The 72,089-nt window shown below is 41.9% G+C and overlaps 1 protein-coding gene across 1 annotated transcript; it reads right to left on the reverse strand.

Annotated features, from left to right (window-relative positions):
* Window positions 1–5,868: 5,868 nt before the first annotated feature.
* Window positions 5,869–48,313, reverse strand: MCHR2 (melanin concentrating hormone receptor 2). The gene is made up of 5 exons (XM_032779090.2): window positions 48,132–48,313; window positions 36,980–37,189; window positions 12,594–12,788; window positions 8,479–8,598; window positions 5,869–6,208 (listed from the first exon to the last, which is right to left on the reverse strand). The coding sequence occupies exons 1-5, from the start codon at window positions 48,311–48,313 to the stop codon at window positions 5,884–5,886; spliced, it is 1,032 nt and encodes a 343-aa protein (XP_032634981.1). The 3' UTR covers window positions 5,869–5,883.
* Between the last annotated feature and the right edge of the window lie 23,776 nt (window positions 48,314–72,089).

Genomic DNA, 72,089 nt, shown 5'->3' on the forward strand with positions numbered 1-72,089 from the left:
CCAACAGCTGATGTAAGTAACGCGGTGTTTACACAGACACTGCGTCACTCTACCTACACCAACATAAGCCCTATGTCTCTCGTGGAGGTGGAGTTATTACGATTGTATTGTAGGGCACTTGTATCTGCGGGAGCAATGCTATAGTGTATGCACTGACACAGTTAGGTAGATATAAGCCGCCTTACGTTGACCTAAGTCTGGAGTGTAGACCAAGCTTAAGTTAGTAGGCTGAAGAGCCTCATTAAAGTCATCTGTAGTTATGACGGGGACATATGTATCTCCCCACTCCTGGAGAATAGGGGTTAAAAGCAGCCAAACTAGGCTGATTGGGGAAGCAGCCACAGCTGTGGCCAGCTCAATCAGGGCCCAGCTGGCCTTATAAGAGGGCTGGGGGCCAGGTACTGGAGGAGTCTTTCTCCAGCATTGGAGTGAGAAGGGCTAGCTGCCTGAGAGCAAGGTACCTGAACTGAAGCAGTGCTGAGGAATAGGGCAAGGGAGCTGGGGAGCACCAGCCTGGTAAACTCCCAGGCTGCAGGCCTTGGTGAAGGCCTACAAAGGGGCTACAGAGGTGTAACCTAGGAATAGGCAAAGGCAGCAGGTCTGAACCCCTTGCCGATGAAGAGTGGCCATTACAGACTTCAGTTTCCCCCAGTGAAACGGGGCTAGATGGCGACTGGCAGTAGTTACTGAGGCAAGGTGGGTTTAGAGGTTTGGGGGTTCCCCTGGGAGGGGAGACTCAGTGTATGGGGGTATTATGGTGCGCAGAACCCTGACAAAAGAAGCACAGGGGTCCAGGAGGGACATGGGGGCCTGAGGCAGGCAAGACACCTGCTGGCAGAGGGCACTTCAAAGACTGGAAAGAGCTAATTCCCAAGATGACCAGCAGGAGGTGCTGCAGTTAGTATTGCTACAGTTAGCCAGGATCATTTCAGACTGATATACAGTGGTTCTGAGTATGAGAAATCTACCCCAAGTATTAAAGATAACAGCAATAACATTTACTGTTAGTTTTCTTTGGAACAGCACATAACCTCTAAATTTTGAGATGTGACAGCAGACAGAGCTCTACCAACCCAGTCCTGTTCCAACTTGTGCAACTCTTGTACAGTTAAATGAGTTTACTATATAAATGCTATAGTGACAATGGCCTTTTTCAACCAGACTTAAACTTTCTTACACAAATTTTATTATTTTAACCCCAAAGGGAGAGTATAGGGACAGAGGGTCCCAGACACCTAACATAGTTAGGTTGATAACCTGGCAGAGAACATAACAGCCAGACCTCCAAGGAGCTGGGAAGTGGTGGAAAGTGAGATGGGGCACTGCTGGGGATGTTCCCCTCCTCATCTGTTGGGACCACATGGTGCCAGTAGGACCAACACAGTTATTGCATTATGAAGGTCAGGAGGAAGGAAAGGGAGACAAAGAGGTTTGGCGAGAGACAATGGTGGAGGGAGAATGAACACAAAAGGGAACCAGGTATAATTTAGGTTGTTCTTTTCTTTCTGATACATTCTAAGTATAAAGTAAACATTCATGTGCTTGAACCAGTGCTACCCATTACTAGACGCTCAACAGAACACTAACTAAATGTGTGTGTGTGTGTGTGTATATGTAATAATTATTTTCTAGGGGTTAGTCGGGGGTAGGCAGAATGTCATTACTCTCCAGGTACTTTCAGCATCCAAATCCTTAAATGGGTACAAATAATATTATAAATATTATGCATGAGAAACATCCCCAACAAACGGGGCATGGAATGTTTGCAGTTTATATTCCATGAAGTAGTGTGTATCCTTCAGGTAGTTCTGTGAGTCTCTGAGATTGTGTAGGATGCATGGTTGCAGCAAGCTTCTGGATCAGGGATCTTCTTTGACTTATGATTACATGTATGTCTTTTAATATCAGAGTTCCTACACAGGGGAAATTTTCTGATGGAGATTCCTTTCCTTTCAAATCATTTTCAAATAATGACTCCAAAAACTATTACCCTAATCTTAAGTGCATCCAGGTAAAGCAATATCCCCAGATGCATAGTTTGCATCCTGAACATATCTGAAGGTTGAATTACGTGTGGCCTTGCAGAAAGATAAGTAGGTAAGGAAGAGCAATTGTGGGTAGCTATCCTTATTGCTGTCTCTAGGTCCAAGCCACAGGAATCCATTAATGATGGAATGGCACAGTCTAAGTCAGAAGGGATCTTCTTCTGTTCTCAGGGTTCTCAGCAATACACAGTTGGCTCTGACTCTCAGCTGGTCACTGTAATCTGTATGTGATTTTGACTTAGGGAGGAACATGGAGGAAAAGGGTGGTCACCCAGTAATGGATGCAGGAGGAGGTTGGTGGATTGCCCCAGAGAAGTTGGGAGCTCACTGTGTCATGTTCCATGGCCCCCAAGTGAATACAAAAATTGTATCTTAAACCCTAGTAATAATTTATTTCCTCAGCTAGTGTACATTTGTGCCATATTAGGACAATAACTAAAACCAAAAAATATAGTCTGAATGCCACTACACCACATGTAGCTTGATTAAATTTTGAATATTCAGAACAAAGCTATTTCAGCTGTACATTGTACAGATTCTGGTTGTGCACAGAGCTCCTCTGGAAACATTCAGATTTGCTACTTTGTATGCTTCTTCATGAAACTTCACCCAATTCTGATGGGAAGTCACTGGGAGTGTGCTATTTAGATTGCTGTTTGTGTTGAATGCATTGTTTTACTCTGAAAAGCCTCCCAAGCCTATGATGGTGTTCTTTCTTTTAGTAATTCTGATATGTGCCATTTGACAGTGCAGGAAAACAAAGACGCTACTGCTCTACACAGCCTGGCCCAATACAACACTTAGTTTATTAGTCCATCAAGGTGACAACCCAGTGTTGAAGGGAACTACTTCTAATGGTGAGAACACTTCAGGCTCTGTAATCATTCATCCTTACACTTCCTGCTGAGACCACCCTCAAGGATGCCAGTTACATTTTGTTTTGTGAATACTTGTCCCCAAGAAACTGAACAGAGACCACCAAGCCATTTCACACAGACAGACCTTTCCCTCCCTCCCACCAACACCTGTAAGATGATGGTGACTTTCAGACTCCAATGAGCTGGGCTGAATTTGGATGGATGACTCGAGATCCTGATGCAGCAAAGCCATTAATCACATTATCACATGCTATCCCTGGGACTACCTGCATACTTAACAATTCAGTGTGTATGTAAGTGCTGTTGCTGAATGGGAGTTATAGAGGAGAACTGCTCCACATCTCCTATTACCAATTCCTGAACTCTCTAGTTCCCTGCTTAAAAGCACCCAATAACCTTTCACCTACTGCTTGACAATAACTTAGTCTGGACAATGACATGATTGTTGGGACCATAATGAATATAACCTCATGTAAGTCATGTGCTATAAAGATCCAAAGTGTTGCTATTTACTTCAGTGGGAATAGGATCAGGTCCATAGTACCTTTGAGTGCATACTGCATAACAAGTCTAAAGAGCTTGATTTTTATTTTTGTCAGCTGAGCATCTTGGAACCTTTCAGGCAGAACATTCTAATTTAACTATCAAAGTTTTTCTCTAAAGCTATTACCATAACTTTGAATAAAACAAAGTATTTGCAGTGTAGAGTTATACAGTAGCTGCAGGATATTATTAATAGATTCTAACAGAAGGAGCTGTGTTTTAATTACAGTATTTTGTACATATTTAGAAAGCAAATTATTTGGAGACAGACCTATAGTCAATACCTGCAGTGCTGCTAATGAAATTATAAATAAATGTCTTCTTCAAGGAGGTATTCTGAAATTTTAAAGTCTCCTTGGAGAAATTACACCAAAATTATTTATCACTAGTGGGAAATATCCATATAACCCATTGGTGAGAGCACTTTACAGGTCCCATTCTGTGCCAGTTCCCAGAGGATATGAGATGTTACAGCCCCCAGCTAAGGGAGTTTGCCTCTTTAGCTCAAGCTGTAGCAGCTCATGCTTTTTAACTCTGGAGGTCCCTGATTCAATTCACAGTGTGCTGGCCAAGAAGGTGGCTGTCTCACATACATCTCGCCCCCATCGCATGTTTCAGTGTGACTAGTGTAACAAAAGTAATTACATTGCCTGTTACAATTTACTACTGTAGACATGGACAGATTCTTTCTTCAGATCCATATATTCCCTCTTCAAAGTTATTTCAGCTGGAAGTAATACCAAATTTCCTACCGGACCTAAGGTTTCATTTTTCAGAGTAATTTAAAATTAAATAGGGTTGTAATGATTTTTTTCACCATATAATTAGACTAGTTTCCCTGCTTGTATCAGTAGACTGGAATACTTTAGATAAATCCAGAAGCTCTGGGTGGTTAAAGAAAATAAATAAAAATTTAAAAATTGTTTATATTCCTTTATTAATTTTTATTATAGACATTTCCACTAAATAGTAAATAAAGGAATAAACATTTACTCTGCACTTTTGAGCGACTGAAAATTAGAACAATGGGGTCTGGGAAAAAGCATTTTTCCTATTTTAATAATTTCCCAGCGCAGAGGTTCTCAAACTTCATTGCATTCTGACCCCCTTCTGACAACAAAAATTACTGCACAACCCCAGGAGGGGAAACGAAGCCTGAGCCTCAGTGCCGTAGGCGGCAGGCGGAGAGGCAAAACTGAAGGCCAAGGTCTTCAGACCTGGGCAGGAGGCCTGTAATCCGCCAGGTCTAAGCCAGTCCTGGCAACCCCATTAAAATTGGGGTGTGACCCAGTTTGGGATCCTGACCCATAGTTTGAGAACAGCTGCCCTAGCACAATGTTCTATTGATTAAGCATGGCTTTGTTTTCAGTATTACCAAAATAAAAATTAAGTATTTTCCATTTAACCAAGTTGTATAATCGTGGTTCCAATGCACTGCTTATTCAGACAAAACTCTCATTGATTTCAATACTTCAGTGGAAGTTTTGCTAATTTGATCAGGCAATCAAACAGCTAAGATGCTGGCAACATTCGGAAATGTCAGGCCCAGTTCTTCCCCTATTGAAGTCAATGGATTTTTTGTCATTGACTCTAGCAGGAGCAGGTTTGAGCTCTTTAAGGAGTGAGTACTCTTTTCAAGGCCATCTTGGAAGTGATGGTTTTGAAAACAAGAAATACACAGTGATTCCTGAAACACACAGCTCTTTGTCAAATATATGTTTATTATTTTCAGATGTACATTTAATATAAATATTAGTTCATTCATTTCATAGTTTGTAAGCACATGTACAAAGCTGAATTTGAAAGCATTGCCCTCCTTCCTCTCCAAGTTCCTTTTGCTTTGTCTCTCCCTTGTCTGTTAATAGCTGCAGGAGCGGGGACCCAAGTGGAGACCATGGTATGACTGTTGAAAATCAATAGCTGCTAGTGCTGCTTTCAGACCGATTGGCAGTTAGTACTTTTTGGCTTGTTATAAGTAACTAACCCATCACATGCATAACATCGCACACAATGTCATGGACATGATGGATTAGTCGCTAATGGCAATGTCAGATCTTGAATACTTGTCTGAACATGCCAGCCACAGATCGTCCTTCTATCCTGTAACTGCCAGTGAACTGCACATTTTTAGAAGCTCATTTTGGTCTTTATGCTTGTAGTATTCACCATTAAGAAGGCAACTGGACAATAACAAAGAATATTTTTGCACAGCATCCTTCCATCACATACCCTAATATCCAAATAGTGGGCCTGATTCTTCTCTCCCTCTAGCTTTACACTGATGTAAGTCCATTAACTATGATGAAGTCACTCCTGAGTTACAGCACTATAAATGAGAAGGGAATGGTGCCTAGTCAGTTGAACCATAAAAATAGACATATATGAAATACATCTCTCTCATTGAATAGACTCTCCTTTTAAAAGCTTGACCTCAGTGTGTTTTCAATGTTGTTAACTTCACGTTCTGTTATCTTGAACTTGACATTTGTGCACCGAGTCAGACGCTTCCGAAAGTTCCCGCTAAGTAGTATGTAAAGGAAAGGGTTAATGCCGCTGCTGGCATAGCTGAGGCAGATGGAGAAGTAATAGCTCACATAGAATGTCAGTGATGGCTGAGAAATCTGAAGATTCACGAGCTGTATCACGTGGTATGGAGCAGCACTTACAACAAATACACCGACCAGCACCAGCACCATCTTGGTCAGTCTCATGACCCTTTGTCTTGGGATACTGGTATTGTAACTGCAACGCAAATGTGAAGATTGGTAACTGTTAAATGAAGATAATATAAAGGAAAGCACAGATCAGTGAAGACAGTGTATTTTGGGCAAAATTTAGTCCTGACAGAAGCAGACACAACTCCCAGGGACTTCATTTTTATTTGTCATGTTGTGTCTGCTTCTGTCAGGGCTCAATATGGTCTTATGGGTTCATTAGTATAGGTGGCACTGAGAACAGGGACGCCTGGGGGAGGGCAAGTGGGGCAATTTATGCCAGGCCCTGGGCCCTGCAGGGGCCCCGCTAGCTGCTCCAGGTTTTTGGCAGCAGGCCCTTCATTTCCTCTGGGTCTTCAGTGGCGGCCCTTCAGTGCAGCCAAAGCCTTGGAGCAAGCGAAGGACCTGCCACTGAAGTGCTGCCGAAGCCTTGGTGTGCCGCCCAGTGAGTACAAGCGCTGCAAGCGGTGAGGGGGAAAAAAAGCTGTGATCGGCGGCACTTAAGCTGCTCTACTGCCGTTGCTTCATTCTTCGGCTGCAATTTGGCGGCAGGTCCTTCCCTCCGACAGGGACCCACCGCTGAATTGCTGCCAAAGATCCGGCCCTGCCCCAGGCCCCCTGAATCCTCTGGGTGGCTCTGAGAAAGTTTTTTTTTTTTTTTTAAATAGGCCTGGTTGATGACAATTTGCTATCATTCAGAATATTGTAAGCAAATATCTGCCCCTTCCAGCATTGGAACTGTGCAGATTGGGACCCCACTGTTCACTGCATTGTTTTAACTGGGGAAACATACAGGGCAGAAGATCATGGCTGGCCCTTATGTGGTCCTAAAGAGGGTTGACAGGAATGATGCAAGGAAACTTCCCTTTACTATGCAGGTGTTGGCTATTTTTGAAAAACCTATGCACACTGTTCCCCCTCTGCAGCTGCTGGAGTGCAAGACATGACAAATGAAGTGGAGAGGGATAGGGAGGAAGAATCCTCTGCAATAGATGGTGGTGCCTGCCATGTACACAAGGGATCTTGAGGAGAGATATGACTAGGGGTGGTTGAGGATTTTCTGTTGAAATTGTTTTTTTGTATTGTACAATTGTGTTTTTGACTAAACACATTTTTCATTAAAAGGATCTGCTTTCTATGGAAAATTTGAAAAACAGAATGTCCCAGAATTGTAATATTTTGTCCAAAAACCAAAATATATGGATTTGGCAATGCTGTAGCAAAGCCTCATGGGTATTGTAGTTTGGTTGTCTCCTATCCCCCTTCTCTTCTATGGGCTGGCTCCTTGGCCAGACTACATCTTCCTTCCTGCATCATGACCAAGGAATCTCATGATACACCTGCTCTTCTCTCTAAGAGAGAAGATCATGGCGCATTTTGGGAGATATAGTTTGACCAGGTTGCCTGGCCCATAAATAAGAATGGGAACTTGAGAAACCTGAGCTACTACTCCTGTAAGGCACCCACACCATTCCCAAACAGAAATGTCTTGGTCAAAATGTTTCCGTTTTTGACCTTTTTTTAAAAAATATTTGAATTTCTGCCAAATATTTAAATTTTCCATGGAAAATTTGTTTTTTTTAATTTAATTTAAATTTTCTGAACTTCCTATTTCCCTCCCCCTCAAATTTTCAGCTATCTCTAATCAAGAATTTGGTCCTCTCTATCAAGAGTTCTAACCCAGTCAACACCTGAAATCATTACATTTTAAAAAAAACTGCTTCAACCAAAAGACAAAACCACACCAATTTCCCATCAAAGTTTGGAGAAGCAACTCTTTTTTGAGATAAAAAACTGTATGCACAATTGCAGCCAGGAACCTGTTTCTTTTGGGTTATGTTATAAGCTCCTGAAATAGGGGTTTGCAATGGAAATACTGATATAGCTCAGTACAGGAGCAGCAGGGTGACAAAACTCAGTACAGATGTAATTGAGTGAAATATAATGGCCTGTGTTATAAAGGACGCTGGACAAAATGATCTAAAGCCTTTAGGGGTTTAAACTCTATGTATGTATGAGCCTTAATTCATTACGTTTTGAAAGAGTTTCTATTAATAATTCTGTCACATACCTTCATGCAACAGCATTCGTATCTGAGAAAGTGTTTGTCCATGAAACCAAACATAATTATGGGCCTGAGACTACAAGGTGCTGTGTATCTGGTTTGAGGTGCTGTGTACCCTCAACTCCCACTGACATCATGGGAGTGAAGGGTATACAGCGCCTTTCAGGACCTGGCCCACTGCAAGCAAGTTCTTCCCACCCCTAGTAGCATATCTGGAATATAACATACATTACCATCCTGCTTGCTTGTTTTGCTGATACATCTCCCATGTGTAACATAAAATCAATATATAGCAAATGAATATCAGTGGTAATGGGAAAAAGAAAGTTGTGATAGTCAGATAAAGCGTGTACCTGGAAAACAAAATGCAGAGAGAACATACAGCTTGTTTGCATAATGCATATAAATAATCTCAGAAATGGAAAAAAATATAGACAACATTTTTCAGAAAGTGGCCTCTGATTTTGGGTTTCCTGGGACCTCACTTTTGGAACCACAATTGAAGTCAAGGGCAGTTGTGAGTGTTCAGCACTTCTGAGGATAAACTCCCCAACACTCAAGCTAGGCCTCAAAAACTGAGGAACACAAAATCAGAGGCCTCTTTTGAACATTTTGGCTGAGATTAAATTATAGGACAAGTTATGAAGTGTACAGTTAGAGGGTCATGTACTTTGGGCATCATTCTGAAAGAACATGAAACATATAAATATGAACTCAGTAGAGTATCAACTTTTTCAAAAGTGCTCAGGGTTGACCTAACTCGCCCGTCATTGAAGCCAATAGTAAAATTTCCATTGATTTCTAGTATCATTAGTTCCTAGCACTGTTATTAATGCCAAGCACATCTGAAAATCCAAACCTTCTTTTATTCCCCCCAACCCCCCCCCCAAAAAAAAGACAATTGTAGAAATAAGGCAGGAATCTAGGCACAGCCAGACACTGGAGTGCCATGTGTGTTTCTGAGAATGTAGGTTATTTTTTTCATGGGCCATAGCCTCAAATGAGCATAGCCTGTCTGGACAGACAGTGCACTGAGGGATCTCTATGTGGAAAAGAAGGTGCCTAATTCCAGCCAGAGAGTAAGCACTCCAGGCCATATCCTCAGCTGCTGCACATCAGTGGAGCTCCATTGCATTTAATTGTGCTGAGGCCATCAATATTAATAATAATATCTAGGACTACTTTAGTGGAGATAGCACTCTGAACTGCCAAGCAGGAGACAGTTCAGCTCATTCTTCTGTTCCCTCATGTCAGGGACAGGAATGCTGCAGACAAATTGGGCCTGGACCTCAGCTGGTGTGAATCAGAACTGAAGTGAGTGGAGCTACTCATAAGAACATAAGAACGGCCATCCTGGGTCAGACCAAAGGTCCATCTAGCCCAGAATCCTGTCTACTGACAAAGGGCAATGCCGGGTGCCCCAGGCATTGAGTGAACCCAACAGGCAATGATCAAGTGATCTCTTTCCTGCCATCCAGCTCCACTCTCTGACAAAAACAGGCTAAGGACACTTTTCCTTACCCATCCTGCCTAATATCCATTAACGGACTTAACCTCCAAGAATTTATCCAGTTCTCTTTTAAACCCTGCTTTAGTCCTAGCCTTCACAACTCCCTCAGGCAAGGAGTTCCACAAGTTGACTGTGCGCTGTGTGAAGAACTTCCTTTTATTTGTTTTAAACCTGCTGCCCATTAATTTCATTTGGTGGTCTCTAGTTCTTGTATTATGGGAACAAGTAAATAACTTTTCCTTATTTACTTTTTCTACATCACTCATGATTTTGTATACGTCTATCATATCCCCTCATTAGTCTCCTCTTTTCCAAGCTGAAAAGTCCTAGTCTCTTTAATCTCTCCTCATATGGGACCCATTCCAAAGCCTTAATCATTTTCGTTGCCCTTCTCTGAACCTTTTCTAATGCCAGTATATCTTTTTTGAGATGAGGGAGGAGATCATCAGTGAGTGTCAGCGGCATTGAGCTCGCAATGATTTCGGGCAAGTCAAATCACCGAGATTATATAAGGCAGACTAAAGTGAAGATTACCTTCATGACTTAATTAAATGTCATAACCTTTTTCGTGATGTCCACAAATAATCTATTGCTTTTTGAACGGCACACTGCGGTGAATGTCTTCAGAGAACTATCACATGACTCCAAGACTTTTCTGAATCATTGTAGCTATAGCCCCCATCAAATTTGTATGTTACTGGGTTATTCTCAATGTTCATACTTTACATTTCCAATTAAATTTAATTTGCCATTTTGTTGCCCATGCCAATTAATTTCATGAGATCTTTTTGAAGTCTTCACAGTACTGCTTTGGTCTACTATCTGAGTGTTTAGTATCATCTGCAGAACTTATGCCCCCTTCATTCTTTTATCCCTTTCTCGATCATTATGATAAGTTTGAATAGGATTGTTTAAGACGCCCCTTGTGGACACTACTTGTTACCCTCTCCATGATGAAATTACATTTATTCCTACCCTTTGTTCCCTGTCTTTTAACCATTCTCAATCCATGAAAAGGACTTCCCTCTTATTCCATGAGAAAAAAAAAACAAAAAAAAAAAAAAAAAAAAAAAAAAAACAAAAAAAAAAAAAAAAAAAAAAAAAAAAAAAAAAAAAAAAAAAAAAAAAAAAAACAACTTTAATACGTAAAGCCTTCTGGTCAGGACCTTGCAAAGGTTATGGAAACTAAGTACACTATGTCACGAGGATCCCCTTGTCACAGGTTTTGTTGACCTTCAAAGAACTCTAATAGATAGTAAGAATGAATTCCTTTTAGAGAATACCATGTTGCCACAATTTATGTTCTCATATGTGTCGACAATTATTTACTTTTTAACTATTGTTTTCTGTAAAATTTGGGGCGGAGGGTGTGTTGTTAGACTTACTGGTCTGTAATGCCAGGATCACCTCTAAAGACCTTTTAAATATTGGCGTTACATTATATCTTCCATCATTGGGTACAGAAGCCGATTTAAAGGAGAGGTTACAAACCATAGTTAATAGTCTGCAACTTCACATTTGAGTTTTTCAGAACTCTTGGGTGAATGCCATCTGGTCCGTGACTTGTTACTGTTAAGTATCAATTATTCAAAATTCTCCTTAGTGACACTCAATCTGTGACAATTCCTCCGATTTGTCACCTGCAAAAGCCGGTTCAGGTTTGGAATCTCCTAACATCCTCAGCCATAAGACTGAAGCAGAACATCTTAGTTTTTCTGCAATTACTTTATTGTCTTTAAGCGCTCCTTTTGTATCTCGATCATCCAGGGCCCACTGGTTGTTTGCAGGCTTCTGTTTTAATGTACTTAAAAAACATTTGTTATTACGTTGGAGTTTTGGCTATCCGTTCTTCAGACTCCACTTGGCTTTTCTATTACATTTTACACTTAATTAGGCAGTGTTTATGTTCCTTTCTATTACCTCATAGGATTGACTTCCACTTTTTAAAAGATGCCTTTTTATTCTCACTGCTTCTTTCAATGGTGTAACCAAGGTGACTCTTTTAGTTTTTAGTGTGTTTTTTAATTTGGGGTGACATTTAAGCTGGGCCTCTATTATGGTGTCTTGAAAAGCATCCATGTTAGCTGCAGGGATTTCATTCAGTCACTGTACTGTTTCATTCTGTTTAACAACCCCTCATATTTGCATAGTTCCCTTTCTGAAATATTGCCACAGTTCTTTTTTCCCACCACAGGAATGTTAAATGTTAATTATATACGGTCACTATTTCCAAGCGGTCCGTTACAGTTACCTGTAGGACCAATTCCTGCCTCCACGCAGGACTAAATTGAGAATTGCCTCCCTTGTGTTCCCATACCAGTTGTCCAAGAAGCAGTCATTTAAAGTATCGAGAAATTTTGGATCTGCATTTCGTCCGAGGAGACATGTTCCCAGTCCAATATGGGATAATTGAAATCCCCACTATATCGCTCTTAATTTGAATGCCTCTCTAATTTCCCTTAGCATTTCATCGTCACTATCACTGTCCTGGTCAGGTGGTCAATAATAGATCCCTAATGTTATATTCTTATTAGATAGAAATTACTATCCATACAGATTCTATAGAACATGTGAATTCACTTAAGATTTTTGCTTCATTTGATTCTACATTTTCTTTCACATATAGTGCCACTCCCCAGCACGACCAGTTCTGTCCTTCTGATATATTTTGTACTCCTGAATGATTGGGTCCCATTGATTGTCCTCAGTCCACCAGGTTTCTGTGATGCCTATTATATCAATATCCTCCTTTATCACAAGGCACTCTAGTTCACCCATCTTATTATTTAGACTCTTTCACCAACTGAGGGCCTGGCACATGCAGTTTTAGAATCTTACCAAAGTACATCATCAGGTGACGTTAGATCGAAAGCACAACTCTCTAAGCCGTCTTTGAATTTGATTACTTTTGAGTAGACCCACACAGGAAACACAAGGATCAGTGAAGCTGCCCACAGGCATAAATTAACGCGAATAGTCTTTGATCTTGTTCTCAGGTTAGTGAGGCGAAATGGTTGGACAAGAGCCAAGTACCTGCAAAAACAGGTAACAGAACAATATTATGGAAAAATAAAATGAATTAGGAAGTTTATATAGTAGTCCCTAAAGTAATAAATAAAATATACATTGACAAAAGTGAAATCTGCTTTTTAAAAGTCATATAATACTACAAACAGGAGGAAAAAGCACTTTGAATCTGCAGTTTATTCAAGCAGTGCTCTGAACAGTCCACAACTGCAGTTATGAGTCATTAAACTTTGGTTACCACTATGTCATTATCTGATTAAAATATGACTATGTAGATCATTGTTGCTACCACTGTTATACAATTGCAAAAAATCTTACACAAAGTGTGTCAAGTAAGGTGTCAATAGAAAAGTTGTGATTTGCTGAATATGATTATGCTATCTGTATGCATGCATGTTTGCTCCTGTAGTTAACATCCACAAGCTATTTAGCCTGTACATCTTGAAGGGTGATGAAGGGCATCTTGATGAAGCCCATCAAAGAACACTTAATTCACAATGGAAGATGCCTATTTACACTTAATGGACTTTCCTGTGAACTTTCTAGCTGGAGGATGGGTAATGACTTCTGCTATGACTAAGCCATATCATGCATGGACATGTGACTTGCCCATGTGACTCCAAACACCATCTTGTTACCTGTAATTTTCCACAGTGAGAACAATGGGATTCCTTCCATATGGCAGAAGCTATAAAAGGCCCTGGGAACAGCTCTGTTTTGCCTCTTTCCTGCTCAAACCTCTGAACTATGGATTTATACTAATGGGAGCATTCTAACCAAGGGACTGAGGACCTTCCAATCATTTGGAAACAACCAGAGACTTAACAAGCCAGCAGTTTATTCCATCACTGCTACAAGCCTGATCCGAAACTTTGCAATTATTCCATGTATTTGATTCCTTTAACCAATTTTAATTCTCACCTTTCTTTCTTTTATAAATAAACCTTTAGATTTTAGATACTAAAGGATTGGGAACAGTGTGATTATTGGATAAGATCTGACTTATATATTGCCCTGGGTTTGTGGTTGGTCCTTTGAGATCAGAAGAATCCTTTTGTTTGATGAAATTATTTTTAAATAACCACTCATCAGTAAGTCTAGTGTTTTTTTGTGGTCATATAAGGACTGGAATGTCTAAAGGAGACAGTTTTTCTGACTTCTTATTAGCCAGTGTGGTGAAACAGAAGTTTTCTTTTGTTGCTGGTTTGGTATATCTTATGGGAGGATAACTACCAGTTTTGGGGTGTGTCTGCCCTATTTCTCAGCAGTTTGTCCTGAACTTGGTATTCTCGGTTGTGACCCACAAAGGCACAGTTACAACTATATCCTTTAACTGCTGTGATGGGGGTTTTTAATAAATGATGGTACTGGAAGACATCAATTTCAGGACTCATTCCTAAAAGGAGTACACAAAAAGAAGACTTTAGACTGAATTATTTCCTGGAAGGGGATGGGAATATAACAGTGTACCTAATACTTTCATTTTTCAACACAATTAAAGGCCAATCTGACATATTTGAGTAATAGGATCCCTCAAATCTGCTGTAGTTGCATCTGTAGAATTTAAAAGATTTACTATCACTACTGCCAAAGAAATAGATTCTGAACTGTTCAGCGAGTTCACTAACTCACAAGTAAACCTCCAACTATCCACAGTTTACAAATGCTACAATATAAATTCAATTGAAATTTCATGACCTACATATTTTGTAAAGGGAACTTTCATCTGTCAGCTCAAAGTGGATTAAAGTTGTCTCTCCTTTGAGCTAAAAACCAGAAGATTAAATGAAGGAATTTATATGGCAGAGATGTAACATTTAAATGTTTACTCGGGAATGTATAAGATAGACATTTAAGTACATTGCATTTGACATCCTTTTTCATTCCAGTTAAGGTCAGAGCTTGAGGGTGATAACACACAGCTAAGTTAACCTGTAAATAATTTCCTGGGGAGCATAGTCCCAGGTATTTTGGAATCTATGAAAGGAAATTCCATTTTGTTGTTGAAAACATTTAAAGTTAAGTTCTACTTTTCTGTCTGCATCTTTCCGTACTGTAGTGGCAGAGCCCAAGAAATATGGGGCAGGCCATGAATAGGTTCAAAATACACAGAATACAAATCAGAGTATGGTCTCCAAAGATGGCGTAAAATCTTCCACATACACTGCCTTGGAATCTGGTGCTGCTTTCTGCATGTCTTATTCGTGCTTCATTAGAGAAGCCTAAGAGTTACTGTAATATGTACTGGCTTGTCACAGTCACAAGGGTATGTAAACATAGCTAAGGGTCAGTGTTGCACAATTACATCCCAGCCAATCTACCCTCCTTTCTCTGTTGTGCATGTTGCAGGGAGGGTGTATGGTGTACAAACCTCTATGATGGCTCTGTCATTAGAATCACCCAACAGAATCATCCTTGCACTGACATGATTCTCACTGTGCTGGTCAGAACATTTTAGCAGCCACAAAATGCCAGCAGTGCAGTGCAAATCAGCCACACTGTGCCTGAGGATACAGCCCATGGTGTTGTCAATTAGAAGAGCTGGGTTTGGTATAATTCCTTAGAGTTCCCATTTCTAGTTGAGATCAGCTGTGTTACAAAGGTGGTATATTTGCTCTAAGTCAGGAAAAGGGAACCTCTGGTTTCCTTACCCTTTACCAGCTGACTTGTCAAATAGAACTAATGATGGCATCGAAGGAGGCTGTATTTGCCATGAGTGGGTGCAGAGTAGTGCTTTAGGGCAACTGGCTAGACGGGAGGATGATGAAGGCAATGAGGTAGTCTCAGAGCTCCCTGCATGCCTTGCAAAAACAGCAAGTAATTAAAATATTTGATTTCAAACCTAGGAAATGTGCTGGACAGTGCTCCCAAACAGTACCAGAGCTCTGCATTTAACATGCAAGGGTAGATTCTCGCCTGCACTGGAGCACTCATCTGAGGGAGGAGGAATGCATCAGGGAGCTCCCTCATCCTGAGCCCAATCCCAGCCCTGATGAGACTTAGAGCAGCAGCCAGCCTGCTCTAAGATCCATCACTAGTTTAAGGTCCTTTAATGAAACTTCTGGCAGTGGAGAATGGTGGTAGAGCTCCACCACTCCCTCCCCCCCAACACATCCTCTATGCCAGGAAGAGGGGAGGTAGTGCAGATGTGCCAGCAGAGTTCTCTTTACCAGGGGAATGCTCTGTTGGGCACTATGGCAGTTTTGCCACTGAAGTGGTGCACAGGGTGTATAACCCAGAAAGAAAATCTGGTCCTATTTCTTAAGCCAATACCAAACAGTAGAGCTAGTTGAAAAACATTGAATTTTAAAGTTTATCAAAAGAAAAAAGGCAGGCACTTAAAAAAATTGTGAAAAAGATCTCTACCAGCCTAGCACTACCAAACAGTTTAATAATATGACTCTTCTTTGTCCAGATACTCCATTCCCATTTTCTACTTGAACAGATTCAGAACTGGGAAAGACTTTTTAGATAGGCACAGTGAACTGTGGGCCTGATTCAATTCACATTGAATTGGAGTTGGATTGGCTGCTATTTCTTTAAGAAGACTGAAATAGTGGATTCATAATCACAGCAGCCTTCTGAAAATTGGGAATTCAGTATTTGCTAGCTGCTACAAAAACCTCTGTATCAAGAAGCAAAACAATTCTTATAAATCATTTTCTAAGTTAGTGAATCACAGTTTTTTTTTCACTCTGCAAGATTCCATCCTAATGATTTGAAGTCATATTATTTAAGACACTTACTAGAGTAAGATACTTAAAAGAGCAAAAATAAAAGTAACAATTGGTGAAAGGCTGACAGAGTTTTTATTAGTAGTAACTGATTTTTAGTGTTCATGGAATGGACAGGATTGACAGTTCTTCAGACTGAGGTACACCAGGCAAGTACGGTATCAGCTATAAGGCTGAAAGCTTTCACATACTGCCAAACAGATATGCCTCCCCCTTTTTCTAAAGCAGTGGTCTCCAACCTTTTTAAGCACAAGATCACCTTGTGAATTTAAGTGCAACCCAGGATCTGCCCTGCCCCTTCCCTGAGGCCCCATCCCATTCAGTCCATCCCCGCATCCCTCCGTTGCTCACTCTCCCCCATCCTCACTCACTTTAACTCGGCTGGGGCAGAGGTTTGGAGTGTGGGAAGGGGTGCACGCTCTGGGCTGGGGCCAAGTGGTTTGGAGAATTGTGAGGCGGGTTCTCCGGATGAAGCCTGGGTATAAGCTGGTTGTGGGGCAGGAAGCGGTGAGGATGTGAGCTTCTGAGAGGAAGTTTGGGTGCAGGAGCAGGGCTCCGGTCTCATGGAATGGGAGGGGCGGCGAGGATAGGGGCTGTCAAGCAGAGCCAGGTATGAAGGCTGCTGGCTTGGGAGGGCTCCGAACTGAGTGTGGGGGCGGGAGGGAGGGGAGCAGATTGCGTCCGAGGAAGTGCTTACCTTGGGCAGTGCAGCAGGGCTAAGGCAGGCTCCCTGCATGCTCTGGCCCCATGCCACTCCCTGCGCTATTGACACGTTCCTGTGCTGCGGCCCCAGCGGGTGGGGAGGAGGCAAGTGGCTTCATGCACTGCCCATTCCTTCAGGCACTGCCCTCACAGCTCCCATTGGCTGCAGTTCCTGATTCTTGGCCAATGGGAGCTGCAGGGGCAGTGCTTGCAGGCAGAAGCAGCGTGTGGAGACCCCCCTGATGCCCCCCATGCAGGAATGTGCCAGCTGCTTTCAGGAGTGGCGCAGGGCCAGGGCAGGAGCCTGTCTTAACCTTACTGCACTGCCAGAGTTTTAGTGGCTGGAGATTGCATTCAGCTGGCAGAGACTCTGTGATTGACCTGTTGATCTCGATCTACTGGTTGCTGACCACTGCTTACAACTACTGTAGTAATTTTAAACTGGGAAACTACAGCAGAAACACAACTACTTTATGCAATAAACATTCTTTATCATAAAATAGTATCTCTGACATGCCGTTTCACAAGGAAAATGTCATGTAGATATTGTATATTCAGTTAACTACCATTACTACAAATAAAGGAGCAGATTATCCTCTCAATGGAGTTATTCCTGATTTTCATGAATACATATAACAGCAGAATTTTGCCAGTAAACAAATATATCAAGCCACATATATGTATGATTTTAACAGCAGTCTCTGCAAACTGAGCACAAAATTCTGCTTTCACTTGCAGTGGGACAAATCTAAAGTAATTTTACTAAAATCAAGTGAGTTACTGCATATCTTCACCAGTATAACTGCGAGCACAGGCTGAATTAAACAACTATCAGATGAAGTATCGATCATGTTGAAACTTTGAGGTTAAGTAGACAGTGGAATAACCTGATATGTGAATTCATGGAATCTAATACTGTAGATGCTATAAAAACCTAAGATTACTAGCACTGCCTCCCACTATCACTCAATAATACAGGTGGATGGACTAAATGAGCTGAAATGCGCCTGTCCAAACTTAACTATAAATGATTTGAAACTGTGGTTAACCATGTAGTAACAGCTTTCCTATATTAGACACTCATACACTATAGTAATAGGTGAAGGAACATACACAGAGAGGTAATTCATCTTTACATTTTATGTGAACTAGATATAAAGGTATCTTAAGCCTTCATAGAGTCATAGTTTCATAAAGTTTAAGACCACAAGATACCATGAGATCATGTAGCTTGATCACCTGCATATCAGATACCATTTCATTTCATCCAGATACCCTTATATTGAGCCAATGACTTCAGCATTTCAAATCCTCAGGAATTTAATCTCTTGTGTTCCACTGGGAAAGAATAGAAGTGGCTGAGGTGCCACCAATGTTAGAGGACCCTGCAATGGCAGGGAATTGGTTGGTGAGATGATCCTAGCAGGCAAACCACGTCCCATGCTGCCGAGGAAGGAGAAAATCTCTCAAGATGCACCCCACTTGGCAATCAGTTTGACCCTGAGCATTTGAGCTGAGCACCCCAGCCAGCCATCTAGAAAGTGGCTTCTCTGTACCACCTCAGAACACTGATCCATCCCATAAACAGTATATCATTTACTTTACTTCAGAGCAATGAAGATTCATGTTTCAGCTAACTGATTTCCTTTTCAGTCATGCCTATGGCTATAAAACCCATTCTTTCATTTTTCAAGTTGTGTAACAAACCAATCTCTTTTTCACTGGAATCTGACAGAATATGACATATAACAAAAATTATGGCGGTTGTTTTCCCCATAATTACTATTAATCATGGTCTTGCAATCACAATTCTGGAGACAGAAATAACAGGCTGTTCGAGTGATCTGGATATGAGAGGAGACGGGTTATCCATCAAGGATTGTTTGAAATGCTCCACATTTACAATGCAGCTGGCACTGACTTGCCCTAATTTGGGCAGAGCTATCTGTGCTAATCTAATCTATTGGTTCACAGAATCAGATTCTGATATCAGTCACATTAGTGCAAATTGGGATTAACTCTATTTTACCTATTGATATGATGCTTATAACCTTGGAATTACTCTGGACTTATACCTCTGTAATTGAGATTGGCATTTGGCCCATTCTCTGCACACAAACACAGAGCCCTATTTACTCATTTTTATTTAAATTTGCTTTCATTATTTTAAGTATTTTTGTGTGGCAGCAACTAAGCTGCTTTCACACAAAAATATGTTCAAAATAACTGTCTTTTTCATAGAAGCTGCAAAGGCATTTCTAGCATCTGGCATAAACAAGGGATGATTGACAGTATGAAAAATCTCAGAATGGCAAGTCAATGTAGAATTTAAATATATCGAGAAGTTTAAAGTATGGGGGAGAAGAGTAAAGTGCTGCTTTCCCTCTTCTGCTGACTTGCATAATAACAGTACTAATAACACTAATGCTTATATAGTGCTTTTCGTTAGAAGATCTCAGCGCTCCTCCTCAGCTCCTGCTTCTCTTTGGCTGGAGTGGAAAGAACTTCCCCTCCCTGCTTCAATCTACTTCAAACACTGAATATACAACTACGAAAAGACCAGTAATATTCTCTTTTCTTCACAGTATTTCACATAGAACTGTACAGCATAATATACCACAGCTGCCATCGGTCATAGGATCTCCGTGTTGTCTAGATCAAAGCAGTGCTATCAAGTATTCAGTATTTGAATTTATTTGTATTTGTGATCATGTATTTCGTAAGTTTGTTAAGTGCCTGAGAGTCATTAATGGGGCTGAAACAAGGCAAGACCTGTCATATAATAGAGTGGTGCTTCCCACTTCATAGCCAAGGTTGGAAATAACTTTCTGTCATGTCTGGTTTTCCAACTTCTGCGTTGCTCAAATTTTCCCCGAAGAAGCCAGACCCCGTTGATATTTTAAGTGCTGCCTCTAAACCCCGGGTAGAATTTTTCTGGGAAGTTAGTAAAAAATCAGATAAGGAGTTGTGAAGATATGGGAATTTCAAAAAGGGCCCATTTTCTTTTTTGGAAAAGGTTTCTATAATTTAATTACAGTGTATTCAAAATGTATCTATCCTGAAATGTATCTGTACTATAAAGTGTATCAAGACTGTGTAACTTTTTTGGGCCCATTGTATCTGCAAAATGGTTTGGCCAACAAACTCCAGATTTGTTTTATTTTGCAAGCTTTGCTGAAGAGAGGAGCAATTTAATGTTTTCTTGGGAACTTTTCTCCCAAGCACCATTTAATGGCATGCTTAGTACAGACCACTATTTAATGTTCACCAGCATTCATACTTTCCTCTTTCCACAAACTACTGTAAAACCATCAAGATCACCTATTTTAATATTTCTAAGACATCACCCTCCAGCTATCCTTCAAAACACTCAAGATATATAGCACATGCTTCATTCTATTTCCTTCATATTTTCCTGTACTCTGTCAAAAAATATAACCTTTAGCTTTTTACTCTTTGGGTCATGTTACCTATCAGCTCTGTGTTCTTGGGGAACCAGGGCTCAGTACTCAGCCTGACTCACATAAGACCTTCCTCCCCCACTGCCCCTCACCACAGCCTCTGCTTGAACCAAAGCTGATCAGAAGAAAGACATACAAAAGCAATGAAAAGGCAGTGGGAGACACACCTAAACCCCTCCAGACAATGGTGACAGGATTAAGGAAACTCCCCTAGCCTCATTTGCATCAAAGATAGGACAGGGAGGCATCTCCATTAGCATACAGAATGGAGAACAGAGATTCCAAGGCAAGAACCACACTGAACTCTGGGACCAGAAAAGCAGGAAAGCATTGCATGATGGGGGAATCTCTGCTCCAGATGTTAATGAACCCACATCTGCACACACCCAGCTCAGTAGTTATCAGACCAATTCTAGTAGTGAATCCTTTATTGGTATTCAAAATACTGAAGCTGCCTTATTGCATTGTGAGCTCCCTGGAAGCAACACCGCCCATAGCCAGGAATGATCAGTATCTATTGTCTAGCCTGAACAAAACAACTTTGGTATACTCCCTTGAGTCATCAATTTACCCATAAACAAGTCTAGTGTTCTCCCTTGAACCATTGTTGTTTCCCTACTAAACCCCATACCCACATTCAAGTAAGGGTTCTGATGCCTGGATCCAACATCTGCATCAGTTCCACTGGGACTTCATCTTCTCCTGATTGATTGCGCTGGGGGTTCTGCCTGTCTTCAGCACTCCAGACCCTCAGCTACCACCACCACCTGGGACCCCCGATCAATTCAAGCTTCATGGAGTGATGAGAACCTCTCTCTCTCTCTCTTGGTATAGCCTTCTGACTCTATTGTGTGATTGGTTACAGTTTTCTAAACCTGACTTTTGTAATTAAATTTAAAGTTAGTTTTAATATTATAACTGTTTTGTTTGTTGGCTTACCTATGGTTATTACCTGGCAATAAATAACTTTCATGGGTAAGCTGGTTGGTTTTTCTCTCTATTTCTCTGTCTCAGCAGCAATGCTCCTTGTACCTAAGCTAAAGATCTCTGCAGTGCCCCAAAATCCTGTGGGTTTTGCTCATCAAGTGGGTTACTACTTGCTGAACCTGGGGCATATGAGGGTGGCAGCTTGGAAGTGCTGCTCGACCCAGCTTGCTCAGGCATACTCTATTCCAGTGCAGTGCCCATGGCATATGAGGATGACAGCTTGGAAGTGCTGTTCGACCCATCCTACTGAGTTCAAGGGCATATGAGGATGACAGCTTGGAAGTGCTGCTCGATCCAGCCTACCAAGGCCAGGACACATAAGGGATCAGCTTGGGAGTGCTGATTAACCCGGTCCTCTCAGACACACTCTGTTAGTGTGTGTGTGTGCGCATATGTGTGTGTCCGTATGATTCTGGGGCTGGAAGAACCCAGCCCTGGGGAACCTAGGTGCTGCAGGATAGCTCCACTGGGAGGGAATTCGAAGAAGTGAGAAGTAGAGCTCCATATGAGAACACGAGTGACACAAACAGTATATCGATAGAATTACGGAACCCCCCTCCCCAAAGAGTAACCCTAAGAAACATGCATACCCCAAACTAATGGGCAAATCTGGTAACAAATTGGTGGAGGAACATGGGCATCATGTGACCCTAATGATGTGGCCCTTGTTGAGTAGTTGCTGCGGAGGGAGTGGGGAAATTGAGGCACGGAGCTGCGCAAACTATCTCTTCGTTTTTCAGACTAAGCTCCTTTAGCGAGGTCCCTCTCTCATAGAATATTTGGTGATGTTTCAGTTAAGAATCACGCTTAGAATAACTATAGGACTGTGCAATAAGTTGTTAAGAGCTGTGTCTTAAAAGTAAAAATTTTAGAGCAGTACTGTGACTACATGAAAGGGCTTTTGGTAGAGCCCATTAGTGAGATAAGAGAAGTAGAGTTCGCTGAAAAAAAACAAACCCTTGTCTGCTCACTTGAGACAGGAGAAAAGCAACAGGTTAGAGAGATGGTTAATGAAGAAGGGGAAATGCCCCTGGGAAACTGAGTGCTTTAAGAGTGAGAATCCCCTGGTTGAAGTGAGTCTGAGCTTTGAATAATATTTCACAACCATTATGCCATGGGGTAGTGCAAAGGATGTGGCTGCTGCATAGGCATTATTTTGTGCATGTCTGGAGATGGTTGAAATGCTAAAGGGAAGGCATGAACTGGAGCTGGAGAAAAAGCAGTTACAATAGCATTTGAACAAATGTGAGGCAGACAGGTGTGAATTTATAGCAGAAAAGCTTAAAATGGTGACCCTACTGAGAAATATGCAAGAGGAAAGGGACATGGCCAGCAGGAATGCAGAACAGTATAGGAAAGAGTTAACACACAAAAAAATTTTGTTAGAAGAAGCGAGACCAGCAACTCGGTTCCTTGTAGATGAGAATAAGGCAGCCAAGGCAGCAGCAGGCCATCAGAAATGTGAGGCAGAGATTAGTAAATTGCATACCCACCTTAGTGCCCGTAAGGGAATGGTAGCAGCCGTAAGGTTGAGAGAGGATTGCGATTTGGCGCCCCCTGGGAAAACAGAGATACCCCCTCATGCTGACCCCCAAACCCCATTCAACCCCGATTGGCCACACATGCATAATATTGCCCCTGTTTCTACAAGGGAAGTTAAAACACATAGTTGCAAGAGCCGATCTTCCCACAATGGAGCTGGTCACGGACTTAGTAAGATGATCTCCTAGTCAGGCCAAGGCTATTGCACAGAGAGTGGGGTCATCGAACCGTGACACTGCTGTGGCATGGCTGGCTTGCATTTGGCAAATGTAGCCCTCTGTTGATGGCATGGACTTAATCCAGTTGGCTCAGTTATGTGCCTCTCCTTGTGATACAGATGCTCTGGAAATAGGCACAGGTTTTTGGGAGCGGACTGCTGCTGGACCTGGGGAATGGATAAGTGCTCTCAAAATATTACTGCCTGCTTCTTCCCTCAAGAAACTATATATAATGGAACAGCAGAAACAAGGAGAGGCCCCCGAAGCTTATCTAATTCCAAAGAAGGTGCTGGCAGCTCTCTCTGATTCATTACCCTAGACAGAAGAGAATAGGAATATCACTTCCCATTATCAGGGACATGAATTAGTACAAAACACTTATGCAGGACTAAATTCTCAGACAAAAATGACCATGTGGGCTGTGGATGTAGAATACCTAACTTGGAATGAAGTAGTGGCAAAAATCAAACAAGCAGGGGATTTGTTGCAAGAGACTGGTGCCTTAAAAAGACAAATCAGCAAAAAGACTACCTCAGAGCCCATACAGGCTATCACATTTGCGAATAATTGTTCTCACTCTGTCAGTCGTCCTCTCAATTATAATTCTCTACCCCCTACAATCCTGGGCATCATCGACCCAAGGAGATCCTTAGCAACATGATTTGGAAGGAGCTGGTGAACTTAGGGAGGATATTGGAAAATATGATCACCAGCCCCTCAGCATCTTGATTAATGCTTTGTCTCAGGTCATGCGGAGAACAGAGTTAATGCAGGGAGGCCCCCCTCAGCCCACTGCCGGTACGGAGTGCGTTCCCCATGCCCACTTCCTGTCAAAACCAGATCCCTGCCCCCACTTCTGAGTGGAGGCTCTCGAGGGAGTGGGCCGATCAGGAGGGGTGCCCGGTTCTCCATGGGCCTTCCCAGCTGAAAGCAAGACTTCAGCGTGATGTACGGGAAACAGCCACTGTGAAGGCTACAGTGGGGAACCCAGGGACGTTAGCCCAATTGCTAGTGGACACCGGAGCATCAGTAAACCTTCTAAATCCCTGGTGGATCTCTGGAGGGAGACCCACCGCTAAACAGGTTCAGCTCAGTGGGTATGGCGGAGAAATCCAGGAAGTCTGGCAGGATGTTCCCTTGCAAATTGACAACTACAGGGACAGTAGAATGCTATGCTCATTAGGGAAATGAAAAGGGAATCCTATGTGTTCCTTTCCTCCAAACATTTCAGCTAACTGTGGATCTAGCTAACGGTGTGTTATGGAATTTAGAAGCGGGGGGAGGGGGGCTGCAGAGATCTCTGCTGTGCATTGTTGTGCTGCTATAAAGGCACCCACAGCCACCCTAATCTCCATTAGTGATCCATGGGTACAAGAATTTTTCACAGTATGGACTAAAAATAAGGCAGAGTGTGAAAAACTAGATGCTGAAGTTTAGATTGAGGGAAAAGATCCCCCTCCTCAAAGGCAATATAAGTACCCAGCTGCAGCAGAGGAAGGCATTAAAAATACTATAGACTGCCTCTAGGAACAAAAGGTGCTTGTGCCTATGCAAAGTATCTGCAATTCATCAGTATGGCCAGTCCTTAAGGCAGACAGTGTCACTTACAGAATGACAGTAGACTTCCATGCATTAAATGCGGCCACCCTTGCAGCAGTCCATGTAGGAGCTGAATACAATGAAATCATAGCAGCTGGCTGAAAACGGTTCTCTGTGATCGATTTGGCTAATGCTTTCATGGCTATATCCCTCCATCCTTCATGTTCATATAAGTTTGCTTTTACCTATAGGGGATGACAATATGCCACCAGCCAGATTCCTCAAGGTTTCCATTCTTCCCCTAGTATTTGTCATGCCCAAGTCACTAAAATGCGGAACCATTGCTCCCTGACCACCACTCACACATAATTTCATACACGGATGACATCCTAATACACACCCCCACTTCGGAAATGAACAGGGAAATCACGAGGAAGGTGTTGACTGTTGTGTAGGAAACCCGATTTAAGGTACATAGAGAAAAGGCTCAGTTAGTAGAGCAACAAGTGAAATACCAGGGGTTTTGTCTTGGGAAGGATGGTCGGATTCCCAATCAACAAAGGGTAGAAACTATAGGAAAGCTACCTGATTCCACTGACACGCACTCCCTGCGAGCTCTCTAGGGAACTTTTAATTTCTCCAGAAAGTTCATTGAAATGTTCTCTGACAAAGCCAAGCCTCTGTATCAATTATTTTAAAAAAACAACACAGGATTTGGAAATGGGGACCAGACCAACAGACTGCCCTGGCCACCTTGAAACAAGGTTTGGCTATTGCTTCTGCCCTGGCTTATCTTGACCTTACCCTGCCCTTTGTGATCCAATTGACCTCTGCAGAAACAAGCATTGGAGCTACTCTCAACCAAAGTCAATGCGACAAGCTCAGAGTCATTGCATATGCCTCCAGGCTTCTGGATCAAACAGAGCAAGGCTTTAGTCCCAGTGAAAAGGAGTGTCTTGCATTGGTCTGGAACCTCACTCATTGGGAATTTATTATTAGAGGGTCGAAGGTCACTGTTCAGATGGTGCATTCCACACTCAAGTACATCATATTGGGAAAATACAGGACGTCCAGGTCTCTAACCCCTGCATTGCTCAATGGATCCTCACCTTAGTAAACTGAGGAATTAAGTTTAAAAAAGAACAAGCCATTTCACCAGACCTGTATGGGCTAATTATAGAAGGAGAGGAGCATACCTGCCCCGTCCCACTTGTAAAACACCTTGAATGGCCAGTCAAGGGAGGCACGAGGCTTGCAGATGCTAAACAGAAGGGGTTTGCAGTTTGGTTTACAGATGACTCAAGTTTCTACCATATGGGTCATCTCCAAACAGGGTATGGAGCCATCAGCATAAATGACAGAGAGATGGTCCAAGGACTAGCTCGCTCCCATTCTGCCCAAGCAGCTGAGGTGGATGCAGTTAGAGCTGTCCTAGCTTATGAATCCCGGGACACTTCTGTTACTATTTACACTGACTGGACAGCCAGAGCAATCACTGTGTGGCTTCCCCTTTGGTTGAATAAAGAAATGATAGCTGCAGATAGGCGCTTCATTTCGCATTCAGACAAATGGAGATAAACAGCAAGTCTGAACAAGGAAAGAACTGGAGACACTTGGGTGACTCACACAAAAGGGCATCAGAAAAATCACTCAGAAGAAGCGTACTAGAACAGAGCTGATGCCTTAGCCAAAGCTGCTGCTACTAGTAACCACACTAAAGATACAGACCAGGTAGAAAAAATATAGGCAGTAATTACCAGAGGAAAAACTTTAGGCAAAGGAATAGATACCTTGGACTTAAGTACCCTTCAAGATGGGGGATACAGACATCTGGTCCTTAGCCAAGACAGGGGAGAGATCCCACAGAAAAATATAGGTTTGAGAATGTTGGAGATGTCTTGAGGGTAGTGGATGCAGGTTGTCAAAGGCACTGGATAGTCCCCAGCCGGGTATGGGAGGACCTAATTCAATTTGTGCATCAGCAAAGGCATAGAGGAAAACAGGGTATTTTAAATAGGGTTAAAGATACAGGGTGGTGGCCAGGCATGAAAGCAGATATAGATCAGAGGTGTCATAATTGTCTGCAGTGCGCCATGGTTAATGCTGATCACCAGGTTCAAAAAAATGCATTGGGACACCAAAGAATAGAGGGTCCATGGTCCTGGATTCAGATAGATTACACAAGCTGTGTAGTGGGGCAGCTGCCCCACTCTGGCATGGAAGAGGTTAAAGCAAGCCAGCGAGGCTGCACAGAGTCCCCATCAATCCTGAAAGGGCATATTGGGAGCCAATCAAGTGGAGGCTTGAAAGGAGCCAATCAGGGCCAGACCGGGCCTTATAAGAAGGCTTCAGGGGAGCGAGGAAGGCAGTGTGTAGCCAGAGGGCAAAGAGGGAAGAACCTAAGACAGGACAGGACAGGACAGGGTCTGCAGAGACTGGGAGAGCTCTAGGCTGACGGCTGCCAGACTGGGGCCCTGACACATAGGGGTAGAGAAGGTGCTGGGGCTATGGAGAAGTGGCCCAGGGAAGGAGGCAGTGGAAGAGAGTTGGAGGAGGGCAGTAAGTGGCTGCTGCTAGAGGGTTCCTGGGACGGGGCCCAGAGCAGCGAGTGGGCTGGGCCCCTCCACTTGCTAGTGATGAGAGTGGCTAAGCCAGACTGCAGTTTGCCCTTGGAGAAAGGGGCTACACTGAGGACTGCAGTGAGCCACTGAGGCGAGTGATAGAACCCGAAGCTGCCGGTCCCCCGGAAGGTGGGGAGAGCCAGCAGACTGGGCACAGCCGGAAGGGAATGTCCAGAAGCGCATGCCATGGTCTGGGAGTGATGTGCGTCCAACTGTGAGGATGGTGGAGACTGACAGTAATGGTGGGAGAGACACCACTATCGATGGCGCACTGCTGAAAGAGCTAATTCCCTAACCAACCAGCAGGAGGTGCTGCTGTGGTGAGTCTGCACCCTGTTACAGGCCCTTTACCCACCAGCAGTAGAAATAAATACTGCCTGGTAATAGTAGATCCCTTTTCCAAATGGGTGGAATTTAGCATTCCTGCTAAAACCAACATTGCCTTGGTCACAGCTAAGCCACTCTGTAACATATGTAGTTTTCTCAAGAATGGACATTTAGAGTAATTGATTCATCCCATCAACGGGGGGAATTGTTACCTATCAGCTCTGTGTTCTTGGGGAACCAGGGCACAGTATCCAGTCTGTCTGACTCATTTCCCATCACCTGAGAACCCCAATTAATTCAAGTGTTATGGAGTGGTGAGAACCTAACTCTCTGTCTCTAGGTATAGACTTCTGACCCTGACTTGTGTGATCAGTTATAGTTTTCTAAACCTGACTTGTATGATCAAATTTCAGTTAGATTTAATATTATAACTGTTTTGTTTGGCTCCCCTTGTATGGTTATTACCTGGCAATAAATAACTTTCATGGTTAAGCTCGTTGTTTCTCTGTGTGTGTCTCTCTCTGTGTCTCTGTGTGTGTGTCTGCAGCAACACTCCTTGTACCTAAGCTAAAGATCTCTGCAGCGCCTGAAAATCCTGTGGGGTTTGCTCATCAAGTGGGTTACTACCAGAACAATTGTAACATCAATATGGGGATAGGGACGTGCGGAACCTAGGGCATATGGGTGTAGCAGCTTGGAAGTGCTGCTTGACCCAGCCTGCTCAGGCATACTCTATTCCAATCCAGTGCCCATGGCATATGAGGGTGACAGCTTGGAAGTGCTGTTTGACCCAGCCTGCTGGATCCAGGACATTTAAGGGGTCAGCTTGGGAGTGCTGATTAACCCAGTCCTCTCAGATGGACTCTGTTAATGTGTGTGTGTATGTGTCAGTCTGATTCTGGGGCTGGAAGGACCCAGCCCTGGGGAATGTAGGTCCTGCAGAGTAGCTCCATTGGAAGGGAACTTGCAGAAGGGAGAAGTAGAGCTCCGTATGAGAATACAAGTCACACAAGCAGTACTTTGATAGAATTACAGAACCCACCTCTCCAAGAAGAGTAACCCTAATAAATGAGCGTATCTCAAAGTAATGGGAAAATCTGGTAACAGTCAGTCTTATTTGTTTACATATTTTACCTGTTTCACAGTGTGATGTTGTCATAAACAGATAACTAAGGGTTAATGTTTCTTTTACCTGTAAAGGATTAACAAAGGGAACCAAACACCTGACCAGAGGACCAATCAGGAAACCGGATTTTTCAAAGCTCAGGGGAGGGAATTTTTTTGGTTCTTTGTCTTTGTCTGGCTCTCAGCTATGAGAGGGGATCTTTTTCTATCTGTAAGCTTCTCATCTTCAGTTTCCCAGTTGTAAGTACAAAGGTAGCAAAACAATAGGCTTTTATATGTTTTGTTTTGTATTTACATGTGTGTGTGCTGGAATGTTTAAATTGTATCTCTTTTTGAATAAGGCTGTTTATTCATATTTTTTCTTTTAAGCAATTGACTCTGTAAAATTGTCACCTTGATACAGAAGATATTTTTATGTCTTTTTCTTTCTTTTTTATATAAAGCTTTCTTTTTAAAACCTGTTTGAGGTTTTTCTCTGGTTAAGGCTAAGGAACGAAGGGAGGGGGGAAATCTCTTTGTGTTAGCTTGACTAGGTTTGAATGCATAGCCTCAGGGGAAGAAGGAGGGGGGAAGGTAAATTGCCCTCTCTGTTTTGCATTCAAGGAGTTTAAGTACAGTATCGCCCAGGATAACCCAAGGAGGGGGAGCTGGGGATGAGATAAAGAGGAGACAAGGGGAGGAGGTTGTTTTCCCTTTGGTGTGAGACTCAGGGCTTCTGAGTCTTGGGGTTCCCCAGAGAAGGTTTTGGGAGACCAGAGAGGGAGTCAGGCCCTGGAAATTCCTGGCTGGTGGCAGCGAGATCAAATCTGAGCTGGTAATTAAGCTTAGTGGGGTTCATGCAGGCACCCAGATTTCTGGACGCTAAGGTCCAGATTTGGGAAAGCTTATGATAGATGTACATCTGTAGTGCTAGATAATGATGACATAATCATAACAAATGAGTTTTGAAAGTGATTCCTGTTTATGAAAATACATTATTTCTGTTCTTTTTATCAGTCATCTATTTTTTTATAGCACACATGCTCTAGTCTAAATTTTTGGAAACATCTGCAGTATATTCTGAGATGGAGAGCATCATTGTGCCACAGACTGAATTAATGCAACAGTCTTTGATTTGTAAATGCCTATGAATCTTTTACTTCTAAGGTGGCTTTAACTTAGAGAAGACGATAATGTGCAGGTGCATCTATAGTAAACTTCCAGATCGTTACTCTGTAATTTTCTTTAACCAATGCAACATCTTTGGAAGAAATGAATTCTTGAGACTGTAGAGAGGAACAATGCAAGTTTAGCAACCTTTTTAGCTTATCAAAAAGAAGATTGACTTGATTACAGTGTATAAATACTTTCATGGAAATAAAATACTGGGTACTAAAGGACTCTTAAATCTAGTGGAGAAAAGCAGAACAAGACCAACAAGGAGTTTTGCTGATACAGACTAACACGGCTACCACTCTGAAACCTGTAACCATAACAATTCCAATAGCTGGCAGGTGAAGACAGACAAATTTAAATAGGAAAATGGTAGTGAGAGTGATTCAGGCTGCAAACAAACTCCCTAGGGACATGGTGGATTCTCCATCTTTTGTGATCTTCAGATCAAGACTGGATGCCTTTCTGGAAGATATGCATTAGCCAAACACAAGTTTCTGGGCTCAGTACAGGGCAACTAAGTGAAATTTAATAGCCTGTGATATACAGGAGGTCAGATTAGATGATCTAATGGTCCTTTCTGACTTTGAATTCTATGAATATACACTACCCTTTCTCTACTATGTACTGTATGTTTGAATAGAGAATGGAGTTTCATTGTAAGAGTGAAGGCAAAATAAAAAGTGAAGAAAATACGTATTTGCAAATTGAGCGCTCCCTGATATTGCTTTTAAAAAGCTTATACTATATTTTCTTAATTTTAGAATACAGCTTTTTTTTCAATCCAAGATGAAGAATTCTGAAGCAGTTCAAAGGTGAATGTCCGCTATCTAAACATTTAATACAATTTTATTCATGGTGGGGAGGGGAATTTTCATTTGCACAAAGGGCAGTGTAAAGGGGCTTTAAAGTGTAATAAATTATATTTACATCCACTTTAATGTCTCTTTACTTGACCAGAGAGGCATAAGGCAGCCTTAGGGCAAAATGAGATTTCTGGTTGAGCAATGGACTGGGAGCAAGGAGACCTCGGTCTAACCTCAGTTCTGCTGCTGAGTCTGTATGACCTTAGACACACAACCTCTCTGTGTTTCAAGTGCCCAACTTGTAAAATGGGATTAATAATATTTATCCACCTTTTGTATAGTGCTTTGAGATCTTTGTGTGAAAAGTGCTACTTAAGTGCAAAGTATATCAGTATTATTATTCTAGAGCCTTTTTAGAACTGGGGAACCAGTTTGGATGAAGTAAGAATCCCATCCTCTTGATTCTGGGCCCATGAATCTTCAGGACCAAAACTGGAAGTACAGAGTCTTATGAAGATGCTTGTTCTCCTATGAACCTCATCCCAGTTTTGTAAACTCTGATTTAGAGATGCCACCAAAGTTCTGGATGCTTATTAGACTGGAATGCCAATGCTAAGCTTTTGAGATTGGCCCATCGCTTTTCCATCTGAGTTATAGAAAAAGAGATCAGCCAAATACACTATACCATAAGACCTGAAGTTGATTTAGTGCACATTTAAACAGGCAAATCAGGTTCACAATTATTTAGATAGTAATACCTTACTCAGACTGAGTAGTACCTTATGCCAACAGTAATCTCATTGATATCAATATGATTAATCCTGGGGCAATGAACTACTTAATGTGAATAAGGATATCACAATCTGGCCCTTAGCTATTTTTATTGCTTTAAATGTTTTATGATGACTTTACTTCTGGATCACTTAATTACTTGTTTAGGCATTTTTAGTAATAGAAATTTGACTGTAAAGGAACTGCTCCTGCCCTGTGTTTCTAAATTCATTAAATTTTCTAGCTCCCATTCCTTGAACTCATCAGTGCAGAACCCAAAGCTGATAAAATGAAATCTAGCACGAGAAAGGAAATCACTAAATTGACTGACATGAGTATATCCTCAGAACAAGGAGTAATGGTCTCAAGTTACAGTGGGGGAGGTTGGATATTAGGAAAAGCTTTTTCACCAGGAGGGTGGTGAAGCACTGGAATGGGTTACCTAGGGAAGTGGTGGAATCTCCTTCATTAGAGGTTCTTAAGGTCAGGCTTGACAAAGCCCTGGCTGGGATGATTTAGTTGGGGATTGGTCCTGCTTTGAGCAGGGGGTTGGACTAGATGATCTCCTGAGGTCCCTTTCAACCCTGATATTCTATGATTCTATGATGCTCATGTGGCTAGATTTGGCTCAGGGTATGCATCAGCAGTTCCTTTCCTTGGTGTGAATCAAACGTACCCTGAAGGTCATGAGTTCAGGCTAGTGCAGGAAGGTGTAACTTATCCCTTCCTGTAGCAACAAGAATGAATCTGGCCTGAATTATTTACTCATTTCCTTGGCTTTAACATAGTTTTCCTTTTATGTAGTATGTCTGTGCGTGCTGCTTTTCTCACTGATTTCAGTTTTGTCTGTAATTCACATTCAGTGTACACTGCTAGAGAAGGAGCCAGACTCCATCTAATCTAATTGTATTGTCAGTTGAGCTCCTGGGAAGGATGTGTTAGCACAGGCAAACTGAGTCTTCTCAGAACAGCCCTGATGTCCCATCCTGGGAGAAGAGGAATGCATTGCCCTGTACAACATCTCTGGCTGAGCTCCACTTCAGGACGAGCAATGAAGAGGTCATTCTCGAGATTCTTCCTCCTTTCACCAAAGCTTTTGGAGGAGAGAGCCCTCCTCAACTGTGGAAACCCTTGCCAATCTCAACAAAGTGGCAAACTTCCAGTGCTATGTTACCTTCAGTTTTATGGGGAACCTTCTCAAATGCCTACCGAAGAAAGCACAGCATGTTAGAGGAGCTGCATTCTCCTCCTGCATCTGGCTGCATACCTCTCTCCTCCATTTCCACTGAACATCCACACATGCGGGCCACAGACAGCTCTGAGTGTGTTAAGGTAGGGGAGATATGCCTCGTAGCTTACAGCCCCTTTGCCTTTTTTCTCCATGTTTACTTCTGTTCTTTCATTCTGCAGAGGGGAGTATCTGGCCTCCCCTATATTATAACATTTTAAGTTCTAGATGTGTTTAATTTTTAATATATATTTATTATACAGTAGATAATTTTAAGATGCTGAACTTGCCTTCTCTCCAACTGGGAACTAACTGAGTATAATGGAGAGTTTCATCAGGAATACTGGCATAGCAACAGGGGATGGAACACTTGATGGTTGCCTGTTCTGCTCATTCCCTCTGAAACACATGGCACTGGCCACTGTTGGAAGACAGGATACTGGGCTAGATGGACCTTTGGGCTGACCCAGTATGGCTGTTCTTATGTTCTTATGTAGAGATTAGAGATCTTCCTGAACTGGAATACTTGACCAATTTTTGTTCCACTAAACATTGGGTATGTTTGGATATGTATTTACATGACAAACTCAGCTTCATGGCTCAGGACTATCTCTATAATGGGCCTTAATGTGAACACCAAACTTTAGAGAAGCTCAAATTTAGATCTGAATCTAAAGTGTCTCATCCTGCTGTATCCACTGAAATCAATAGGAGCTTTGCTGCTGACTTTAGCAGGACCACAGACATCTGGATCTGAGCCCCATGGCTGAGGCCTAACTCTAACAGTTTTGTAACTGAGGGCCTGATTCCAGTCTCACATAGTCCAGTGCAAATCAGGAAGAAGTGTACTGAAGACAGTAGAGTGGAACCAGTGTAAACTTATGTAAAAGTAGAGTCAGGCTCACAGTGATTAGTTTTGCTCAGTTCTTGACTAGGATATTTTAGTTTTATGGTCACATTTAATTTACTAAAATCTATTTTTTGAATACTAATAAGAACATAAAGCAAGGAGGCTTTTTCCCCCGTAGGGAGAAGTGGGTGGTAGTTTTTGGATTATCTGCACATTTCTGTCTGGCAGATAGAAAAAAATTGAGAATGACTATATGAGGTTTTGATACCTGAATTTAACCTCTGGGATTTATATTGTCTATCATGCTCTGGTGTGTTAAAACATTTTCAAATCAGACTTTTGCAAAAGAAAATGTGTTAAAATTCATTTCATTATCTTAAAAGAAATCCATTGAGATAAGAATGTAACAGAAAGAACTCATTTTGCCACTAACCCTTGGTTATCAGAAGGATTAAACTAACCTGGCATAACTGTGATGTGAAGTTTCAAGATGCTTTTCTGTTAACACTACTCAAATGTCATTGAATCTGCAATTCTCATTTAGTGTCCCCAATTCCTGGTTCATTACTTGATGAATTTAGATTGTATATTTTGTATCCTGCTCATATTTCAGTGAATTGGAGGTTTGACCCTTCCTATACTGGAAGCAGGGCCAGTTCCAGCTTTTTTGCCACCCCAACCAGGAAAAACAAAAACAAGATAGTTGAGCTCCCGCTGAAGTGTTGCCGAAGAAGAAGAGACGGAGTGAAGGACCCGCCGCTGAAGTGCTGCTGGAGACCCAGATGTGCGGCCCCAGTACTGGACGGAGTGCTGCCCCTTTCTATTGGCCACCTCAGGCACCTGCTTCCTTTGCTGGTGCCTGGAGCCAGGCTCTGACTGGGAGCAGAGTAAGGCTATGTCTTCAATTAAACTGCTATAGCAGCTGCTTCCATCAACATAGTGCTGTCTACACTGGGGGGTGGGTCATCTTAACTGTTTTACTTAGGGGAGTGGATTGTTCACATCTCTCTGTGATGCAGCTGAGTCAACATAACTTGTGTACATAACTGATGTAACTCCACTGACTTCAGTGGATTTACTTTTGATATAAAGGACATCGGAATAAGTTCTGATGTGTGTCTCCTCCTCCACTAGAAGGACAGGAGCTGTGAGTTGTTCCTGAGGATGTGTCCCTTTAGTAACAGACTAAAGTTCTGCTGCCACCACTTCAGCTTTGTTTTATGTACTTAAAGTTTGCTAGTGACATCAACATTAATCTATATTAAGCAGCACAAATGCCTCAGTGTCACTGTGGGAAACCTTGTTGTAAATGACAGTATGCATTAGCAACCCAAGTAGTTTTTAGAGTTTTGCTTAAATGATTTATTATTAAATATTAAATCAAGTAAATGAAAGGCAAACTCTGCTAGGCAGCCTGTGCAATTTCCAGCTAACCATGGAGAGGGAGTTGTTTATGTCACTTCTTGAAGCACTCATATACAAAGTTGTTTTTCAGGTGTAAAGGCTATGAAATCAATGCCACAACTGGATGGCTCTCTAATGTAGCTCATGAAGGACCACTGCTAGGGGAAGTATTTCTGGGGAAAAAAATATTATCCAGCAAGGTGACAGACACAAATAAGGATTTGGCAGCCAATGTGCTCAACCTATCTTTGTTTAGAAGTGGCCACACAGTCAGGGATGAAAGTAAAATTGAGCTCTTACCGGTATGAGGGCTGGCTCTGCGCCCAAGGGGCAGGGTCTCAGGTAGAAGGGGCAGGGCCAGGGATCAGTGTCCTCCAGCCAGCCTATCTGCGCTGCCTGGCATGCACTTTAAATCCAGTGGTGATTTAAAGAGCCCAGAGCTCCAGCTGCTTCCGCAGTAGCAGCAGTCTGAGCCCTGGGCCCTTTTAAATCACCAGCCATGGGGCAGTTGCTCCTTTCCCTCTCCCTGCCCCGCCCCGCCTCACCCCATCGGTGGCCTGGGGGGAGCAAAAGAGGTAATGACATTAAAGTGCTGATACGGCAGTGCTTTAAGCAGGGCCCTTTGCCACGGCAGCGCTTTAACGTCGCTGCCCCTTTTGTGCCCTCTGTTGGTGGCTTTGCCAGATCCCTACCTTAAAAACTGGATTTGAGCAACAATTATTATTTTCTCATTTTTTTATTCAATTCCTTGTCATTCAATTGCTATGTCTAATGTTAATACAGTTATCTATCCCAGGAAAAACTGGCTGTAGTTGCCTACTTTTAAAGCTATTTCTAGATTTCATTTTTCTATTTTATTCTCCATTGATATGCCTTCAAAGTTCTATCCTTAGTCCTCTCTTTATTCTCCTCTGATGATATAATCCATGCCCATGGTTTTAGCTGGCACCTTTCATAGCAACATCTTACAAATCAATCTTTCTACACCTCACCTCTTATTATCCTAACTCATATCTCTCTTTAACATTTCCTTAATGCTTTCCTTCTACTCCTGAATTGGTGTTATTTTTTTTTTGTTCACTTTTCCACTACACTTGTAAAAGCATACTGGATTCACTGTACACTTGTCCTTCCTGTCCATGATCGCACCTCTCTTTAAGATCCGAACCACACAAAAACTGCTTTTGGAACTTGTTGACATGATTAAAGTTGAGACTTCTGTTGCACAGTCAATACTGTCACTGAATTTCAATAAGAAAAATGGTTTTCAGAAATAATGTAAACAGATATACTATTTGTCACTGTTTTATTTTAAAATCAAGGCTTCTGGAGTTCACCATGAAGCCATTTTTATTATTATTACGCTATAATCATTAAAATATATATAGTTTCTTTGGGAAATTGACTATTAATATAATCTGCACCCCCAATGCAGCAAGCTGCATAAGCATGTGCTTAACTTTAACCCCAAGATAGTTCCACTGAAGTCAATAAGATTGCTTCCATGCTTAAAATTAGGCATGTGTTCAAGTACCTCGCTAACCCGGGGCCTAAAATAGCAAGAAAAGGGTATTCGTACTGTTTGTAAACTAACACCTGCAGAAAAGATAACATTTTTTATTCTCGAATTAATAAAGATGGATTTGTGAAAAGCTCTTTTTAAACATGAAATTAAAATAGTGTTACATTTGTTGTACAGAATTAGGATATATTCAGATTAAATCACGTACCTGTCCAAACTCATGACTGTCATAATAGCGCTGCATGCAAACTGGTTGCATGTGTCTAAGGATGTAATGATGGTACACAGAGGGCTGCCAAACACCCACTCTCCTCCGCGGGCCCACTGATGAATGAGAAAGGGCATGCCAGTGATATGAACCAAATCTGCTACAGCCAGATTGCAGATATAGATATCTGGAATGTTTTTTTTTCTAGACCTGAAATAAATGGGGAAAACAGATTACTTGACATAGTCAACATCAATGTTGCTGAGTGAATGCTGTTTAGTCTTCAGTGCCCACCTGGGTAACCCAAACTTCTCTTTCAAAAAATTTATAAAAATTTAAAAAATCTCTGGGCCTGATTCCCCACTCTGAATACTTCCACTGTAGTTGATGGAGTGCCATGAGGTAAAGCTACTGTAAGTGAGAGGCGAGACTCGGGCCTTCTGATCTGGGTACTAGATGATGCAGTGAACCAAGGGCTAGATTTTTAAAGGGGCAATTCTGAAAATCCCGCTGGGCATCTCTCTGTAGCTTTCAGCACTTTTACAAATCTGGCCTTAAAACATTAATCAGCCACTCCGATGGTCTGGGTTCTAGTTGTAGTTTAGGTCATAGGTGAAAATGAGTTTCAGTAGCTCAGCCATTCCCAGTCCCTATTTAAACCTAAGGTGATTGTATCTAGTTTGCATATCAATTCCAGCTCAGCAGTTTCTCGTTGGAATCTGTTTTTGAAACTTTTCTGTTGCAAAATTGCCACCCACAGGTCTGTCATTGAATGACCAGAAAGATTTAGGTGTTCTCCTACTGGTTTTTGAGTGTTTTAGGGACTGGGAGTGGCTGAGCCATTACAAACATTGAATCTATCTCCCCTTGTAAGTATTCTCACACTTCTTATCAAAGTGTCTGTACTGGGCTATCTTGATTATCACTTCTAAAGGTTTTTTTTTTCCCCCTTACTTAATTGGCCTTTTAGAGTTGGTAGGGCAACTCCCACCTTTTCACGCTCTCTGTATGTGTATATATATCTCCTCAATATATGTTCCATTCCATGCATCCGAAGAAGTGGGCTGTAGCCCACGAAAGCTTATGCTCAAATAAATTTGTTAGTCTCTAAGGTGCAACAAGTACTCCTGTTCTTTTTGCAGATACAGACTAACACGGCTGCTACTCTGAAATCTATAATTACACGATCACATATTATTTTTCCACCGTATTGCTGCTTCGAGGAGTGAGTCAGGGTCATGTACTAAAGGAGGGTGTTGTCTCTAGGACCCCTGCCTTATTTATTGCAGCAGTTGGAAGCTGTGTAGTGAAAGAGGCAGGAAAGGGATTGGAGGAGAGAAAGGATTGTCTCCTGGTTAAGGCAGCTGAATACTGCCTTGGAGAATTGGATTCTATTCCTGTCTCTGCCACAGAGTTCTTGTGTGATGTTGGACAAGTTACTTAAACCAAACTCTTCACAGGCGGTTACTAGTTGTGTGTTCCTCTTTTCTGGATGTTCAAGTCGATAGTCTGGGGTCTGATTTTCAGAAAGGCCAAACATTCTCAGCTGCAAGTGAAATCAATGAGAGCTGTTCTTGAATATATAAAGTGCTAGATAGTGCAGTGAGATGCTGGAAAATCAGGCGTCTTAAATTGGGCACCCAATTGTCCTTAATCTCTGTGCCTTAGTTCCCTGTCTGTAAAATGGGGATAATACCACCATCTCATTTCACCTGGTCATGAAAAAAATAATAATTAATGTTTGTGAGGCACTCAGATATTATAGTGATGAGTACAATACCTAACACAACGGAGTCCCAGCCCCAGTTCATGAGTGGGGCTCTACGGCTATGATAATTCAAATAATAACTAATAATAAAAGCTCATGAGGAAATTAATAGTTCCATCTTTGGATCAGGGTTTGAATAGTGTGCAGTAAAGAAAGCCCTGGGGGCATGCACTGAACAATCCAGAGAAAAGAAAATATTGAAGAGCTGCTCATTCAGTGAACACTGTCCATCCTATTCAGGGCAGGCGGCAGGAGTTGTGTGGAAAAAATTGTGTGCAATCATGTAATTAAAGACTGTATCATAATTCGTACGCATAAAGGGGCTGAATTAAAGTTGCACAGGCAGCCTTAATTCTGGCATTTTCTAGCTTGCAACTGCTTGACTTTGCAAATGTAATTAGGTTCCTATAGCACAGCTTTTGTGTGTTCAATGATATCTGCAGACAGGGGGTTATATCCTCAGGTGGTGTAAATTAGTGAACTCCTCAATGGAGGATGAGGATCCGGTCCTTTACAAAAATTACATTCCTAGCTCAGCACAGCCCTCAGTTGTGGGCTGAGGGGAGAGTGTATGTGTGAGAGAGGGATGTGCGGGTGCGGTGCATGTAAATAATAGACCCACTGACTGCAGCTGGCGAAAACAGTCCCACTGGGTTTCTTGCATGCTTAAAGTGAAACGTGTTAAAGTGCTTTGTAGCATCAGGGCCATATTATGAGTATATCTTCTCCCCAACAATGAACAGACAACCCAATACAGTCTCAAAAGGTTTTCTGAAAGTAGTGGGTGCCTATAGTATTCCTTTTCAGTCTACTTTCCAGTAGAGGGTAGAGGCTTATGTGTCAATCTCACTGAAAGACACAAAACATAAGAAAGCAGATCTGCAGGCAAGGAAATTTCATTCCCACTTGTGGATACTGCGTTCAGCACACTGACCACACTATTGGCACTTCACAAATAATATTAATAACACCCACACAAACAGTGTCCCAAGTTTCTTCTTATTTGTACTGCAGCCACTAAGTCCTCAAACGTATGAAATAAGAGTATTTCCAAAGACACAAATGAGAGTTCAGTGGAGCCAGCTAGACATAAATGGTTGTTTCACACAACTCTAATAAGTAATGAAGTATGCTTCTACCTCATCTGGCTGTGATGTGGAAAAAACAGGGGTACAAAGCTATAATGTTTGTTTGCTGGCCCTGATAATTGGAGCATGTGGAGATGCTTGTTTGTGTTTGTTTGTTCTTTACTCCCATGTTTATAGACAAACAGCCTATAACCTTGTCTATGCTGAAAGAGCCTAGAAGATCTCCAGAAAACCCCCTGTTGCTCTTGAGGCATCCAGTGGTGCTGTTATGTTTAAACACTTAGACTTTCCAGATAAAATAAATCTTTTGTATGTTGCATGTAAACATGTTTACCAGAAAGGTGAAATTCGGTTTTTCCTTGTTGTAGGGCTTTTGTGCACTGCTTTATGCATAATAACGGGAGAGAGCCTGACAGGCATTTCTGAACTTACATTTGGAAGCTCAAATTCTCTACTCTGTCAAATTTTATGTTACAATAATCAGCAAAGTATGTGTAGCAAGCATGAAACTAAAAGATGTGAACCTTTCAAGTGAAAATATTTCCTCTGGATGTTTTGAAAATATGTCTCTGCTTCTCTGTGTCTCTCCCCGCTGTTAGCGCCAACATGGAATTGTCAGAGAGGGTTGAAGCCTGGGACCAAGTCTAAGACAAAGATAACCCCTCATACTGAGAACACAGTAATTGTTGTGGGAGAGATGACATGCTTTCTTCCATGCTGTATGTGCAAGGTACAAGAATCTATGCATATTTAATTAGAGACCAGAGGATGGGGGAGCGAGCTTATTTGCATGCTGAATTTTGCACAGCTCTCTCTAGATACTGAAAATTCCCGTAGTTTGTCAGAGCTGCCACAATACTGAAGTGGAGACCCATTTGATACACGTTATTGCCTAAATCATTTTAATACCAATGTATTGGTTACAGTTTACCTATATTTTATTTAAGAAATTTTGTTTATAATCCGTCAACACCACCATTTCTACCCCTATCATAAGAACATAAGAAAGGCCATACTGGGTCAGACCAGTGGTCCATCTAGCCCAGGATCCTATCTTCTGATAGTTCCCAATGCCAGATACTTCAAAGGGAATGAACAGAACTGGGCAATTTCGTGTGATCCATGCCCTGTCATCCAGTCCCAGCTCTGGCGGTTGGAGGTTTAGGAACACCTGCAGCATTGGACTGTGTCCCTGATCATCTTAGTTAATAGCCATTGATGGACCTATCCTCTAGGAACAAATCCTGCATTTTGGTAGGTGGTTAGATTAGATGACTCATAGACTCATCCGACGAAGTGGGTATTCACCCACGAAACTCATACTTCAAAACATCTGTTGGTCTATAAGGTGCCACAGGACTCTTTGCTGCTTTTACAGATCCATACTGACGCGGCTACCCCTCTGATCATAGACTCATAGACTCATAGACTTTAAGGTCAGAAGGGACCATTATGATCATCTAGTCTGACCCTCTGCACAATGCAGGCCACAGAACCTCACCCACCCATTCCTGTAGCAAACCCTTAGCCTATGTCTGAGTTACTGAAGTCCTCAAATTGTAGTTTGAAAACCTCAAGCTGCAGAGAATTCTCCAGCAAGTGACCCATGCCCCATGCTGCAGAGGAAGGCGAAAAACCTCCAGGGCCAATCTGCCCTGGAGGAAATGACTCTTGTGGTCCATTCTAACCCTATGGTTCTATGATTCTATCTAATTCTTTTTTGAACCCAGTGATACATTTGGCCTTTACAACATCCCATGGCAATGAGTTCCACAGGTTGACACAGCATTGTATGAAGAAGTATTTCCTTTTGTTTGTTTAAAATCTACTGCCTATTAATTTCATTGGCTGATCTCTAATTCTTATGTTATGTGAAGGGCTAAATAACACTTCTCTATTCATTTTCTCCATATTATTCATGATTATATCAGCCTCTATTATGCCCTCCTTCAGTCATCTCTTCTCTAATCTATATAGTTCCAATCTTTTTAATCTCTCCTCATACGGAAGCTGTTCCATACCCCTAATAATTTTTGTTGCCATTGTCTTCACCTTTTACAATTCTAATATATCATTTTTGACATGGGGTGACCAGAACTTAATGTAGTATTCAAGATGCATGGGCACCATGGATTTATATAGTGGCATTACGACATCAGTGAAACACCCTCAAAAATGCAGCCTATAGACTTGATTGCAAACCCTCTTTCTCTCTTTTCAGTTATGTTTCCTTTTCCTCTATTGAGTTTAAAACTCTTTCAGCAATTGCTAAGGCCACAGAAATTACATTGACAATCAGAGCTTTTTCCCCAAGCCATGATAAGCCATATGGGCAATTTGCTGTTCAATAATTGACACATTCATATAGCCCCATGAGAGATAACTTAAATAATCAAGATTTCAGTTATACAGATTCTGTAAATGTGTCATTTCTCTAGCTAGTTCAGCCTTCTAGCTAACACTCTTGTCCCAGTCACACTAATGAGGAAAGGATTTGAAAGACTGATCCCAATTCTCTTACAAAAAGGAGTGTTAAATAGTACTTTGAACTTATATTGCAATAATTAATACACTAATTGTCATTTCAATAACAACTTTGGGGGACCTGGGAAGTGCACTGTGTGCTGTCACAAATCATAATTCATCCTATTCCAGTCCAAGTGCCTGCACTAACTAGCACCTTGAGATCTCAGCAGATGTTTTGAATCTCAGAAGGATTTGCTCCCAATCAGTGGCTCCTCTCAGCTTAAAGACCAGACAGATGGTCTATACGAGGGGTAGGCAACCTTTTAGCAATGGTGTGCTCAGTCTTCATGTATACATTCCAATTTAAGGTTTCGTGTGTCAGTAATAAATTTTAACGTTTTTTAGAAGGTCTCTCTATAAGTCTATAATATATAACCAAACTACTGTTATATGTAAAGTAAACAAGGTTTTCAAAATGTTTCAGAAGCTTTATTTAAAATTAAATTAAAATGCAGATCTTATTAGTTTAGTGTGATCCTTGCCCTTGCTTTTCCTTGCTGAGTTTTCCAATGTCTGGTGGCACGTATTTGGATACTTTAAGCTGCACACAGGCTTCTGAATGATCAGTCGTTAACCGTGTGGAACCCCAGATCAGCAACTGAGGTGAGTGGAGCTGGCGGCTGGTAGGGCTGAGCAAGGCCGGAGGCCTGGACCCTGTCTGGCAGGGGCCTGCGCTGGAACTCCAACAGGAAGCAAGGTGAGTGGAACCGGCGGCAGGACCCCAGCTGGCAAGGGGCCAGCAGCTGGAACCCCAGAGTGGTGGTGGGCTGAGCGGGTCAGCCCGCTCAGCTCTGGGGTTTCAGCAGTGGGATGAGCGTCTCCACCCGCCCCCGCTCTGGGGTTTCAGCCGCCAGTTCCTGCCAGCAGGGGTTTCAGCCCACTACCGGCCTGGAGGTCCTTCACCCAGGCCAGCAGCAGGTGCTGAGTGGGACAGGCGGCAGGAGCCCGGTTGGCATGGGGCCAGCAGTGGGAACCCCAGAGTAGCTGCAGGCTGAGTGGCTCAGCCCGCCCCACTCTGGGATTTCGGCTGCTGGCTCCTGTCAGCTGGGGTTTCAGCCCGCTGCCAGCCTGGGGTTCCTTCACCCAGGCCGGCAGCGGGTACTGAGAGGGACTGGTGGTAGGACCCTGGCTGGCAAAGGGCCAGCAGCGGAAACCTCAGAGTGGCACGCAGCCCGCCCCGCTCTGGGGTTTCGGCCACTGGCTCCTGCCACTCAGGGTCACAGCCCACTTCCAGCCTCAGGTTCCTTCCCCCAGGCCAGCAGCGGGTGCTGAGTGGGACCCCAGATGGCAAGGGGTCAGCAGCGGGAACCCCAGAGTGGCAACGGGCTGAGAAGCTCAGCCCGCTGCCACTCTGGGGTTTCCATCTCCTGCTCCTGCCAGCTGGGGTCCCACTCAGCACCCGCTGCTGGCCTGGGGGAAGGAACTTCAGGCCAGCAGCAGGCGCTGAGTGGGACCAGTGGTGAGACCTCAGCTGGCAGGAGCTGGTGGTGGAAACCCCAGAGTGGTGGTGAGCTGAGCTGCTCAGCCTGCAGCCCCTCTGGGGTTTTGGCTGCTGCCTCCTGCCAGTCAGGGTCTCAGCCCACTGGAAACCTGGGGTTCCTTTGCCCAGGCCAGCATCAGGTGCTGAGTGGGACCAGGGGTGGGACCCCAGCTGGCAAAGAGCCAGCAGCGGGAACCCCAGAGCGGCAGTAGGCTAACCAGCTCAGCCCACCTGGTGTGTCATCAAAAATCGCTCTCAACCTTTCTTAGCATGTTCTGTATTGCTTCTTTGTACTTGGGTATAGAGAAACTCTACTCTCCCTTCCCTGTGAGTGAAATCCACTCATTTTCAGAAGGCTAGGAAAAGGTCAATGAGCCATTTAGTAGGGCTTAAATGGGACTTTAGTGCTGACCTTCTGCATATGGATGAACTTTGCCCAAAGTGCATTTTTGGGGAGCTTTTAAAAATAGCATCATAACGTCCCATCATCGGGTCCAGATCGAATCAGCTTTATTTGCTCGTAAAAATAAGTATTTTCTAACTGCTAATCCTGCAAGCTCAAACTGCAATCTGAAAATACAGGATTCTTTCTGGATCTTGTATCACTAGTAATAAAAATTCTGCAACTGGAACTTGGTTAATAATCCTGTAGATGACATAATAGCAGAGACAGAATCCACCTTCTATTTCAGCAGTTGACTCTTTGATGCTTACTGAAGAAAAAATAGTAAAAAAAATGTATTCAGTAAAGAAAGCAGATATGACCTGACACATATTGGAAGCAGATCTTTTCAGCAAAAGATGAACATTTTATAATCCTAAAAAAACCCCAAAACCCACTGTATGCAGCTAGACCTATCTCATAGAGCTGGAAGGTCATTAAGTCCAGCCCCTTGTCTTCAGTTGTAGGACAAAGCACTGATTTTGCCCCAGATCCTTAAGTGGTCCCCTCAAGGATTGAGCTCACAACCCTGGGTTTAGTAGGCTAGTACCCAAACAACTGAGCTATCCCTCCCACCACATGTTGTAGTGTAGAGCCAAACTTTAAATATAAATTTTTCTACACTCTCTTCTGTTTGCTATCTAGCACATTCAATGTCAATAATTACAACATTTAGTTTTTAATGTCACTGTCTGTCTCTATTCTCTTCTGCCTCATCTTGTTATTCATGGCAGACAAAGGCCTTTCAAGAAGGAAAAAAACCCCTTTGTTACTTTTTAGTTTTCTTTTATTATAATATTTCAGAGAGTATATTATGAATTTTAAAAGCTCAATGAATATTCTCTTCCTTTATATCCATTCATTCATTTTCACAGTGATCGGTGCAGCCCATACAAACTCCTTGGTCTTCTCCACAAAGATTGGGAGCATTAGACATTTGGGGCTAGATTCACAAAAGGACTTTGGCACTTAACTGCCATTGTAGGTGCCTAAGTCCCAGAATCAGGCCCCACTGGGCTTCACAGAACCTCTGCTCAGCTGCTGCTGAACTCTGTAGGCATCTAACCTCACTTGGCATCTAAATTTTTGCAGTCAAAGTTCCCTAGGGACCTATGTTTCTGCTCCTGTGCATGCGCAATGCAGCCCCTGACCAGGCTTTTCTCCACTTACCTTGAGGGGCTCAATCTGGTAAGCATGCTCTGAGCTTGCTTATTGGATTGGGTCCTGTGATTGGGCATCCACCCTACACTGGCCGGTAAAGGATTAATGGAGCACTGGGGAAGCTGCACAGAAAGCAGCCAATAGGAGAGGGGTTGTGAGGAGCAGCTAATCAGGGTTGCGTAGGCCCATATAAGAAGAGCTGTAGGGCAGAGCAGAGGCAGTAGTTTCCTAGAGCTGGAGGAGGGAGAATGGGCTGCCTTGGAGGAGGAAGAAAGTTAGTACCCTGGACTTAGCAGTGCTGGGCAGGATCAGGGGAGTGAGAGCAAGCTCCTGGATGACTGCTAAGACTGGCATGTTTAGGCCCTGAGATGAGGGCGGAGAAGATGCTGGGGCTGTGGGGAAGCTACCCAGGGAAGTAGACTGAGAGGTTGGAGGGGACGCAGCACATGGCTACCATCTACAAGGTCCCTGGACCAGGACCTGGAGTAGGTGGGGGGCCTGGGTCCCCCTTTCACCACCACTCACCACTGAGGAAGTGGCTGGACCATCAGACTGCAGGACATTCCTCTGGAAGGGGGGATTACAGAGCACAGTACAGCCGTAATGCAGTGTCCTGAAGAAGACATCACGGTCCTGGGAGTGATGTGGGTCCTGGAGCAGAAATGATGGCAGCAAGACATCTGCAGATGAGGGTGCACTGGTGGGCAGAGTTAATCTCCAGAACAACCAGCAGGAGGTGCCACAGTGGTGAGTGCATTTTGTCACAGGCTGCTATAGGTGAAAATATGCAAAACAGTGGTGGGAGGAGGGCCTCCCTCATAACTTTTAGCTCAATGATAAGGTACTCACCTGGGCCACAGAAGATCCCTGGTTCAAATCCTCCCTCTGTCTGAGGGGCAGGAGGAATTTGAACTAGGCACTGCCATTTCTCAGAAGAGTACTCTAACCCCTGAGCTATGGGACATTCTGTTGTTGGGATCCCTCAATCTCTCCTGCTGAAGTTCTTCCACTGTGATTACATAATTTAAAGTCATTGGAGCAGGTGGACTGGCTCTCCCATATCCTGAGTGAGTGTGTTAATCACTAGGCTACAGAGTCACCTCTCTCTTTGGCCTAGTGAGCCTTTCATTAGTTATTCATAGTAGAACAGCTTTGACAGAAGAGACTGAATCCCACATCAGAATATCCCATCGACCAGTGACTAGGATACTCTCCTGAGGGGTAGTAGAGACAGGACTTAAGACACAACCCTCACATTGGCATCTCCCATTGGCTAGCTTAGGTGTCTCCCCACCTAGCCTGTTGGCTTCTGTGAATCTCATTCTGAGGCACCTATCTCTTCCCATTCATTGTATAGGGAGCCCAGGTGCCAAACTCAGGGTTTATAAATCCCAGTGTATTTCTAGGTTCCTAAAATGCAGTCATTGTCACCACACCTAAGCTCCTTTGTGAATGAAGCCTACTCTTAGTGTATCAAAAGGAGATTTTCAAAGGCAGAACAGGCAATTAGGTGTCTAATTCCTTTTTGTGTCATTGGAAATCTTCCCCCTTAAAGTTAACTGTGTCTATGGACAGAGTTCATTTATTAAATCTTGCTGATGCTGACATGTATTAGCCTTAGTCTATCATGTTTATAATAATTTGCATTACGGCTGCTTAGATCAAATCAGCTTCTGATTAAATATGTCTTTCAATTCAGTGGTGAAATAATGCAGTTGAGTCTCACTATAAAACTTGGTAGAATCAGAAGATTAAAGTTATTTTCTGGTTGCACAAAACTATAATTGATAATTGGGCCAGATCCTGAGGTCCAAGAAGTCTACTTGACACTGCTAGATCATAGCAAAGCAAACTTAAAGATGCAAGGGAATCCTCAATTGGCACAGAAGTTCTTGTTACTGGGAATAGGGGGTCATGCTGGGGAAAGTGATGAAATTCTGGGATGCCATTACTACTAACCAGGAGAGTGTAGATATTCTCCATTTTCTGTCTTGAAAACAGTGTATTTCATTTGTTTTTGTTTTTATAGAATTACTTTTAAAATATTACTTTAAAAAGTCTCAGAATAGGTCACTTGGCTTCCAATATGGATGTCTGAGCAAGAAAACATAATATGCATGCAAGGGTCAGATGTTTGCATTTATATTTTTTTGTCTGAATGTCACAGAGTAGCAAATCTCTTGCACGGATTATCCCTCTTAATCGTTCTGAGTCAGGAGAGAAAATGCTAACTGGATCAAACTACATTGTTAGCAGACAGGGAAGGTGATGAAATTTTTTTGATAAAGCTTAAGGCTCTATGCTATCCAAGTCAATGGGAATTTTGCCACTGAATTCAGTGGGAGCTGAATCAATTTCTAAGCTCTCAATTCAAAAAGGCATCCCTATTGAGGAAGAAAGCTTACATGTGTGCTTTTAAGTCCCACTGAACTCAATAAACACGTGCTTGAAGTGAAGCATGTGTTTAAGTGCTTCCCTGTGAAGAGAGGGACCTAATCATATGTTTAAGTGCTTTCTTGACTCATAGCCCAAATTTGGTTAGACACAACTGTGTATCAAAATGGCTACATAGAGCACAAATTATTTATTGTACTAGTCTTTGCTGGACAATTCCATTCGTCAATGTATTCAAATGATTTGTTTACAACAGTAAGTCTCTGTTGCAGCACATATGCTAAATTCCATACCTTACTATAGTGAACACAATGAGGATATTGCCAACTAATCCCATAGAGCAGATAATCCCAATTAGAGAGGGAAGGATGATTGTTTCTGCTGCACTGATCACTTGGTAGTAATGCCCTCCACTCCAAGATTTGTTGAACAAGACAGGTGTGCTATTCCAACAGGAAGGCTGGATTTCATTCATTCTTCAGAGATGTTAGAGCCTTAAATCTGTAACAGTAACAGAAAATAAATTATTCATAGACTTACAATTTGAATGTTAGTCAAGCACAGTAGCTTGGGGAAACATGATTTTTAATTACAGTTTGAATTTCATGAATAAAAGCTTCCAAGTGGTTGTTTGAGTTCATGAATGAACTCAACAGGCTTAGATAGTATTGCTTTAAAAAAAAATCTGGGACATGTTTTGTATCTATATTAAAATATACAGAACTTTTTTAATGGGTCAGTTTAGGTCACAGCATTCATTCCAACCATGGAAATCTCCTGGGCATCTATTTCTTGATCTCCCACAGATTTATGAAATGTTGAATAAGTCACTTAGGCCCAAATTTTCAAAAGGGAACTCTAATTTTGAGTGCCCCACTTGAGTCAATCCGGGCCTGATTTTCAGAGGTGCTCAGCCTCTCAGCTGGAGTTCATTTGGTGTTGAGGGTGATTAGTGCTTCCAAGAAACGATCCCCAGATATTATCTCACCTTGTGTACCCAAAAAATGAGACTCCGAAAATTAGAAAACGTATGGTAAGTTATTCCAATGGTTAATTGCTTTCACTGTTTAAAGTGTATATCTTTTTCCAGTCAGAATTTGTCTAGCCAGATTCTCCATAGATTATGTGTTGTTTTTTTTTCTTTTTTCTGGTGCTTGAAATGTAAATTCTGGGATATTTCCCATTTCACTGAGACGAGGAACGTGATTTCAGAAGTGAAATGGGTTGCTGCCTGTGGCCTGGGCTAAGAGACAAAGATGCAATTTGGCTGTTTTTTGCTGCTGAAGAGGGACATTTAATTTGTAAGGATGCTTTCTAGCTTAAGGGAGAAGGTTGTCAAAAATGATATGAAAACAATGCAAAGAGGGTTATAAAGAAATTGTATGTGTTCTGTCTGATGTGGTTCAAAGGAGAATACTGGCTTTGAGGTACTTGGGGAATTTGGCAGGATTTGTGCAGAGGGAATGGGGAATTCATGAATTCTGCAAAGTTTGGTGTAGGGTGTTTTCCTCAGGGTGTTTTAGAGACTGAAATAGGATCAGCCTGAAGACATCTATATTCTGTCCTCACAAAGCTGTCAGCCGCACACCCTGAGGGAGTGCAGGGGATGAACCTTGGAAAGTTATAGCCTAAAGGAGACACTTAGCAAAACAATTCCATTTTAAATAAATCCCGGCAGCAAGAACTGCTGGAGACAAGATATTACTAACTATTTATTATTATTATTAGAAATGTTAACAATAAACCACATTGAATTCATTCACAATCCATAGTCTCTCACATTTAACACAAACACAATTGCAGGTAAAAATAATGAGTTGGTCTGAGATCTGTGGGGTAAACCTTCTGATTTTGTAGGGTAACAAGGAGAGGTTTTAACTAGGAGTAGTTGTTTTGAAATAAGACTGCAGGAGTCCCCTTCTGAACTGTCCAATCTGTGCCAACAGACTGTAAACTGGGATCAGGGCATACCCTTTTATGGAGGATAAACAGCAGTACCTGTTCACTCAGAGCAAGTGGCAGAGAAGCAGCTATACAAGATTTAGCCCTGTGATGTCCCAGTCACAGTAAGGGGATAAAAGCTATCTCTTTGTCTCTCAACTCAGGGTGCCTCAGAGGAGTGAAGGGGAAGAGTCAGGGAAATAACTTCTAAGAAATACCACTGTCAAAATGGAAGCCATTGTGTGGTGTCATAAATATTTCTGGGCTCAATTCTGCCTCTGAGACTTTTGCCTGATAGCTCTGTGTGGAAGGAATATAGATGTCCCTGAGTTGGAAAACCATCCCGAACTAATCTTGACTTCTTGGAAGGCCTAGGTGTGAAATGCAGAAGTTCATCAGAAGCAGGGCCAGCTCCAGCCACCAGCATTCCAAGCTGGTGCTTAGGGCAGCAATCTGCAAGGGGCGGCAGTCCCTGTTGTTTTACTCCCAAGCAGCGCGCTGAATTGCTGCCGCGGACAGCAGGGACAGTCCGTGTGCCCTTAGGGTGGCAGGCACATTTCCGCGGTGGCGGCAATTCGGCGGCAGCTTCTATGTTTAGTTGTGTCTGCAGTGGCTTCAGCTAAACATAGAAACTGTCACCGAATTGCCGCAGCTGTAGAAACGCGCCTGCCGCCCTAAGGGCACACGGACTGCAGCTGCAATTTGGCGCGCTGCTTGGGGCGGCGAAAACTGTAGAGCCGGTCCTGATCAGAGGGTCAGATTTTGAGACTAAGATTTGATCAGTTGTTCAGTAGGTGTATGAAAGTGTAATCCACTGGTTTGGTAAATTCTCATTTGTATGAAATTATAAATTACATTATCTAACAAACGCTTTAGAATGCTACAAAGAACAATCTTATCTGAAAGGCAGAAGAACAAGAGAGATACAATTAATGTTGAGCTTTCAATCCTAATTCTGAATTCCTAGCTTATGATTGTTTTTTTTTTTCAACTTTCTCTTTGCATTAATTCTACTTTTGTGTCTCCACTATAAAATCCTTTTTAGGTAGTACTACCAACTTTAAGAATTTAAAAATCATGAATAAGCCACTCCTAACCATGTGGTAATAATGTGGACTACAAATTTACCCTAATTGTGAGCTCAGCTGTAAAAAGTATGTGAAAGTTCATAAGGTCCACATAAGCTATGATAATAAATGTAGATGGACTAAATTATACAAAAAGATCTACTGATATAATTCAAGGACCGTATTAAGATCATCGCTGGTAAACAAGAGAAGTGTGGAACCGGAAACCAGTGACTCCAAATTGGTGTGTTGGAAACTAGACCTAACTGGTGGACAAAATAATCAGGAGATGGACTGTTCCACTCACATTCCCTTTTGGGGTCCTTAAAGAAACATGGGGGAGGAAAAAATGGCTACTGGAGTGAGTTTTACCATCATTGCTGCTACCCCCATCATATTCTGGGATCCCAGGCCTTCCTTGATACTAATCCTGAAAGATGTGCTGACCACACCGAGCCAGAGAGAGGGAGACAGATGACATCACCATCTCCGCCAGTCTCCACTAAATCTCAAACGCCAGCTGGGATGTGAGGCTGTCTGCCCCGCAGGTGTCCTTTTCCTTCCTTACCTTATTTCTTCTCTTTCCTATCTCTCTCCCCCTTTCCCTCCTGTTTAAAATGAGTCTGGCTTAGCCAGCCAAGACTGTGTATTTTGCAACTTTGCTGTGAGTCTGTGACCAGGAAGAGGCAGCTAATAGCAGTGCCCTAAATAGCCCAATGCTGGCACAAGTTTGCCAGGTCTAGGAGTGAGGTTGCTAGTAAAAGTCAACCACCAGGCACAGAAGCTGCATTTTCTATCATTGCAGTTCTTTCCTCTCCATCTTATGTTTGTGTCTTGTTTCGTCTTATTACGAAATGGGATCAAATTTTAACAACTGCAGCAGCAATGACCTCTCGAGCCCATCTCAACTCTCCTCTTCCCCTCATTAAGAACAGTTATTGCCAAATTTGATACCATCTAAATGACTGTTAAACAACGGTCTTTTTCACTTGAAAAACTCTCTCCAGCTAAAGAGAAAGGGAATCAAGAGATGTTAAAATAAAAGCCCTGTTTAATATTTTAGATTTCAATTACTTAAACTGTTTTCCCTTCTTTTTTATATATCTTTAATAAAACGTTAAAAGGATTTTTAATGGTGTGTTCACCGTGGAACTAAGCAGGCTGAGGTTTCTAAATACTAAATCCCAAACCTTGTTTAACACTGTTTAATGTTGGACAGTCATGGTCATGTTAACACCTTTAGCTCATATATTCCATCTAAATTAATACAACACATGATTGGCTTAAAATCATAAGATTTTAAAAAATCATGTTGCTTTTCATCTACCTTCTGCTTTTTTGAATGTTTAGGGGGAAGCATGATCATGTGATCATTACAGGTTGAAATCTGTAGATGCTGACAGACCTCCCACTTAAAATAAAAGTCCGGACCAATATTTAAATACATAAAATCTAAGATTAACAGCCCAAGTTTAGGTTCCTAGTTTGAAAATCATGGCCATGATTTCTCTGTCTTCCTATTCTGTAAGTTACCAGTTATCCATCTTGTTCTCTCTTTCAATGTTATGTGTTCAGATATCTTAAATGTAACAGCAGAAAGTGCACAAGGAAAATTGGATGCTTTGGTGCTTGGCAGATGAATGTCAACTTTAGTCATTGATTTTAGCAGCCATGTTGAGATGGAAAAACAGTATTAATTTATCTGGCATTTAGAAAAGCAGTTCCCAGTAGTATAGGTATAGACACATCTGTTTCACGCAGTGTGAAAAAAGTGGTAGAATCTGGTCCCTAGATGACTGATTACATCAACAGATTTTGGATTTTCTGTTGTCTTAAATCATTTCATGCATTAAAATTCTTATAGTTTATGATAACAGGTTGGTAAAGCTTTACTCAAGACCTAGAAATGTGATTTTTAAGTAGCACAAATAGATGGAGACTCATACCAAAATATAACTAAATCACTCAAAAAGCACAATAAAAAGAGAGTATTGTTATTTCTGAGTATCCCGTAGCTTTATTTCCAAGCTGATGGTTTTGTATAAGATGCTAATTACCCCTCTTGTCTTCTAGAAATATACGGATATTTGTTTTAAGATGTCAGGTAGCTATTCAAGAGCTGTTGATGTGTACTATTTCAGTCATAATTCCTAGTGTACTGGCAGGGGTATATCACTACAGAGACAAGTATAGAATTAACTCCAGAAGAAAAGGCCATTTTATTGTAATATGACAGATAAGATTAAGTCTAATGATTATTTGAGTGTAATAGGCAAGGTGTGTCTAATTGCTTGTGATTAATAGGCTAGACTTTGGTATATATATTTTTCTGTAGCTTACAAAGAGTTCATTCCAGAGGTTTTGCCAGAATTCACCTTAGTGCAGTACCATTCTCGTGCCTTTTCTGCCCCTTGCCTCTTTGTTTACATAGCTTAATTGATTTCTCCTGTGTTACCTCATAGGTCTTTCTAGGATGGAACAATTATTTCTCCTTCATGCTATGCCCACCTTCCATCTCTAAATATAGTCACTTATTGGCAAGGCAGCAGGGCCAGTCCAGTGTTTTTGCTGCCTCAAGCGGCAAAAAAAAAAGAAGAAGCTGCGATCGGCAGCTCTTCGGTGGCAGCTCTACCACCGTTGCCTCATTCTTGGGTGGCAATTCAGCAGCAGGTCCTTCCCTCCGAGGAGGAGAGAGGGACCTGCTGCCGAATTGCCGCCGAAGAGCTGGACGTGCCACCCCTTTCCATTGGCCACCCCAAGCACCTGCTTGCTGCACTGGTGCTTGGAGCCAGCCCTGCAAGGCAGAAGCAAATGGAAGCTGTTAAGTTGTGGGGCAACATGTGTAAAAATAGTACTCTGCAGTTACATGGGCTGTGCTATGCCATTTACATCATCCTATCAGGACAGAGGAGTCGTTGGCATCACCTCTGCTCAGTTTCACTTAGATCTCTTATCACTGACATTTTCAATTGGACAGTTAGCTCAGATTCTCTGCTTTGCCTGGTTTCTGCTTCATGCAGTTGAGTTGGAAGGAGGGTGGGTGGGTGGAACTTTGATTTTCTAGACTAATCTGGGCTCTGAAATGGTTATATCATCCTGGGGTAATCTAATACTCAACCAGGGGTATGGTGTCATAGGCGTCAACTTCTGCTGGTGCCAGTGGGTGCTTGACCCTCCCTCTGGCCCCTGCCTCACCCCAAATCTACCCCTGCTCCACCCCTTCCTGCCCACGCCCTGCCCCCATTCCAACCCCATCTCCCAACTCCCCCTCCTCCCTGCCCCATTGGACTCCTTCCCCAAATCCCCACCCCAGTCCCCCTTCTTCCCTGCCTCCTCCCCTGAATGTGCCACGTTCCTGCTCCTCCCATTCCCTCCCAGAGCTTGTTATGCCATGAAACGGCTGTTTTACGATGGCAAGTGCTGGGAGCTAGAGGGAGAAGCAGGGTTGCAGTGCGCTTAGGGGAGAAGGTGGAGGTGGGGGGGGCAGGGAGCTTGGCTGCCAGTAGGTGCAAAGCACCCACTAATTTTTCCCCATAGGTGCTCCAGCCCCGGAGCACCCACAGAGTTGGCACCTATGTATGGTGTATTCCTGGGGGTACATCAACGCAGCTAGATATTTGCCTAGTTTTACAACATGCTACATAAAAAGTGCTAGCGAAGTCAATACAAACTAAAATTTCATACAATGACTTATGTTTAAACTGCTCTATACAATGAAATGTAAGTACAATATTTATATACCAATTGGTATATTTTAAGATTATATGGTAAAAATGAGAAGTAAGCAATATTTCAGTAATAGTGCGCAGTGACACTTCTGTATTTTTATGTCTGATTTTGTAAGCAAGTAGTCTTTAAGTGAGGTGAAACTTGGGAGTAAGCAAGACAAATCAAACTCCTGAAATGGGTACTGTAGTCTGGAAAGGCTGAGAGCCACTGAGCTCATTTATGCCAGCTGCTAACAATCCATAAGGGACTGTATGCCAGTTGAGTTTAACAGGAATGCAGCATGCTTCAGCCATGTCCTCAACACAACTCCAATGACAGAAGTGAGTGAGGGATGGGCTGGAGGTACAGGTGCTGTCTATATCAACTCGGAGCCACCTGAGAGCTCATTCACAGGTGTGTGGGATCTCAATGGCCAGATCTGCATCTGGCCCCTTTACTCTGCCTGAGCAGTGCCAAGGGCTGACAGAGAATCTGGCCCTCAGAGTATAAGAACAAAGTCCCAGGTCCTCAAGGGCATTTAGGTTCCTAACTTTCAATGAAATCAATGGCATTTAAGAGCATAAATATGTCTGGGGATCTGGGCTGAACTTTATAACAACTATGCAATAATAGATGTATGGTGTCTCTCATCATATATGTTGACTAAAGTTCTTTGGGGCAGATGCCATCTTGTACGTGTGTTCAGTGCCTAGTCCAATGGAGCCCCAGTCCTGATTAGGGCCTCAAGGTGGTACTGCAGTATAAATTATAATAAAAGCCTGCAATGAGAAACCAATGTGTGTCTTGTAAATTGTGAGAAACATTTACAGTATAAAATAAAAAACCAACCAAAAAATCCCCACTATGCAGTGTGTTTCCACTCGCTAAAGAATTTATATTCAGTTGGGTTTATTATTAGAATGATACTTTCTTGTTGGAGGCAGTGACATCTGAATTGCTCATGCCAAACCTCATTAGTGTACACTGCATGCATAATCAAATATTTTATCTCACTAAGATAGGGCAAAAGGTTTCTGACTGGAAATTTATAATTCCTTTATGTTTTGGTGAATAAAAGCACTCTGTTACCAGTTCTCAAGAGGAAGAGTTTTACTGCCATTCATTGTCACCAAAAGCCCAAGACTTGGTACTATTAGCATTATATGAAATGTGAGACAGGCACTAATTAAATGAAAATGCACAAGTGTTGTTTTCTTGCAAAAACCAGGAGCCATATACCACACAAATTAATCAAACTGAAAGGCACAAAGATTTCTAAAATACATTATCTAAAAATTGCTAAAAGTCATCTGCAGCATTCCTAATGCACATAAAAAGCTTCCTTTCCTATTTATTAATGCTTTATATAAATAAGATACACCAGAATACTGCACTTACTACTGCTAGCATTCATGTGAACAAGTAACATTTATTTACGCCTCTATACTGCCTTTAATTCAAAATTATCAGGGCACTTTTTCAAATATTAATTACAAATTATTATTTATTTGTACAATGGTATCTAGGAGCCTTGGTCATTGACCAGGATCTCACTATATATGGGTGCTATACAAACACAGAACAAAAAGACAGTTCCTGCCCCAAAGAGCTTACTATTTAAGTACAAAACAGGAGACAACAGATGGATACAGACAGTCAGACTGGGATCACAAGGAAACAACCCAGAAGGTAAGTAAATATTATACACATGTAAGTGATAAGCGATCTGAGGGATAAAGAGCTTAATTAACTTGTCCATGTTGTGAATAAAATGTAGCCAGCCCCTGCTCTAACCATTAAACCTCACTCTCTGTCAAGCTAAATAAAGATTGACTATTACAAAACGTTTAGTTTTTGCTCATATACTGTACATTACTCAAAAGTGTAACTGCATTAGAGGCACTACTACTAAATATATTAGACGGCTACAGCTGATAGGAAATTTTGTAAAAAGTAGAATGTTTTGTTTCATTTGAGCTACATTTCTCAGTCCTATAACCATTCCATTTAAACAACTCCCCTTGACTAAAAAGGGAATTTTGTGTGTCTGGTGCATCTACTGACATCACTGGGGGTTCTATATGCGAATGTGGTGCAAGACTGAGCTCTGAATGTTTAAAGGGGCACAGTCAACTTCAAAATCACATTTCTGTCTCAATTTTGGATCTATTGTAGTTACATGTAACACCTAAAATTACAGTACCTGAAAGAAGTTAGCAGAAAAGAGTTGTTTTAATCTGTGCCTTTGACAGCACTAGAACTCTTATAAACATCAACAGTAGAGCAGGAAAACAACATTTTTAATTTTTTTTCCCCCAAAACATTCAGGACATATTATTCTAAGTGTTGTATTAGAAAGTCAACAATAAAAAAGGAGCTGATTTCAAAGAGTTCAAGTTTGCCAGCTTCTCTTTGTAACCTCAAATTCTAAAAAGTTCTGTTCTATATCCAGGATACTCAGTCTGACAATACATTACCTTACAAATGGCTGAATGAGTCATAAAACTAACGCATAATCAAATCATCTATGTCTGGTGTCATAACATAAATCAGCATTTGGCTACAAAGACAAAACTGCATAATTTCTGCTTTGCTAAAATGGACAAACAATTTTTTATTCCAAGTGATACTTGAATTGTGGCACAGTCCTTGCCATACTTCTCAGTCCCACACAAACACTAGCGAAGGACCAAACTTTAGCAAGTACAGCAAGAGTCAAAAAGCACAAAAATCCAAGATAATATTAGGACACTGGATTTTTACTCTTAATGACAAATCCTGTCCTCATGTCTAAGGTATGGAAGGATTCCATTTTCAACAGAATCAAGACATTTCCATTATATAGATGAGCAGTTTTGGGGAGGCGAATTCCTATAGATAATTGTAGAAAAAGTGGAAATGTATATGCGCTCAGTGTAAAAACCTAAATAGAACAGAATTTCCAGTGCTGATGTCTTACCATTTGTCCAAGGCTACAGCTGCATCAGCCAAAGTTTGCAGCTACAGTTAACCACTCCAATTATATAGAGATGACTCGAAACCTGGAGCATGTTGGTCTAGGTAGCTTTCAAATGCCAAGACAAAGTATGCCCAAATAGAGACTGGTGACTGTATGAGGAACAAGAGGTTCACAATATCTGTAAATTATTATTAAATACTAATTTTGATAAAGACAGAAGAAAAAAATTGTGAGGGTTGGAGATTTGCAGGGCTCTGTGTACTGTTTGTTTATATTATACTCTTTTTGTAGGAAATGAGGAGGAAGGAGAACTAGGGAAATTTCTAGACAGAAGTTCTATAGTGAAGCAGAGGGAGAGAGAAAGGAGGAATTCTCTTAGGAATAACAACATATTCTAATAAAGCTCCTTGTTCAGCATCTTTTTCTGTGATCTTTTTTTCACTATAACATGAGAAAGTCACAGATATAACTAACAGACATAATCCTAAATGGCTTGCAGGTGTGTGTGGGTGTAGCTTTTTTTCATCTCAAACCTTCTTGGATATGTTACTTTATCCTACCCTTTCCTAGTGAATTTGCTACTTTATTTTGAAACACAGAACTGAGGAGTTTATTTGCTGCAAAGCTGGGCTCTCTGCAATCTTTCAATTCCTTTGTTTTCTGTTTCATTCATTGCTAACTTCATTAGTAGGCACACATTAGCTTCATAGAGCAAACAAAAGCAGTAAACTATTTGTTGTCCTCTGGAATCTCTTCTTTCCCTTTATAGCAGAACACACTTGCAATATTACTAACTCTTTTTTGAACACTGGAATTTCCCCCTCTGCTACTGTTTAAATTATTTATTTAAAGGAAATTCTATTCACATTTTACTTATTTCTACAGTGCTTTTTCCCCTTCATAATGTGCTGGTTCCTCAGATGTTAGACATTTTCTAGCCTATTTCTCTATTCCCATTTATTTCTTGTGTACTTGCATGTATGGCTTAGAGCCAAGTGACAATGTATTTTTCATGACTCTGACCTTGATGACTATGAAACCTGTCAGTCAGGATTTCAGGTTGGTAATTCTATGGAAACTACTTTAATTTCAAGCTTTTAAAGAGTTAATATGATGGAATATGTCTCAAATGCCTTTGTAAATCATGGGGAAAATAGAATGAAATTGCCTAGAAACCAGAAATGAAATTTCAGTCACTGTGTAAGACATTGGCAAGAGTCAGGTAAAGTCAGTTGGGGCTGTGGACTTCATTGATTGTGTGTGGCTGTGACGGGATGCACCCCTATCTTCACACCCTAAACACTGTTGTAGTAATCTTTTTACAAAATATGCCTTGTACAAAGCAAATAACTCCTTGGTCAATAATATCATGTTGAAATGTGTGTATCAACATGATGAACATATGCTGAAATTAGGTCTGAAATGTGTTTACCAGACAAGTATGGGTAAACCAATTTCTCAAAGACAAAGAACAAGCTGATGCCTTAGCCAGGTGTCATCAAAATTGGTGAGCCATCACCTATTCAGTGGCCATACTTCGGCAAAAAAGGGGGTCAGGAACAAACAGATCTACATCTTAGCAAACAGCAGCATGGAACCTCTTTCACCAAGAGATGCCTAGTCTCCTTCCTCACATCAGGAATGAACTTCATCTAGGGGTGACCCACAGGAAAATGCATTTCAAATGGCGACTATAAAGTGGGGGGCAAAAACATTCCAAGGTATCTCTCCTTGTCCAGCTCTTGCTCTTGCACTTAAAACAAAAGAAACCAGCCTATTTGACTTACAGAGAGATCCTGACCTGAGGTTTGGTCAGTCCTGTTGCTGGGAGCATGTAGTTAGCATTTTATCTTGAACCAAGTCTAGTTTGTTAAAATGCTTCCCAATGGTAAAACGTATCTTATTTCTCTTGTAACCATTTCCAACTTTAATGCTGTATATTTGTACTCAGGTAAAACTTATCTCCTTGGAGTTAAATACATTTGTTTGATTCTTTAATTAAAACTAATCCAGTGTTGTCTTTACACTGAACTGTGTAGGAAACTCAGCTTATGGTAGCAAACTGATGTGTATTGATTTGTTTAGAAGGGAAACAGACGTAATATATCTGAACTGTGTAGGAGAGCGCTGGACAGTGCAGAACACATGGTTTTTTGGGAAAATCCGGGTCTGGGAGTGTGTTGGGGTCACCCTGCAAGTGGAAACAAAGGCCGGTGGAAGACAGAGTGTGACTGATCTGTGGCTGGCAGGCTGCAGCTATACTCAGACACTCAGGGTGTCACTTGCATGCTGGAAGGCTATTTGTGAGCAGCCCAGGTGGGAGCTACAGCAACAAGAATTGTGATGAACCCACTTTTGAAGGGCAGGGGTGACACAGCTCATTAGTGGTCTGGATTGCACCTTGTGATGTCACAATAGGGTGACCAGATGTCCCAATTTTTATAGAGACAGTACTGATTTGTGGGTCTTTTTCTCATAGAGGCACCTATTACCCCTCTCCCCTATCCCCTGTCCCGATTTTTCACATTTGCTGCCTGGTCACCCTATGTCACGGGTTATGTCTACACTGCAATTAGACACCCAAAGTTGGCCCGTGTCAACTGACAGGCTTACAGGGCTCAGGCTACAGTGCAGACATTCAGGCTCAGGATGCAGGTTTTTAACTGCAGTGTAGGCATACCCAGAGTAGCTTCAACTCAGAGGACTAAAAGTGGAGTGGTTTAAGCTTCAAACAGAGCCTGAAGAGCAAGAAACTGAAGTCTCTAGCTGGGTCCTTTGTTAGACCACAGAGTCATGGATTTCTCTGGGGTCTGCAAGCCAAATTGTCAAAGAATGATCCATCAGTGGTTTGTCTAAATTAAATGTGGAGCCCCTTAAAGAGTTTATGGGTCTTCTTAGAGCGAAGTTTATTGTTACTGCTTAATAGTTTCTGTTTTTATGTATTTATTTTTTGTCAATTTTTTAATATTAGCCTATTAATATTTACGTACAAATATTCCCCTGGTTAACAGACTTCCTGCTTGCTTTTAATTAGCCCATAGATTTGAGAGCTAGGATATAGTTATATTTTTAAATATTCCCTACCATTGTAAGTGACTACTCATAGCTGTAAGGGAGTATTATATGGGAGAGTTTGGCCTAACACTGATTTGCTTTCAGTAACACATCACACATTTATGGCTAGAAAGAGGGGGCAGGGAGATTAGCTGCTTTCTCCTATCATTTATATAAATTGAATGAGGAGTTTGGGGCACCTTAATCAAATACATATCACCCTCTTATTAGACCCCACCTTGCCATGGGCTCATTCATGCATGGATGAGCTATTTGTGGCATTTATCTATTGCTATGATCAGTGATGAGCTGCCAAAATCTTAACAACTGGTTCCCTACCGGGTCTTTGGCAGCACTTTGGTGGCAGGTCCTTAAGTGCCGAAGACTCAGAGCACTGCCTGGTGAGTATAAGACCCACATGTTTTTTTATGTGCTTTTTTTATGCTTTTTTTTAAGTCATCCTTGCTGTGGCCCCATCTAAACTGTTCGAATTGGGCCCTGCACTTCCTAAAGCTGGCCTTGCACATTGGGTTTGCAATACTGTATTGGAGGCCGGGTAAGGAAGGCTGTGCCTCCCAAAACAGCCTATCCCTCCCCCATCTGACCCCCACCCACATCCTTCCCCCGACTGCCCCCCTCAGAACCTGCCATCCATCAACCCCCCCCTGCTCCTTGTCCCCTGACTGTCCCCTCCCGAGACGCCTCCACCCTAACTGCCCCCCAGAACCCCACCCCTTACCCAACTCACCCCGTTCTCTGTCCCTTGACTGCCCTGACCCCTCCATCCACCACCACCCCGACAGACCCCTGGAACTCACATGCCCCCCGCAGAACCTCTGCCCCCTCCAACTGCTCCCTGCCCCATATCCAACCCCTCCTCCCAGCCCCAGCCTGGCCCCCTTACCATGCTGCTCAGGGCAGCATGTATGGATGCAGCACAGCCTGCTGGAACTTGCAGCCCCACCCCCTTACCATGCCGCTCAAAGAGACAGGAGCTGCAGAGCTGCCCAGGAGCATCCAGAGTGCTGGCACCGGAGGCACAGTGCACTGTGGGCTCTGTGAGAGAGGGGAAGGTGGGGGAGGGGCCTCAGACACTGAAAAAAAGATCTGGAAGCAAGAAGTGAACTGGGGGGAGAAGGGTTGAGTCCAAGCTGGAAGGGCATCTAGCTTGTGAGTAATAATACCTGAGGTCTCAAGAGGGAGACCAGTGTAGCTGCCTTTCAAGACTTTCTGAAATCTGCCTGCAACAATGTCTAGAGTGAGAAATACTATTTGTAACCAATTTCTTTAGTAGTACTAGTTTATTTTGCGTGTTTGGTTTCATTTGCAAAGTAATCTGCTTTGTTCTGTCTGTTATCTCATATTCACTTAAAATCCACCTTTTGGTAGTTAATAAGCTTATTTCTCGTTTGTAATAAAACCCAGTTTATACAATTTTTAACTGGGGAGGGCAAAAAGTGTGCACATCTCTCTTCACATGAAGGAAGAGGGCAGATTTTTATGACCTTGTGCTATACAGATTTTTCTATACAGCACAAGACAGTATTATTTTGGGTTTCTCTCCCCAAAAGGAGAGTCTGTGTCTGCAGCAGGGCATAGCCCTACCTGTATGTGTGTGCTGCAAGAGGCTGGAAAGCCTAATTCAGCAAAGCAGGGACAGGGAACCAAGGCTGATTGAGCAGGGGAGGTTCAGTGAAATCCAAGTACATCAGGTGGCATCCCAGAAAGGGGGCTAGGAGGTCCAACTCATCACAGCATCATGAAAGCTCTGGGACTGGTCATATGTGAAGCCATTCATCTTCTAAAATTACTTTTTCCAGTGTTGATCTACCTTGTGTAGCCCAATCAATAAAACAATGAATTCTACAAGCAATGTTTTATGTTTTATCCATATGTTTTAATTCAGTTTAGATCTCAAGAGGAAGAGAGAAAACAATCTGTCCCTGGGACATTTGTCCAGAAGTCCATGTAATGTAGAGGTCATGTATCTACTAATTCATGGTACCTCGTCTGAAAAAAACTATAGAAAACGTACAAAATTCAGAAATCCACTGCAATTAGATACCTGTCTAGAGGACAAAATGGGAATAATATTAATACTTATAGTACTTTTCTGCAGATCTCAAAGCACTTTTACAAGGACTAGCAAATATTCTTATTTTATTGATGAGAAAACTGAGGTAGAGAAAGGTTAACATACAACTTACTCAAGGTCACAGAACAAGTTCCTGGTAAACCTGAGGCTAAGCCCATGTCTCCTGTGTCCAGTGCTTTCTCCACTGGAACATACTATCCTACCTCCAGTCTGCTAATGATGTCAGCCTTCATTGCTTACTTGTTACATTTTCAAACAAGCATCTTCATGCTTTTTCTCATGCTGCTCCTCACACTTGGAAGGAGCTACATATCAAATCTTAAAACTCTCCTTTGCCTACAAAAAGCTTGACAATGGTTAAGGAAATGCCCAAGCACTACGCATCATGTTGACCAGTACGTCTCATTTGTTTCCTTGTGTTCCTCCATCTGTCTGTATCCATCTCATCTTATGCTTAGACTGTGAGCTCTTTGAGGCAGGGCCATCTTTTTGTTCTGTGTTTGTACAGCACCTAGCACAGTGGGGTCCTGGTCCGTGACTGGGATTCCTATGTACTATCACATTACAAATAATAATAGCATGCTACCAACAGATGGTAGGATTACAGACTTCATTATCATAGACTCTGTGGAATTTTCTAGCTTCTGTGCATTTCTGAGGCAAGAAGTTATTGCTTAAGCCCCCTGTCCCTTCACCAAAAAACCCAAAAATCCAATAGGAGAAGCAGGATACTGAGCTAGAACCAGGGGTTTTCAAACTTCATTGCACTGCATCCCCCTTCTGACAACAAAAATTACTACACAACTCCAGGCGGGTGGCCTGTAATCTGAGCCCTGCCACCCAGGGCTGAAGCTCTCAGGCTTTGGCTTTGGCCCCAGCCCCAGACCCCAGCAAGTCTAACACCAGCCCTGGTGACCTCCATTAAAATGAGGTAATGACCCACTTTGGGGTCCCAAACCACAGTTTGAGAACTGCTAAGCAAGACCAATGATGAAAATATGAGAGAAATGCCAGTTTCCCTGTGTACCATGTTATTCATGACAAGTAGATTGTTTCATACTTTCTAGGTCTTCTCTTCAGAGGAAGCAAACAGGAATGCTCATCAGTAGAAGTGACTTCCATTAACACTCAGGCCATGTTATTCTTTCATGACTGAACGTGAGTGTTTTGAGCTGCTAATGGAATTGGGTAATGCATGGTAAAAGAGAGGGAAAAGTTGAGCAGAGGCCTGTTTGCTTGGCTCAAGTAATTCTAAAAGAAACCTGGGTTCTAGAATAGAAGCCTCAGCTGTAGCTGCCCATTGATCAGAGACCTGTGTAAACCACAGCTAACAAGTTGTGGCTTTGTAGGGTAGATATCACTCTTTAGAATTATCCATCTCTGGCCATGGAGGCTGGGAACATTGTATAAGCGGCTGTGTAAATTGATGGTGTTAGCACAATATTTGACAACGGTGGATGCTGGAAGTGAGATCTCATCTGAACACACAGACATTGAACAACCACAAGAAGAACAAGGGACTGGATACAGGGCAAAGAGTGCAGGAGGAAGGAATCACTTTCTGGTATTTATGGGAGCTACTCTGCAGAGGCTACTTCAGCCCAGTGGGCTGCTTCTGGAGTTAGAAGAATCTCTAGTGACAGATCTTCTGGCCCGCCTATGCCTCTCCTTTGGCCTATGCTCCGCCCACCATATACCTCCCTGTATCTTGGCCCCCACCTGCCATGCAGTAGAACCCAATAACTTTGCCTCAAGGAACAAAATTCAATATCCGCTAAAGGGTTTAGCAGCATCCACCTTTTGTGTATTTTAAAAACTATGTCAGACCTCGGGATTCTGGCATCTCAGAACCATGTGTGTTATTACACACGATATGTGTTGCACTACAGTATGGCAGACTGAGGGAGTCTTTGGAATGTCCTTGCTTGAAACAATTTAACTTGTGCATTAATATGTTGATTTCATGGTGACAAGCTATTGTTTTTTGTGTTCTTGAATTTGAAAAATATGCGCTAAGAGAATAATCAATATTCATTTCGGTTCCATAATAATGATTGCTGCTTCTATGCTGTTCCGAAGATTTCCCCTGTGAAATAAGGACTATGGGCTTGCAAGGCAGCTTGTTGAATATAAACTGCTTTTTGAATAGGTTCATTTTATAATATATAATGACAAAGTGAAAATAATGGACAATGCTCTTAATATCTGGCTACGATCATTTTTATTGATTCAAGACACTTTAATTAAATTGTAAAAGTTGTTCTTTTTGATCTTTTATATAATACTTTTTAAAAAATTCCAGTGGAGGTACCCCTTAAATATTCATATTTAAATATAGTATGTCCCAGTAAATCTGCAAGTGCCTTTTATTTAACAATACAAAGCAGACATTTATTTCTATTCTGATGGTGAAAGTACACTGAGGTAGACTGAGGGGAATATTATTCCTTATGGTCTACTCTCATATCAAAATGGAGATGTAAGTAATAAGTGAATACACATTGTGGAGCAGACAGTTTTTTAAATGTGGTGGTTACCTTATATTGTTAAATGTGCTCTTAATGATTATTGTACAGTACAACTTTTTTAAAAAAACCCTATATTTAATATTTTCCTGCTGAATTCTCAAAGCACTAGCTTCTTTTTTAATGAAATGAGGCAATATTACCATGAATACTTTAATCAGAAAAGGTCATTCTAACTCATCTCATGAGGAAATTTAAGAGAATATGATTTTGTTCTCATTAAAAGAAAAATTCTAGTCCTTTCGATCTACACATTTAGCTCTGATGTCCAAAATGCTACCAGATCTACATGTTAAAAAATCATTCCTTAATTCACTTCACAGCATCCTTGTCTAAAACATCCTTACAGTTTGAGCTGTTACTATTCCAATTTTAAACCAACCTTCTTCAGCCTGTGCTAGTGTATGTAACTTTCTACTAAGAGCAGCTCTTAATTAAGAAATTAGAGAAGGAATTTTAAAACCTCATTACAGTCTGGTGTCACAAATCCACCAAACCAAGACAAAAGTATAGAAAACTAACAAACTTTAGGCTTAAACTCCCTGTGTTGCAATATTTTCCAGTAATTAAGATCCACAAATAATGAAGTTTTAACAGAGGCGGCTCCACGCCCCAGCACCCCAAGCGCGTGTTTGGGGCGGCATGCCGCGGGGGTGGGCGCTCTGCCGGTTGCCAGGAGGGCGGCAGGCAGGTTGCCTTCGGCGGCATGCCTGCGGAGGGTCCGCTGGTCCCGCGGCTCCCATGAAGCCGTGGGAGCAGCGGACCCTTCGCAGGCACGCCTGTGGGAGGTCCACCGAAGCCGCGGGACTAGCGAGTGGCAGAGAGCCCTCTGCGGCATGATGCCGTGCTTGGGGTGGTGAAATGTCTAGAGCCGCCCCTGAGTTTTAATTAAGAAAAGGATCAGAGTTAAAGATTCATCAACTCCCTCATTAGGATCCAGCAAATGGAAAATAAATGCCCTGTTACACCTACCTTATTCAGACAAATTGTTCCAGAGAATTGCCATGGTTTAGAGGGTGCAGGTCACCAAACTGGAATCAGAACGAATGAATGGGAAGAAACATCCTAGAGATTCAAAGGACACACGCAACATACTCTCCTTTTGGGGTCTCCAGAAATATAAACTTTCCTATGTCTGTATTATCCTGTAACCTCAATTGATTGGTTTTGTTTTTTCATTGCCTGCCATCCCCTGCAAAATAAATAACTAAAAGACCCTATAGCATGATCATTTTCTGGATGAAACTTGCTTTCCCTTCTTCATGCTTTCCCCTGCTTCTTGGCTGACTGGTGCCAGGTCATTGCATACTCTATTAACACAAAAGGAAGGCAAAGCTCTGCTTAGGTTGATAAGGAGTGCTAAGTCCCGCATCTACAGTGCTGCCTCAGAGAATAGCAAGCTAACACTATGGATGCAGCAGCAGCAGCATCTGATCATTCATTCTTGTTTCTCCGACTCCTCCCCATCAAGCTGCCTGCTTCTGCAAAGTATTGTACCTCACCTCATCAGCTCAGAAACAGGGACAAAACCTAGTGAACAAAACCAGCTGGAAATCCTCCCTTTTGCAACATACTGTGCAATTGTGTAACTTCCCTAAAGATAAGGGCAAAGCAGTTTGCCTCAGTCCCAACCCACAAATACAGCTGCAGCTATGAGGAAACTGGAGCCAGAGCCTAGGAGGAATGAATGTTGCCTGCTGAAAGCAAATGGGACATTCTGATCATTGTGGCTGTGTGTGAAAGTCCCACAAGGGAAACTGACTTAAGGACTCATGCTGCAGACACAGAGGTGAGGAGTTCCACTGACCTCAGTGGGTTTATTATACATAAAGTTACTTACATGGATGTTTGTTAGATCAGGCCCTATCATTGTATTTGTCACCTACCTACCTGGTCATTGTATCTAATTAGATAAGATAATATCTGGACTATTACATCTTCCTTCTCTTCCAGCCTGAGGTCAATTCAGAGCATTTAAACACAATCCTTTTTTCATTCTGTCTTCACCTCTAATAACATATCTGGCAAAAATTAAAAGGCTAGATTTATTTCTGGTGTAGCCTTGTTGAAGTCAAAAATACAATTTAGTCCATTTTTTGAAATTTACAGAAGCACTTTTTGTACATCTCACTCCGTCAAAAACCATTATATTATTGACACAAATTCCCTTTAGAAGGACATAGAAGTAATAGTTTAATATTTATTTTCAATATATAAAATGGTCTATCATATTTTTAAATGCACAAATAACAACAATTTAAAACACAGTAACAATAATAATCTTTGTGCAATACCACACAAAGAAAGGTGGTCTCTTGTAGCCAGGTCTCAAACCATTTAGACTGCAAGTCTTAAAACCATCACCTTGAACAGGATTCTATCACCTTCAGAGGCACCTTCTCTTCTGAAAATATTTTACCCATTGGTACTATTGTTATAAGTAATACCTAAAATTGCTATATCTGAAAAAGATTAGGGGAAAATGTCAATCTGTTTTATTTTGATCATTTGATAGCACTTTGTGTCTAGACAGTGTCAATTTTCCTTGGTGTTTTGAGTTTATCACGCAGCAGTTGGAAAGGAAAACATCTGATAATGGAAAAAAAGTCATTCTAAACTCACAATAATTGGCAAGGGGACCCCAAAAGGCAGGTGTAATACCTGCAATTGCTTTTAACTCCTATTTTGAAATTGACTGGATTTCAAAGTAACAGTGTCATTTTACATTATTGTAAGAAGTGCTACTAAGAAAGCTGCCTACAAAAATGAATATCCTCTGTACTCTACCTAGCCTCTCGGGAACAGAGTCTTTCAGCATGCAGACCAAGAGTGGTTTGGAGGATGGAAGCTAGAACATCCTGCCCCCAGGAAAAATAAACTAGGACTCCTCAGCTCCAGCATCCCATCTGAACTCAACTGTAAGTTTAAAGCACGAACAGGGAGGCAGCCTCCAAGATGCACAGGCTGATCTGTGCAATACTGCACAAAGAAAAAGGTGGTCTCTTGTAGCCAGCTCTCAAACCAATGCTTAAACTCTACCCAAAAGCTAATAAATTGCCATTAACAACCTCTGAACACCAGTTTAATATATTCTCTGTGTAAAACGCCTTTTAATAAGTGGACAGCCATCATTCTTCAACTTCCGCTTTTGGATGATCTCCCAGTATAGGGTCATGTACAGTGCATAACAGTGCATACAGTGCATACAATGCATACAGTGCATAACAGTATTCTTAGCTCAGATGGACAAAGGCAAGTATAACTGTGGCAAAGTCCACATCAGAAGAGTTTGAATTGATCTCAGCAGGCACACAGGAGAAAAAGCACTCTTGATCACAGCTGCTAGCTAGGTTAAGGAATATTCAAAAACATCTTAATTTTCTAAGTGTGGATACTGAGCAATTCCTCATTGTGGATGCGAGTCTGCATCTGTATTGACCTTGGCGGCAGACTCTGCCTAGCTGGGTCCAGGTTTTGAGGGTTTTTTTGCTTATGTTGTTGAGTAATGCAAGTAACACAATAAAAGCAGTATTTTGGCCAGTTTCCAACTCATGAAATGTTACACAGCCAATGCTTTACTGCTTTGTCCAAGTTTGTGTAACACAAAATATTGTTTATAATTACAGCTATTGTACTTTCGCCTTTGGTTAAAAAAAAAGTTTATCTAGCAGTCAGTGCTGTGTGTGTGCATAACAAATCAGTGTTCAGTATACTATCTGGTAGTTATGGTGAAAAAACAATTATTCACATGTGATGTCCTTAAAATGTTGAAATTATCAAATCTGATCTTAAGTCTTAAGCCTTTGCTGTACAAGCTTATACATTTTACCCACCCTTACCATCATGCAGCCAAAAGCTTCTGTATTACTATACCCCATTCATACCACATATCATTCTATTTTTTCTATTAAAAATAAAATGATGTCTGTGGGACCATGGTGCTTAATTCACAATATTTTACAAGATGTTATGCACTGTCAGGGCATTACAACTTTCTCTGTCATAATATGGTCCATGAAAGAAGATAAAGATTGCTACCAGTCAGTGACATAATGCCTTCCATTCATGTGGTAGAGGCCCAGGCTTTTAGTACCAAAGATCCTGGGTTCATTTCTTGCCGAAGAGCTGTGTATTGTTACTTTTACTCAGTCCTTACATATCAAGTGGGATTTTATCTGTGTAGAGACTTGATTCTTTGGGAGTTTTCCTGAGTAAGGACTAAAAGTAGAAACTTAATAAAGATCTTAGAATTTGCTCTATGGTTAAAATTCAGTCAGTGGGTACTATTATCTCTGAAGTTGTGCATCAATGTATTACCATAGCATCCTAATGGTCAAGAACATTTGGGCTCAAGCAGTAGGTTGTATGTTTTGATACAGGCTTTTCTATGGCATTCATCACTGTAGTACTTCCAAAAGGATATTTCCTTATTAGGAGAGAAATGAGTTGCCATAGATAAAAGACACTGCATAATGGTCTGCTTTTGCATGAACAGGGATTTTAGACAGCCAAAGCAAAATGTGGTTCATCATCCACAGGACTCTAAACAACTTATTTTTCTAGACAGACATTCATTGCCTCCCCCTTAAATTGTCATAGGACTCTGTATTTTACCTCTTCTGCAAACACAAATCCTTCATGACTAGGTTATCAATGTCACTCTGAAAAGGAGGGCTGAAGCATCTCCATTTGTCCATGCCAGCTGCCCTGAGCTCCTTTTTTCCTCAGATTTTCTTCCCATGGGACCTACTAGTTCTGAGTTTGTTAAAGTCTATTTTTTTATGAAGTCCATTTTCCTTATTCTGCTGCTTTCACTGCTCCCTGTCCTTAGAATCATGAAATCTATCATTTCATGATCACTTTCACCCAAACTGCCTTCAACGGTCAGATTCTAAACCAATTCCTCCCTGTTAGTCAAAATCAAGTATAAATTGGCTGTGTCCCCTGACTACTAAAACAGAAAGTTGTCCCCAATACATTCCAGGAACTTACTGGATCATTTGTGTTTTGCTGTTTTTACTTTTCCAACAGATGTCTGGATTGTTAAAGTTCCCATTACTACCAGGTCTTGTGTTTTGGATATTTCTGTTATTTGTTCTAGAAATGCCTCATCCACCTCGTCCTCTTGATTTGGTGTATATAGTAGACCCCTACCATAACGATGTACCCGTTTTCCCTCCTTTTACCTTTACCCAGAGAGACATTCAGCTCTCACCTCCTTCTGGACCTCAGACAAGTGTATATGTTATTGATGTACAATGCAACTCCTCCTCCCTCTTTCCCATGTCCATCCTTTCTGAACAAGCTATACCCCTCTATACCAATATTGCAGTTATGAGATTTATCCCACCAAGTTTCAGTGATGCCAATTAAGTCACAATTTAGCTTATGTACTTCTTGTTCTTCCTGTTTGTTCCTGATACTCCTTGCCTTTGTGTATAGACATCTAAGATGCTGAGCTGATTTCTCCATTATTCCTCTTGTAAATTCTGTGTCCCTGTTGTAATTTCCATTTACGCTCCCCGCCCCCAACATTTAGCCCTCTGCTAAGGTCATCTTTTTTTAATACCTATCTGTGGGTTTTTTCACCTGCCCCCTTTGAATATAGTTTAAAACCCTCCTCACTGGGTAGGTGAGTCAGTGTGTGTGAAGATGCCCTTTCACTTCTTGGTTAGGAGGATGCCAGCAGTTCTTCTTCCCAGAACACCATCCCATGGTGAAGAAAGCCAAAACCCTTCAGGTGACACCACCTGTGCAGCCATGCATTCAATTCCAGGATATACATGTCCCTCCCTGGGCCTTTACCCTCAACCAGGAGGATGGATGAGAACCACCTGTGCCCCTGATTCCTTCACCCATGCTCCCAGAGCCCTGCAGTTACTGCTGATCTATTCAGGGTCATTGCTGGCAGTATCATTAGTGCCCACTTGGACAAGCAGCATGGGGTAGTGGTCACATGGGCAGATGACCTTTAGGAACCTTTCTGTAATGTCTCATGCTGCCTGCATCTGCCTCCCAGGACATAAGGTCAGGTCGGCATAGCCTATTGTAATTTTTGAAGCATTATATGAACACTCCTACTTTACATTTATATTAGTCTCTAATGAAAGAGAATATTCTTTGTATAAAAGGGGTGATGGCACCAGAACATTCATCTGATCTCATTAGTTTACAGAGAAAATATAATCTAGAGCAGAGTATTGGTACCAGTAGCTATTTTTAACAAGATTTACAATAGAAGCTCCAGTCTCAAAGAACAACTATGACTGCATCTCCATCTCCTGGATAATGTGAAATGGGGACTACTTCAGTATGGAAGGGAACCTTTCTCATCATTAGTAAATTTCAGTACTTTTTGGAAACTACCTGCCAAGATGAAATGCAATGATAATTGTACTTGACACTCCATTTTGATGAGAGATCTGTAAATCTTAGCAGCTGATAAGCTTTTAAGTTGTTGTCTACCAGAAACCACTATGCAGTTCTTGGAGTTCAGTGCATTCCTTCAGGTTCATGGTCAGAATTTTCTTTAAGACAAATTTAATACTTTCAAGCAAGCTATTCATGCTTTGGCTAACAATGCAGTAATTTAACTTTGCTGCCTAATACTAACATTCTTGACAAGAAAAACAGATTTTATATAAATCTGGTAATGACAATTCGTATCACTTCTAGTAGAAGATAATTTTATTTCAGCAGCAAAGAGTTGGTCAGTGTAGAACACCTTGAAAATCCTATCCATTTTGAGGAGATACACTTTAATTGAAATGTGCAGAATAAGAAATAATCACAGGTTTAAACTACTCCTAGGTAGTTTAAAGCATGCACTTGTTTAGCAGACATATGACTTCTATTTCTTATAGAGACATCAGTCGTGGCTCCACAATTAAGGCTGAGTTGAA

This window comes from Chelonoidis abingdonii, chromosome 3 (genome assembly GCF_003597395.2).
Source record: "Chelonoidis abingdonii isolate Lonesome George chromosome 3, CheloAbing_2.0, whole genome shotgun sequence".
NCBI lineage: Eukaryota > Metazoa > Chordata > Testudines > Testudinidae > Chelonoidis > Chelonoidis abingdonii.

Excerpts from the sequence above, each read along its gene's own strand:
- MCHR2 (XM_032779090.2), bottom strand. The coding sequence starts at position 48,313 with ATGAATGAAATCCAGCCTTCCTGTTGGAATAGCACACCTGTCTTGTTC. Across the intron at positions 37,190-48,131 it reads ATTGTGTTCACTATAGTAAG|GTCTAGAAAAAAAAACATTC; the intron begins GTATGGAATTTA and ends CATTTATTTCAG. Across the intron at positions 6,209-8,478 it reads CAAAACAAGCAAGCAGGATG|TTACAATACCAGTATCCCAA; the intron begins GTAATGTATGTT and ends TTTGCGTTGCAG.